The 64,359-nt window shown below is 42.1% G+C and overlaps 1 long non-coding RNA gene across 2 annotated transcripts; it reads left to right on the forward strand.

Annotated features, from left to right (window-relative positions):
• Positions 1-3,196: 3,196 nt before the first annotated feature.
• On the forward strand, positions 3,197-35,887 carry LOC141579324 (uncharacterized). Of its 2 annotated transcripts, XR_012510468.1 has the most exons (4): positions 25,571-25,977; positions 26,529-26,669; positions 28,457-28,681; positions 34,778-35,887. It is a non-coding gene; the product is annotated as an uncharacterized LOC141579324 (long non-coding RNA). The 2 variants fall into 2 exon arrangements; XR_012510469.1 differs by lacking the exons at positions 25,571-25,977; positions 26,529-26,669 and adding an exon at positions 3,197-3,936.
• The last annotated feature ends 28,472 nt before the right edge of the window (positions 35,888-64,359 follow it).

The raw sequence follows: 64,359 nt of genomic DNA on the forward strand, positions 1-64,359 counted from the left end.
TAAACTTCTTCTACGCATGAATAAATCTGGGATCCTATCTTTTCATCTGTCCAGAGCCTGGCCCATGGGAAGTCCTCACTAATTTGGGGGCTTGTGAATGATGAGATTCTATACATCGTTAGTTGCAACTGTTGCCTTTCACAGGAGAGAAAAGTAACCTCAGTGAAGCCAAGTAACTCTCTGATGGTGAGAAAGATTTCAGTCAGTGCTGGAGTGATCCAGTGGACTTGGTGCTTGCAACCAGAATTCTCCACCACCTACTGCTAAGGGGATTAGAGTTTTCTTCTATTTTTTTCTTAATGGCGTTGCTTTTATTTTTACTTATTTTTTAAATTATTTTCATTGAAGTGTAGTCAATTTTCAATGTTGGTTTCAGGTGTACAACAGAGATTCAGTTATAAACATATTCATATGTATATACATATGTTTTAGATTGTTCTTAGTACAACTCATTACAAGAAATTGAATATAGTTCCCTGTGCTATATAGTAGGTCCTTGTCATTTATTTTATATTTATTAATGTGTATCTGTTAATGCCCCCTTTCCTGCCTGCTAAACACACTTTGCTTTCTATGTACATGAATCCATTTCTGGCAGCACCGTTTTTCCTAGTAATATATGCTGGTTGGCTGCTTTCAGTTTCAGTAATTCCATCTTATCTTTGGGCGTTTTTCTTCTGGTGGGCCTCTATGTGTTTTGCACACGTGGTAATAGAGATCTGTATTTGGGAGAACTCCAGGCCTTGTGTCGTCCCTGGTATGGAGCGCCCACTGAGCTGATGCTTGAACTGGGAAAAAAGCATATTAAATGTTGGAATTTCCACTATGGTTGAGAATTCCAGGTTTCTATAATCTGTTTAGCCCACCTTAATATTGGCTGCACCCATACTGGGTAATTTGGTGGAAATTCATGGTATTGTGTTGTAGATACAAGGACGTGTATGCTTCTTCTCTTTCCTTTTTCTAACACATATTCTCCTGGGCCTCCCAGATCCTCCCCCAGAAGTGCCGAGGGAAGGTTTGGTGCTATGCTGAGGCAATATCTGTTAATAAGGCCCTTTCCTCATCTCTTCTGAGCCTCCATTTCCTTCTCTGCACAATTAGGGTTTAGACTAGATAAGTCCTTTTCAGTTTCTTTTTAAGCCATGTTTCCTTTGAGAAACAAAAATTGCAAATCTCTCCTCCCATCCCAACATTTTAGATTTTGATAAGTCCTCCAAGGAGTGACATAGCTCTTTGTGGAAAATTGATGTGATTGTGATTCCAGGTGTCATAGAAAAGACTCTTCAGTGATTTATTGCAAGGAGAAAGCAGGAAAGGGTCAGTATGTCACACTTTCTAGTGTGAGCACTGGATTAGGGGCTTGGGTTTAAATACGGTGACTGACGTGGCCTCTCTCTAATCTTGCACAATGTGATAAACCTCTCTCCCTCAGTTTCCTAATGTGTCAAGTTGGGGTGATAATATTTTAAGGCTTTTGTGAAACATTATACACATAAACCATTTGTGTCTCGGTAGAAACAAGACCTGCTAAGGAGTCAGGGATTTCTTTGAAAAAAAAAAAAAATCTTGTCCATAGCAATCTGTCTGTGTGTATTTTGAAGTTTCTGGGGAGTGAGGGTTGAGTCTAAAGTCCATCATGGGACAGGTGGCCCATGGGTCTGTGTGCCTCAGATTGCCCCCCCTCCCCAGTCCTCTTCCTCTCAGTCCAGGATGAAGTTCCCTAGTATATTTACACAAAGGCCTTGTGGAAATGGCTTTTCATTTTATTGTTTCACCAAGAAAGGCTGCCATCATGATCTCTGTGGTCAGTTTTTGGTGACCTGAAGGCTATGCAACTGGGGGTTTCTATTTAATAAAAAGAAAAATAAATTACGAATACAAAATAAGACCTAGGGTGGTGACAGGGGCTGTTGGAAGTGGGGAACATTAGCTTTGTTAGTTTCAGGTGCAATGTCCTCTGGCCACGAGGACACATCCTCGTGGTCTTAAGTTGGAGGGACAAGTGGGTTCAGTTTGAAATTTAACTGAGTGTATCTCATGGGCTGGGCATTGTTCTATTTGTACTGTGTGTTCCTTATTTGAGACTGTGAGCTCATTTAACCTCAATAGCCTCTTTAAAAAATTAGACTTTTTATTTTAAGATGTAATGTAGATTCCCATGTAGTCGTAAGAGATTATATGGAGAGGGCCTATGGTATTTTGCCCAATTTTCCTTAATGGTTCCACCTTGCAAAGTTGGGATACAATTCATTACTGACTCACTAACCCTTTGAGGTTTGTGTTATTGCCCTCATTTCTATTCATGATTAACCTGGGTCTTAGAGAAGCACACAGGCATGCCCAGGTCACCCACATGGTTAATGTAGAGTCAGGTGGAATGTGGGCTTGGAATTTCCAGGCAGTACCATTATGATGGTCTGTGGCAGGCAGCAGCATTCACTTTGCTTGTTTATTCATTCATTCAAAAAACTTTTATTGACTAACCTCAGTGGGTCAGATGCTTTCATAGGGTTATCTGATTCTTCAGCAGTACTGATAATCAGGTAATATTTTCTTTTTTAATCTGAGAAAATTAGCTCTGCGAAGTTATAAACCCCCCAAAGGAAATATAGTTCATAAAGGAGGGATAGTAAATTTGTACAGTTCCCATTTTTTATGCAGGTGGTACCCTAGGCATTTTACATTTTACATATCCATAATCCAGATATATTCTTGTAAGGCAAGGATTTTTTTTTTAATTGAAGTATACTCAAGTTTACAATGTTGTGTCAATTGCAAGGTGTTTTTTGAATTTTGAATTAAAAAATATTTTTTGAGGAGAGTAATTAGATTTATTTATTTGTTTCATATTTTTAAAATGAGTTACTGGGGATTGAACCCAGGACCTTGTACTTGCTAAGCACGTGCTCACCACTGAACTGTACCCTCCTCCCCAAGGCAAGTTTTCTTATCCATTATTCTGCAACTTAGGAGTTCAAATAAATTGGAGTTGAAATCCAGATGTTTTGATCCCACTGTGGTTCTTTTGTTTATATTCTGCTGAAGCGGGTTCGGGAAAGCAGTTCCTTTGTTCATTTCTTTATTCAGCAGTTTTGAGGACTGACTATGCATAAGGGTCTGGCTAGGTGCTTGGTACAGTAAACAATAAGTGATCCTTCTCTGCAGGGCCCGGAAGCCTAGACCAAAAGCTGGGTAATGTGATCCGAGCTACGGTAGCCATGTGCAGACTCTGAGGACAAACTGTACCCCCAGCTTTGCTTGGACTTCCCTTGCCTTCTGGCTGGTACACACCAGGTCACCGCAACCCAGAGGGGCCCGCAGCCCGCAGCACAGTATGTACTTCGATCTCCTCTCCCCTCTCTGCAGGGCCTGCAACACGAGCATCCCTGACTACGTTCAGAGTGCTGAGGACTACAAGACTCTCCCCGTGGTGGTCCAAGCCGTTGGAATCATCTCAGAGAATTTCTTTTGCATTTATAAGCAAATCTCCTTGGTGAGCCGGATCATCCCCTGCGGCTCCCAGTGGGCACTCTGTATCTACTATAGGCACCACTATGCGCCCGAGAATGGGTGGAGCGAACTCCAGACCAACCGCAAGTTCGTGGGCCTTGTCACCATTGCGGACTGCCTCTTGGCCAAGGCCTTCGATAAGCTCCACATGCAGAGGAGCTGTATGGCACCACGCTTAATGACTCTCAGCTCTTTGTCTTTGTGCTGCATGGGGAGGTAGCCGAGCAGACACGCACCGACGTGGCGTTCAATCTACAAGGACTGCAGTGTGGTGAAGAGGATCGAGGGCTTCACTGAGTCACTCTTCATCTCGCTCAAGTCTAAGTGGCTGGATGGGGCCCCCGACAACTCTGGGGACAAGATCCCGCTCCTCTGCATCCTGTTTGAGAAGGAGGACTTCATGGGACTGGACACAGACTGAAGGTAATTTACCTGGCGGCCCGCCCGCCCTGGTCCTGTGCCAGGTTGCTTCCCTACATCCAGAAAGGGATCAACAAGAAAGAGGGCTGTCTAGTAGCCAAGGGTGGAGGGAGGTGCAGCAAGCCGGTTTACAGACATTTAAAAGTGAATCCGCCTTTGTTTCAGAGAGATCCTTTTAGGGTTAGTGTGGACACTGCCTCCCACTTTTCAGACAGGAACCCTGGTGGGACACTTGGAGTTGCTGTCCAATAGATTAGCCAGAGCTTCTGATGCTAGGAGCTCTGGGGAGGAGGCTGGTCTGAGCTGAGAGGTGCTGTAGGTCAAATGCACATCAGATGCTGAGACTTGTCTAGGAAAAAGAATGTAAACTATCTTGTTACTTTCTATATTGATTACATGTCAAAATGATAGTATTTTACATACAGTAGAATAAGTAAGATCTGTTCTTAAAATCAGTTTCTAGTATTTGTTTTTGTTTGTTTGTTTAGTTCTTTGTTTAATTTTTAAATGTGGCAACTGGGAAACTTTCTTTACATGGATCTCATTTCATTACTGATGGGCAGCGTGTCCTGGGATAGTCTCATCCCTTTGCTTATAGATGAGATGCTGAATCCCAAGATGCAGAATGAGGCTCCGGTTGAGGTGGGAGTGGAGCCTGAGTCTCCTGACTCCTAGGCTCAGCACCTGCACGGCTCAGGCCCTCTCTTCATGCCTGACAGTCACCATGCCAGGTTAAGACATCAGAAACACCGCCAGGGACTTCCGAAAGAACTCCTAATGCAGGAAAAGGCTTGTCACGGAGTTTGGGACAGAGCAGGGAAAGGTTCATATTCACTTTGTCCCTGTGATTATGTCAAAGGCCTCACTTTGCCTCGAAAGTGCAGACGAGCTCTTCTGGGCTGCCTACTCCCCACCTTCTGCTCTGTTTCCCCGTGTGTCCAACATGCTGTCCCTCGGGCAGGAGAGGTTGAGATGCCTTTGCAGAGAGGTGGTCCTCCTTTGCTGCGGAGAGTGAGGGAATCTGTGTCTCCCCGGCCTACGGCCTTGGGCCTTGAGTCTGGAGAGCGCTCATGGCGGTCTCACAGGTGACGGTCAGAGCTCCTAGAATGTGCAGCTGGGTCCGCTGTGGAGGCGGTGATCTGTGATTCTTGAACTTACTTAAGATCAGATCCTAATTTCTGGTTGTTGGTCAGTTGGAGGAGAAGGTGCTAGAGAATTGATAAAAAGAAAATCCAGAACAGCCCTGTGAGTGAGAGGCACAGGGGACCCGAGTCCCACCAGCGTGTGTTCCCTGGCGAACTCTGGATGAATTTTCAGTTCCTCCCCGGAGATTCTTCTATGGCTTAAGGAAGGGGCAAGTAATGTCGTGGCCATGATCTGTACTTGTCCTCACAGGGTCCTGTGATCTACATGTCCGCACTCACATTCTTCTCCTTGGAGATGAGGTGGCAGGTTTAGGAGCCTGGGCACTGCTGAAGGCACAGCTGCCAGCACCAGTCTTCTCCCAGACTGGATCCGTTCACCTCACCTGTCACCTCCTGCTGAGCCCCCAGGTTTTAGTCCAGGTAGGTTCATCGGTGCAACGTAACCAGGGACCAACTTCTCCCCCTGGACAGACTGTTGGGTGAGCAGTGGAAGCCTGGAGCCATGCCCCAGCCCCGTGGCCATTGCCTCCCCTATTGTCATAGGAGGCACTGGTGACATTTTTGCTCAGCAACTGTTTGGCTCTGAGTCTGTAGACCCACCAGAGAATGCCAGCTTGTTTTTGCCTTTTCAAGTCTTTCCTTGGGATTTCGCAGAGTAGTTGGATGTGTGCTTAGCCCATAGTGTTTGACACTGTCACCATTGTTTACCCAGAACCTCATGTACCAGGCATGGTTCTCAGCATCAAAATACAGCAGCGCATTAAAACCTCCCTCCTGGTGGGTCTGTCTGTTGTGGTACAAAAAGCACCCAGCCAGCATCAGAACGTCAGTGAGATAACGCGGCCTGTGAGCTCGGGTGAAGCACGTTCTTCTCCAGTCACTTTTACTCCATTGTTCCTTTTACAATTCTACAGTCATTAATTTATAAAACAATGCTTTGGCGCAGGAGCAGAGCCTAATCCTCTCCTGCTACTCTTGGTGGGAGTGAGTAAAACTGTCCAGCCTGAAATGTGACCATAATTTGTAGCTCAAAATCTATCTAGACGCATGTAGGTGGAGTTTTGGTTTGGGGCTCTGACCACTTTGGTGTCCCCCGGCAGCACTGCTCCACACAGGCCCCTGCCTTCCCTGGAGCAGGAGGTGAGAATGGGTCTCACTGTCCCTGCGTCCCTGGCCTCACACACTCACGTAAATTCTTGTACAGGCAGTCAAATTCATTTTTGTTCTTGTGTGTTTCTAATTTTCGCTTGTTCCTCTTTTCCTTTTTCTTTTTCCCTTTTTCTCTTGTACTGGCCTTTGAGTATGTTGTTGCGTCTGAAAAGGTGGGCTGTGCACACCCTGCATTGGAAATAGCTGGATCGCCCTCCGTGCAGTCTCCATCACTTTAAAAGACAAAAACTTAACAGCTGCCTTGATCCATGTATTATCTTAGTCATCTTTTTATTTTCTTATTTTTGGAATGTTTGCTTTGTTATCACATCACCCACTGGTGTTTGATACCTGTTAAAATCCTTGCTTTGAGGAACCTGTTTGGTCCTCCTTATATTTGGTGACAAATGCACCCTTATTAAATTTGTTTGATTGTTTTCAAGAAGTGAGATACGAATTGATTTAGGCGGCTGCTGAGGGATTATTTTCATGGTGTATTTAATCTTGTAAAGTCAAAGTCTGCAGCATCTTGCTCAATTCCTGCTTTTCCACAAACGTGCTCGGCACGCGGTTCCTGGCTGTCACTCTGTGACGTGCGTGATGGTGCTGCCTGGCCGGCGGTCACTGGTGAGGAAGTGGCCGGCTCATGGGTGAGCAGCTGTTGGAGGAAGCAGTCACCGTTTTTGTTTTTTTTTTTTGCATTCAACTTCCCAGTGCCATTTACTTTACTTTAGCTTCATAAAGGGGCAGAAGCGGGTCTAAAATCCATGCCACTCTTTTTTCCCTTTACGTGGCAGTTTTTTCTGAGTATCAGGACAACATTGCCTTCTCCTAAGTAGCTGGCTCACCTGGATCTGGTGGACACAGGGTCCGCTAAAGGGGACCGTGGCTTCCTCTCTGCTTCAGCCAGTTGGCATGCAGAGCCAGGTCTGTGGTTTGGCTCAGCAGCCATGCAGTCCTCCCTACACAGGACTTTACTTTTAACACATGTTTTCAGTAAGTAGCTGACTCTGTGTCTGTTGCAGCTGACGTCCACCACTGACGGCCGTGTCGTTAGTTTGCCGAGTGAGTCTCCAACACCTAAGTCAGCCGTGTAGGAAGAAGCTTTGACCGACCTAGGACCTTGGATTTTTACCCCCACTCTGGTTCATCTCACCTGGGGGAAGTGTTTGGCCACCACCGTCATGCTGGCCATGAGGCCTTGTTCTCCTTTCATGCTCTGGTCCAAATGTCGACACTTCACCCTTCACTGACTTGGTCTCGCTTGAGACAGGCCAGGCTTTCTGAAAGAGTCCATCACATTCTCGGGGGGAAGAGAACAGATGTAAGTGTCACAAGTAGAAGGAGTCTAGGCTGTCCGGGTTGGCAAATGCAGGCTTGGATCTGTGATGGCTGGGCTGTGCCCTGGACACAGGCCTTTCCCGTGGCTCCTGAGAGCCCAGGGTTCAGAGTGAGAACAGCCTTGCCTGGGTTCCTCCATCCTCATCTGCTCACTGGCAAGTGTGTCTGCTAATTAGAAGCTTCCACAGACCTCGGGCCCTTCAAAGTTCAGACCACGGAAGAACCTTGAGTCCCTTCTCCAGGGCCTCCTGTGTGAGAATCCAGTGCCTACTGAGGTGACCCGTGCCAGGAGATGCCTCCCCATCCAGGGAGCACCCTTCAGAAGATTGTGACTCACTGCACCATGCTATGAGCTTGTGGGGTTCCGGCCGTGGTCCCTGCAGAACCAGACTTGAGATGGGCTTAGCGATGGAAATGACAAGACAGATTCCAGTGCAGGGATAGGTGGAGGGAACAGGGGAAATTTAATGTGACCTCAAACACCTAGGTGAGTGCTGGGGCTGTTACTAATATGGGGAGCGTGGGAGGTACCTCCAGAAATCGAATTCCAGAGTAAATGGTGGACATGAGGCATTTTTAAGATGCCATTTGTCATCCAAGTTAGGACTTCAAAGACGCACTCTGGTCTATGAGCCTGGGGCCCCGGTGAAGTTGCCGGTCTAGAGATACACGTTGTGAGTCGTCATTCTTAGCTGGTGTTCACAGCCGTGTAGTTGGATGAGCTCATCTCGAGAGGTGCAGACTGAGGCTGAGGGGGGGCAGGGCTGTGCCTCGGTTAGAGGAAAGCCCAGACAATGCAGGTTTGGTGTGTCAGTCAGCGGCAGCGTTTGCGATTTTCAGAGCAATACCATTTAACCTTAAGGGGCGGGGGGATGGGGAGGGCCACCCAGGAAGAAATCTGAAGGGAAGGTTGTGGCCACGTGTGCGCGTCTTGGGACGATGCAGTGGCTGCAGTGTCCAGGGTCCGGAAGGGGAGTCTCCTCAGAAGCTAAAGTTGGAGTGGGGAGAAGGTAGTCACACCCATCTGTGAGGGAGAGAGGGAGGCCTAGGAAGTCCCCACCCTACTGGACTCGCTTTCCCATGAACAGAAGGCAATCAGACAGAGGATCTGAGGTGAGAAGGGATGGGGGCTGGGAGGGGAGTCAACCTGGAGAATGGTGTTTGGACAGTTTTGGAATAATCTCCCTGCAAAATAGAGTTAAAAATTCTCAGACTCTTAAGAACATTGATGGTGACTGGGGAGGAGACAGTTGTTTTTCTGGCCTCCTAAGGGTAAGTCATGTATCCGGGGACACACAGAAGAATCAGGCAGTCTGTTCTGGGGGCTTGACCCTTACCGGGGGGAACAGAGCAAGTTTGAAGGGGGAGGAGGGCAGCGGAGGGAAACGAGCCAGGCCCCGTGTCACGTACCAGTTGGCCGCCCTACTTGCGTGTTGCATTCACATCCATGCCTCCCAGGTGGGTGGTGGCAGCCCCCTTTTGCAGATTGGGAAGCCTTCTCAGAGGGGTTAAGGAATTGGTCTGTTTTGCGGCTAGTAAATGCTGTAGCAAGATTCAAGCAGGGCCTTGTCAGATTTCAAGAGCATGTATTCTCTACTAATTCCGGTACCTCCCTGTTGTACGTGGAATGGTGAAGTGGGTCAGTTTTGGAGCCTTTCAGAGAAAGTGCAACTTATGTGCCTCAGGACTGTTTCACAAATCTCAGTGTTCTTTGATGGTTCGGCACCGCAGTGCTTTTCGCCCCACAGAAGTAAGGTCTTACTCTTTTGATGATGACGTGGTTGCAAATGACGTACAGGTGCAAAACCAGACTTAGCAGCTTCTGAAGGGAAACTCTCTAGTTCTCCCTTGATAGACTTTCTTCCGCGGGATATAAATGTGCTGCAGCGTAGGCCTGAGCTTTCCGTATGGAGTGAGGGTTTCATATATAAAGTTAGCATAAAACGGTCAGATGAAGAAAATCGACAATGAAAATTTATTTTTGGGTTTCACTAGACAAGATATACTATCAGTTCATGGCCCTTATAGCGAATGAAATTGAGTACAGAACATTGCATTTGTTCCTTTCTATTTAGAGTTCTCTTACTGCATAAGGCTGCCTGCTTTGGAACATCAGCTCCACCACCAGGGCGCTGTCTTTGTGTTGGTGTGATTGCATTTACACAGTGCATGTAATCTGGGCTTCCTCAGCCCCAAACACTCCAGTGCAGAATTACGGGCTGTAGCCATCTCTTAGTCACGCAAATATTTCTAAAATTATATGATGCTAGAAAAGAAAAAAGAGAGAGAGAGAGACTGCCCTTATCAAAATTCCTTTCAATTCTAACTGCAAACTGTTGTTGAGCAGCTCTGGTTTCCTTTGGATATGAATATATACATTTCTTTGCATGTAACCTGGATTTTGGACTAGAACACCAAGCTCTTGCTGTCCACAAGCCACAAAAATAGTAACCATATTGCATACGTGTGAAATATTTTATTCCTTTTTCTGAGAAAGAATCCTTGAATTTGGGACTTCAGCTGTGATTTTTGCTTTTTGCTTCTCCCACCCCTCTTGTAATCTCTCACTCCTACACACGTGGCCCCCAAGAGGTCGTGGTCTCAAAGGAGCAGGCAAACACCCAGTTGGTCTCCATGCAGTGCTGATGTAGAGGGAGCCCAGTCAAGACCTAAAGGACATTATCAGAGAGGAATTCCTGGAAGAAATGGGCTCTACTTTCAGTTGTGAGGACATAGTAAGTGTTAGCCAGGAGAAGGCATCAAGAGGATGGCTCACGTGGCAGGAGCAGCCCGGGCAGAGGCCTGGAGGCTTGTGGGGTGGAAACTCGGGGAGTGTGCCTTGTGTGGTCCAGGGTGGAGGGTGCCCTGCTGGGGACGACACTGGAGATGACCTTGGGTGGAGGGCTTTGGATGAGTTTGGGTTTTACTAGAACTGACACAGGAGGCAGTGAAGGGTGTCAGCAGGTAGTGACCCTCAGAAAAGGTACTTCTGGTTTTGCTTCTGATATTCTACAGAAAGAAGTGTCGGGATGGGCGAGAGCAGGTATGTCTGTAATTTGGAGTCCCACCCCGTCATTCATTTATTCATTACACGAGCACTTCTGAGTGGCCAGGGGAGAGAGAGTGGACCCACATTAGTAAGCAAAATGTATTTGCTTCTTGGGAGCTTAGCAGTGTCAGAAGTTGACAGCCTAGAATGTTCTAGGAACAGAGGAACAAAGTGTGGAGGTTGGGGGGAGGGAAGGCTTCCTTGAGAAACAGTCAAAATGAGCCTGGAGGCAAGTGGGAAGTAGGAGCAGGTCAGGGGGCCCCTGAGGTTACTGGGGACCTGGGAACTGTGGTGAGGCTGGGTGAGCAGTGTCGGGGGTGGGGCTAGAACTCTACCAGGGAGCCTCTGAAGGGTTTGAAGTGGGGGTGATGTAATCAAATTTGTGCTTTGGGAAGACTGCCGTTGCTCTGTGTGTGTGTGTGTGTGTGTGTGTGTAGCGGGGAAGAGCGGGAGGGTGCCACCAACTGGGGGGGGTCATTAGAAAACCATTCACAGACTGGGAGGTGACCCGTGGGAGAGGGGCGTCGGGGCTGCTTGGGGACGGCAGGGGCAGTGTGGATGACGGATTTTCTTATGGGGAGGGCTTGTTAGCGGGGCCGCCCTTGCGGCGCCTTTTGGCTGGAAGAAAACAGATGGAGGCCACCAGGTGGACTTTCCTCTTCTCTCCTTCCCTGCCTTGTGTGATGATCTTAGCTCAGCCAACATTTGGAAGAGAAGAGCTAAGTTCCAGGGTAGCCCAGGACTTTGTTGAGCTCGTTCGCTTGAGATCTGATAGGATTTAGGTTTGTGTTCAGATCTGCATATACACTCTGGTAGAAATATCCGTCTTTTGGATTTCCATAGGTGTTTTATTCTTGATAAAAATTGCGTTCTTGGTGAGAGGAAATTTAATACAGCTGTTATCTTTCTCAAAAAAAATCATATCTTTTAAGAACATTAATATTCAAAAAATAGGAATATTTAAAAATGATAAAGTAAGGCTTTGGTGTAGTTTCTTTGGTTTCCTAGTTAATGTGGACTTAGAGCCTTTGCATTACTTAATAGCACATCCTTGTCAGTATTTAAAGAGCTGTTAGGGAGCGCCCCAGGCCCCACCTCTCAAAGCATCATTAAAGTTTGCTCTGAAATAGTGAGGTCATAAAGGTCTTGTTTGCAGAAGCCAAACAGTTGGTTTATAATATGCAGCATAGCTCCCTTTATAAAATAATAATAGGATCAACATTAAGAATGTGGAAGATAATTGATTTATTTGAAATCTGAAACATAAACTTTTTTGCGCTAAAGTTGCAACTGGAAATTTTGAAATGAAAAATCCTACTGTAATATAATCCACGGAATACATATGGGCCTTTCACGATTCAAAAGTAAATGTGCAGTGGTTTTTGAAGTCAGGAGCATTCCAGCTCAGATACTGGCATTGATGGTTGCTGGTTTTCAATGGAAGAGCCTAAATTTGCCTTCTTAGCTGTTTTTGTTGTTGTTGTTGTTGTTTGTAGTAAGAGGGTTGAGTAATACTTTGACAGCATGATTTTGGGGAAATTTAGGGTTAGATGTCGTGTAACAGCAGTGAGATATTTCCATGCATTTTATTTTCCGGACATCACCAGGGCACATGTGTGGTTTGTGCTTGCAGGCAGGGATGCTGCAGTACTCCCTGATACATCACCGTTATGTCCTGGAGCTGCTCCGGTCAGTGAATGATTTTCTGTGGCTTGGAGGTAAGGTGGTCTGATGCAGATGATCAGATGTGTAGTTAAAGTGCTATTACTTGAAATAAGAGAAACCAAGAAACATGGCTCTAACAATACAGGATGAGGGAGGAGAACTGGCTGAGCTACTTGCAGTGGGGCGTCTTCTCAGGTGATACCCTCCCCGTGATTCCTGCCAATATCCTCCCCAGCCCTGCACGGTAATGCTGCCAAAGCAAGCATGCACTTTGCTCAGAAACGCAGTGAATTTCCTTGTGCCTCCATTGGTTGGCTTTTTTTTTAAAGCACATCTTGCCCTTTGTTTAATGTCATCCCTGCTAGTCACCTCTTAAACTCATTCTTCTGGACCTCGTCCATATATAGCTGCTGAATGGATGAACAGAATGTAGTATCTCCATGTATTGGAACATTATTCAGACGTAAGAGTGAATAAAAAAGAAAAAAAAAATAAAGGGGAAGATGAAAAAGTCCACCTGTTCTGGGAAGTCCACCCTGACTGCTCAACCCGACTTTTTCCCTTTGAAACACAATACCTTATGCTCCAATCTACTCTTTTTGATAGTACTTACCACCTTCTAATAAACTTTAACGTTTTCAAAAAAAAAAAAAAACAAAAACAGAGCGAGATGCTGATACCACTTCAACATCTACGAGCCTTGATAACAGCATGTTAAGTGAAAGGAACCAGACACAAACGGCCACATATTGTTGATTTCAGTGATCTGAAATGCCCAGAATAGGCACATGCAGATGCAGAGAGCAGGTGATGTTTGCAAGGGGCTGGGTGGAGGGGGGATGGGGTGTGACTACTAGTGGACAGGGGGTTTCTTTTTGGATGATGGAGTGTTCTGGAGATAGATGGTGGTGAGGGCTGCACAACCGTGAGTGTGCAGAAGACTGCTGAGCGCTGTCTCTGGGAGCGCCTGTTGTTGGGGCTGCTTTATTTTGGCCTCATCCTGCAATGTGAAGAGTCATCTTCTGCTGTGGCCTTTCTACTCCTGTGAGTGGTGAGGGTCAGACACTTTGCAGAGTCATGAATCTTTTTTCACCCTTGCTAAGTGTAGGCAAAAAAGGTTTAAGCCTGAGAAATTACTCCATCTGCAGAAATGTCTTTCAGTTTTGCATGGTGTAAAAATATTGAGAGCTTTTAAATCACTGAGGACAGTCTGTGTGGGGAAAGAGCCCGTGAAGCCTGGGTGCGACCTGGAAGAGCCACGCTTCCCTCCCAGACACGGGTGGGGACTTCACCCCCGTTCAGGCAGTGAAGGGCCCAGACCCGTGAGCGGAGTTGACACTCGTGAATATTTACGTGTATCCGCTGCTTCATCTTGGATATTAATTTCAAGCTGAGTCAGTTTGTGGCGGTAGCCTCATCCTACATCAGGAAGTTATAGTATCTGCTCTTTGAGGTGAAGACCAGACAGACTTGATTATTTAACAGTCTCTCTTGAATTGATATCTCAGATTCCTTTGTCAAAAGCAAAACAGCAGAAATACAGACGTCCTTTAATGCCGATGTGACCTGGAACGGGTTTAGTCTCAGTGCCTCAGTGGCCTTGTCTGCGGGTGGAGAACATGATAACAATGCTTCCCTCAGAGGGGCTGGGGAGGGGGGAGTGAGAAGCACAAATGTAGGACTTACACGTGATGCTCATGAATGACCGAATTTAGTGCTCTCAGCCTGGTGAGGCCTCAGGGGCAGAGATGTCAGAACAGAGCAGTCCTAGCCGGAACTCGATCCGTGTTGGCAGCTGTTACGATCACTATCACCACTGTGGGTTATCAGGTAGTTTTAAGACTTGGTAATATGAATTCTTGAATAATGTTAAAAGACTAGACATCTCAGACCCAGTTTACATAGTTCTCAAGAATTCCTCTGAGAAATGGATGTTTTTTTCCCCATCTTAAATCTGAGTTGAGTCTCTAAAAAAATTCTGTATTCCTCCATCATTTTGCTTTAATTCCCCATTTCTTAAAAAAATTTTTTAAATGGAGTTACTGGGGACTGAACTGAGGGCCTCATGCATGCTAAGCACATACTCTCCCAAATGAGGTATAATCTCCCCCCTGTTTTTTTTAAACTTTACTTTCTTAATATTCAGAGTTTAGAGGCCTCTAATTCTTTTTCTGGAGACTGATCCGTGAATCTGTAAATCTATAATTAATGGACAATACTTGGTGTAATAAAAAAATCAATAGATTATTCTGCAATCCATCCAAAAGGAAATGTTCATTGACTTAAAATATTTCTCCTTTATGGTGATTTCTACTTTTTGGTCTAGCTTAATTTATTAACAGCCATCCTCATCATCGTAATGACCAAACTCGCTGTGAGTGGACACCTACCTAAGGCTAAAGTGCTTTCCTCATGTTTTATTTCATAGCAGGTGTTTGAGCGTAAGTATCATTGTCTCCTTTTTTGCAGCTGAGGATTTTCAGATGGAGCAGCTTGTCCCAAATCATACGCAGCAGTTGGTGGCTACCTCTGTTCTGGAACCCTGGCTGCACAGGATGCATTTTTAATTGCTCCTCTAATCAGCCTCCCATTGAGTGCTTTCCCGAACACCTCTAAATCCATAAATGGACGATTTTAGTGATCTCAGCCTGATGAGGCCTTGAAAGGAGAGACACCAGTGAGAATGTGAGACAGAGTGGCATAAATTAAAATTGCACATTTTCAGAAATGATTTATTCTCAGGTAATGACTTAAAAATTTAGTATTTTTTTATTTTAGTGCCCTGTAAGCATTAAAACAAAACATTTAAAATAATTATTGTGCAAAAGAGAAGTGGGCTTTGAAAGTCCAACCATTGCTTATGATGTTACATGTTTTTCTCTAGTGGCCCTTATTGACAGATATACTTACAAAGACTGAATTGGTTTTATGTAGTCTTAGTATTGAAGAAAAGATTGTCAGTGAATATTGTAACTAAAATCTTTACTCTTTTCTTTCCTGATGATGAATATGTAATTTGTTTTCATGACTTAAGTACATTTCCTCATTTGTGAAATTTGAGTAATATGGTTTAAGTTGTCTGACTGTGAGAGTTACACGCCTTGTATACAAAGCACCCAAGGTGTGCTTAATAAAAATATGCTGTCACAACGCCAGATAGTTTAGAAGGATCAACTCTGAATACTAAAGAATGTGGCTTATTTCTGATGCATATTCAATAAGTTTATATATGATATATATGAATATGGTTTAAGGTAACAAGGATTCTTTTTATTTTTGTGTGCAGTATGAAGTTTTAATGAAATCTGTATCATTCTAATGAGACAGGGACTAGTTAAATTGCCTTAAGCAGACGACCTTGAAGATTATTTACTCAGAATATGTATTGTTACATCTCAGAATTCATGTTGCCGTGTAACCATCCCCTCAGACATTTAAATTCGTCTGATTCTGAACAGATCCATTAAATTTAGAAAAATCCACATTGATCATTTTCAGGGAGTAAGCTTCTCAATTTTGTGATTAAAGAAAATTTTGATTTTTTTCCTGCACTCTTAACAGGTTTAAAATATCAAAACATTGATTTGACGTGTCACTATTTAATAGAGAGAATAAATCTCATGCTGTTTTACTATGTAAATAAATGTTTTTGTATTTCAACAAACTTATATGATTTCTGGCTCTTTGAGAAGTATTTTGCAAGATACTTAGATTATCTGCTTTTGGATAAATACAGACGTGACTTTTATGAATATAGGCCTAGTACAGATCTGTTGGATTTTGCTACAGTTCAAGACATGAGGCCTAGGGGAACTTTGCTCCGGATTGACAGGAGGACAGATCCCAGGTCTCCGTCTCCCCTCCTGTAAAATGAAGTGGCTGGACTGGATTCTTTCCTCTTCTAAGATGAGTTTCCATGAGCCTGTGTCTTTTGTTTATATTCAGGAGTATTAGCAATATCAGATTAAATACTGACTACCCCTCCCTTCCCCCAAAGCAAAGTGCAGTATGTGGTACACAAGCTTTTAGTTACCTGATTCTCGTTTCTCATCCTACAGGCAATTTTTGTGTTGCATGTTTCCCGACAACCTGGAAGGTCTTTTTAGCCATAGGTGGCACTGTTGCACCTTCTTACAGTCTTAATTTTCCTGTTTTTAAAAGAAGGCTTAAACAACGTGATTTTATTTTGATTATTTTGCTTAATGCTTCAGAATACCACAATGTCCATTGTGTCTGTCTGCCTGGAAAAATTATTCTGCTTATATCTTAGTTTTATTCTGTCATCTCGCTGTGAACTTTTCAGACTTGCTGTGCAAACAATGGCAAAATCGGACTTTTCTTCCAGTGTTAGAAACCAGTGAGCGTGAATTTTATAAAACAGCTCTAAGCAGCCTCTGGAACACCTTAAAGGTGAAAAGTGTATTGAGTTCCCTGAGTATTGACCCCGCTGCTGTGTGCTTATTGGTGGGAGATGATTTGGTACATATAAGAAGGGGTGTAGTGTTTTGACTTGCGTTTGTCTGCACGTGCTGCCACTGAGCCACTTGAGCCTGAGTCAGTTCGTTCTCAGTCTTCCCCTCGTCTGTGAGATGGGGACGCTCGTATCTGCTTTGTAGAATTCTGAGAATTAGAAGTTATGTAAAATGTTTACCACAGTGGGTATGTCAAGAGGGCTCTTAAACTTTTGCTGCTGTTTTGTGTGAAGCCATCATTTGACGGTCTTAGGCAACTACTAAGAAGCACGAAAATAAGAAAAGCTGGTTTTATGATGAAAGATATTTGAGGAGGTTCCATAGATCCTATACCCATAATTTAGCATCAGCAGAGTCAGAACTGTTACACAGTGGCCCTGAAACAATGTTAAGCCACAGAATTTTTTGTTACTTCATATATGTTGTGGCTTAAGGGGATCCAATACTTATACACATGTTGTCTCCAGCAGCCACCTGAGAGATGACACAAAAGAGTAGGCAGGCGTTAAATGTCTTCTTTGTTACTGATGAAGCCACGTTCTCCATGAACTTCAGGGCTGTGGGTAAATGAGTGTCGTGATACTGTGTCCCAGAAGTAGAGACTTACCCTGTCCCAGGTATCTCTGTGCCACAGCGAGCCTTCCCTTGAAAGGATCTGCCCCATCATGCACAGGAATGTCCTGCCATGGAGCTGAGCATCCCGGGTGCTTCCCAAGGGTGGCCAACCCTGGAGGGAAAGGAAGGGTTTCACATGCCCTGCTTGTCTCCCTGGAATCACACCTCACTCTGTTAGTGTGAGGAGGGCTAGCTGTGGGCAAGGTGTCAGGGGTGTGAAGGGGGAAGCACTCTCCATGGCCCAGAGGAGTGGGGAGGAGGCATCCCCTCCCTCAGTTTAAAGACGTGGTGGGATCAACAGAAGGGTGCACCCCAAGAGTTTATAAAAGGAGAAATAAGGATTTTCTTTGGAACTTTGACGTGCCAGGAAACACAGAAGATGATTAGAAGGGAGACTTGTAAACCACTGTAATATTAAGTTGACATTTGTTGAGCACCATAAAAGTGCTACATTCTTTTCTGAACGTTTTACAGAAGTGTATCCTTCAATCTTCTCAACAAGCGAGTAAGGAAGGTTTGATTTTTATCCCAGCTTTACAGTGTGGAAATTGAGGCACACAGAGGGTATGTTGGCCAAGGTCACAGTGCTAGTAAGTGGCAGAGCTTGTATTTAAACCCTGGCTGTCTGGTTTTGAGGCTCACAGAGACGGGCTTTGGGTGTTTAGATCTATCTGCATGCCTTGATCACTGTACGTCTGTGCATCCGTTAGCCCAGAAAGGACAGGGAAAGGAGAGTCACACAGTTGCTCACAGTCGTGTCTCGGCCACTGTCCATGAAGGGTGCACCGTGATTAGCGTTATATTCCAGGCAGTAGATCTGTTGGTATAACAGAAATTTAGTCCATTGAGTTAATCTAAAAACCCTTCCTGCTCTACTTCTGTCCATGCTTGCCATGTGACTGCCTGCCCGTAATTGGTACATTGAGGAGAAAATGTACTCATGGTTGAACTCTGATATTTCAGTCTGGTTCATAGTTTCACGTCTTCTGTTACATTAATAAGTTAAGTTTCTGGTTTTCTTGCATCAGTGTCTCATGCGTTTGGTTATTGTGAAATCAGTCCATGGGAGCCCAGGGTTTCTGACTGCATAATTTTTGAGCACGTTGTGGCACTTCTACCCGTGCAGACCTGACTGGATGATGTCCGCCTTCAGCACTTTTTTACCCCAATATCAGGGTCCTATCCCATCTCCGGATGTGAGGCTGGAAGCTTTCTGAGAAGGCCAGTCAGAGGCCAAGTCCACTAATCAGAAAATGATGAACTACCTCAAAGTGGGTTTAATAGAAGAAAAGGGCTTCCAGGTAATCCGATGGGCTGTTCAATTCCGTTTGGTGAGAAGCTGTCCACTGTCTGTGGTTGATCTGATTCTTTGCTGTTGAAAAGTCTGGAGTAGATGAAGGGACTTTAAAAAGCAGAAAGGAGCGATTTCAGGTGGTACATCCACACCGGGGAGAAGTGTTGGATGACCGCCTGTGTGAGGCATAGACAGAGTCCTACAAACTTCATAAAACAGCTTCAAATGATCTTCCATCTGAGTGCACTTCATATGGGGTCCAGTTCATCACTGGTCGCGCTGAGAGGGCAAATATTAATGATGGCAGAAAAGACACAGAGGCATCAAAAATTGTCAGTCATGTTCCCTGTTTAAAGGATGTGGCACAGTGTAATATATTTGAGCTGGTTTTTCACTGAACAATTTTTGTGTTTTCTGGGACTCCCCAGTGTCCCAACGTTCCATACAGCTGGGTGTCCCCTCAGTGCAGCTCCGTCAGCGGTTGCCCTGGGCAGACGCGGTGTCACGGGGAGCAGGACGGTCAGCGTCCCCGGCTCCTCCGAGCCCCGTCTCCTCATCCGCAGTGCCGGGTTTCTCATCCATGTCTACTTAGTAGTGTTGCTGAGAATCACACGTGATGGTTATCAGGTGTGATTTGTGGTTGTCTCTGTGATTGGTATATAGTCAATATTTGATAGAAACACTTGTTTTTTTATTCCAATTGTGGCTCCTAGATTGCAGTGGTTTTTAGTCTGCATTTTTTTATATCTTTACTCATTTTTAAATATGCACTTATTTTTATTTATTTTTTTGGAGGTACTGGGGACTGAAGCCAGGATATTTTGCATGCTAAGCAGGTGGCCTACAACTGAGTAACACCCACCCTCCTTGTCTGCACTTAAAAATAAATATTGTAATACACAAAAGAGCTCTTAAACACCATCATGGGACATAGTCTCTGTATAGGCATTTGAACACGTATACTATATCAAGAAGAATAAATGTTGTTGGGACAAACCTTTCTGAATCTGTTAATGTGCTTAAAAATGATCATAGCTAGTGATAAACACGAGACTTGGATCCAGTACTTCTTAGGGTCTGTTTTGTCATCATGGGAAATTACATTCTACAGAGAAGGCTAATTGGGTCTCTTTGATAATTGGATGGTTTAGCAGATGATCAAGTCTTTCAAAAGCTGACAGTTTTGTATGTTAAACTAACTACAAATTTATCTTCTAGAAGTTGGAAGTCCTAAGCTTGTGAAGTGCCCAGTAATCCAGGGGGAATATGTTTGTGTCTCTGTGAACGATTGTGTGTGTGATTTCAGGAAGGTAGAAAGAAGTTCCATATAGACTTCTGATACCTTTCTCCTCCAGTTCAAGGTGTAGGCATATATTTACACAAATAAATTGATGTTCTTTTGTCATTTGGCATATTGGGAATAAGAGGTTCTCATACTTGTTTCAGAAGGGTTGGGGAGCATGAGCTTAGAAAACGGGAGGAGAAAGAGGCAGGGAGGCACTTCACACTTTGTGCAGGATTTGAGGAACAGTAGCTTTTCTTTTCTCTTTTATTCTAAAGCAAACTGGCACTGAATTGTAACTTACTATTACTCAGAATTGCTTTTCTAATCAGATATAAGTGCCTCAGATTTTTCAAGGCAACATGAATGATGAAATGTGTTTTAGCATTTATCTTTAAAAGTAGTTTTATTTTTCAAGGAAAAGGGTATAGTTTGTTCTTTCTTCCAGCGGTACATGAAGTTCTCATTGATCCAGGTACATGATCTATGTGCTTAGTTTCTTTGGGGTTTTTTGGTTTTTTTAAGTGCTTGTTTCATTGTGGTGTGAATGAATGTTTAAAATTTTTGGATTTTCATCTTTAGAACATGCTGATTTATCAGAACTTTTAAAAACTTGATTGTTCTTTGGTCGTTGTTTGGTGGAGCACCCTATTGATTTCTGCTGTGTGTTAAAGAGGGAAATTCTTCCTCTAGCCTGCATATCATTAAGTGAATGGCTTGCCGTGTGCCTTTAAAATTCATTGAATGCATTGAGCATGTTTGTCCAGTGAATTTTGAATTGACTCATAGTATTACTTTGTTTTTTTTCTGTGGCTTTTGCTCCTCTCCACAAGAATTTGAATTCCCTGTTGCATTTTGTATACGTGTTCTTAACAGGGGAAGATATTTTGAATTTTTTACAGAGGTGGGTTTTCCTATCCCCTCTGAATGCCTTCTGTAATTGATACAACAAAAATCTGTTATTGCAGTGCTAAATAATTTCATAAACTATTTTTTGGCTTAATCAGAAGCAATGAGAAAGAGTGATAATAAAAAAATACGAAAACCTTCCTTCCTTTGAAGAATATAAATCAGGTGGTTAGGCTGACGCATGCTTTGTGCCTGACATACTTACTCTCATGTCATTGTGTATCATGATTCTCAGATGGAGATACTTCAGGTTTATAGATTTTTGTTTTAACATTTGTGTTGAATTCTTTCTTCAGGCTGATGTTTCCTGTTTGGTTTGTGGAATGTGTAGAAGAAGGGAAACAAATGCTTTTTTTTTGTTTGTTTTCAGGAGGCCTGAGTTGCTGATGAGAAAAGAGTTGAGGGTGGGCTGAGGAACAGAGTGACACTCCCTCTCCTCCCGGCTGAAATTGATGAACAATAAAATCAATTAAATGTATAGATATTTGACCAATTGAAGTTAACGAGCTCAAACTGGCTAGTTATGCCCAATGGAAAGTATTGAATTCACTGGCAGATTTAGGTGCTTTACCAAGTACAAGCAGCTTAGAGCAATCAGAAAAATCAATCATATGATGAGCTATAAAAAGTATATAATATCTTTTATTTTTGAAACTTTTCTAAGTTAAGTTGTTTAGAGCTAAAATTAAGTTTCAAGCACCAGGAGTTATGAGTGTGGGTGGTTCTGTGGGATCGTTATTCAGGGATGTGCATAGACCCTTCTAGAGTGGCTGAAGCTGGCAGGAAAAGACCCAAAACCAGGATTTGTCATCCCAGGATATTCTCCATAATGGTTCAATGAGGGAGCCCTTGATTGGTTTAACAAATTGTAGCAGACCCAGGCCGCCTGTCAACTTTAAGAAGAAAAACTATGCTGAGTAACTGCTTTGCAAGCAAGCGCCTGTGCATCCTCACTCCTGTCTCCTTGCCTTAAAAAGCGGAGACAATGCTTTGCTTGCGTAGTTGAGGTTTTAGATAGCACTCTGCTCATTGCAAAGCAAGGACCCAGGACCTCAGCTATAAAAGCTGGGCTTGTGTGCTGTTAGATAGTCTGTTATCCGCAAAACAAGGAACTGGCAGGTTTGGTGGTCTGTTTTGAAATTCACATATCTAAAGAATGTATTTTGTTCCCCTCACCCCATGACTTCCCTAAAGATACACTAAGACTTTGTACTCATGGTGGATTCTGTAATCTCTGTCTCATCCACTTTTCCCAAGTTTCTGCTTAGTATCACACAACTGTTAATGACTATTTCCTTTGATTATACACAATAAATATGGGAGCATTTGATAGGCTCGTGGAGTTGGCTCCCTACTCCCTATCGATTGCTGGACTTTTTCCAGTCTTGAATAATCATTCCGTGTCTGTAAGATTTCTGCCAGCCAGAACCCACAGTTCCAGGTGAGAAAGATGCAGGTTTATCTCTCCTACCCGAGGGAGAGAGAGTAGAGAATTGAGATCTGCTTCCTTGTGGTCCCTTCCTGTCCCAGGGCAACTCCAGTTCACCTGCAGACTTCTGGCCTCTGCTCACAGGGCCTCTGTCCCAGGACTGACTGCAGCCTTTTCTTCCCCGGTCAACATTTCCTGTGCCTTTCAGTACTTGGCCTCTTGTCTGCAATTGAAACCTGGCAGATGTGATGGTGGTCTGCGTGCTGGTGGGCAGTCACTTGGGGCTCCCAGGAACCATGCTGATTCTCCTGAGTCTCTCATTCGGGGTTACAGAACTGTCGAGCACCGTAGGAAGCCCATTCACGTGAGGTCAACACAGCATTGCGTCGCTTTCATTTTATATTTGAATTTTCAGTGGAGAAATTATTTGTAGCTAACTGTTCCAGATTTTCGGCCTCCTGCTTTCCTCACCACCATTTCCTTGTTGGCTCTGGTGCTTGTTTTAAGAACCAGGTTTCTTCTCTGGTCATTTTTAGCAGCTGGGCTTGCCGAATCCTTGATCTTCATTTGAAGCAGAATGCTTCCTCGTGATGTCAAACTGATTTTCCTATTTCTGAATATTTCGTGTAAACTCAGCAAGTGTTTCAAGTGAAATGCTCTTGTCCAATTTCAGTTTACCCATATTTGAAGATCTCCTGCTTTCATGCTGAGGGCAGTTTCTTCTTCCTGTAATAAAATTAGCAATTTGCGTTTACTATGGGAAGGTACTGACCATAGGTGCTTTTGTTCTTAACAGTTTTAATACAATTCACTCATTAAAATGTACAGCGGTTTTTACTCTATGCCCAGAATTGTGCATTCCAGTCAATCTTAGAACATTTTCATCCCCCAACAGGAAGCCCCGTATACATAAGCAGTTATTCACATCTTCCCCATCCTCCCCCAGCCCCAAGGAGCCACTGTTCTCTCTATGAGGATTTGCCTGTGCTGGACATTTTCATGTAAATCGAGTCATTTCAAGTAAATGAAATCGTCTATTATGACTGACTTCTTTCACACTGAGTAATGTTTTCGATGTTTGTCAAACTTGTGGCCTGGGTCAGTACTCTATGCTTTGCAATTGCTGAATAATATTCCACTGTATGACTGGGCCCCACTGTTAACCCATTCATTCAGGTGATAGGCATTTTGTTTGTTTCTGCTTTTTGTCTGTGATGAATAATGGCGCCGTGAACATTCCTGTAGGAGTTTTTATGTGGACACTTGTTTTCAGTTCTCTTACGTGTGTGCCCAGAGAGCAGAAAGGCTGGGTCATTCATAAACCAAATGTTTAACTCTCTGAGGACCTTCCAGGCTGCTTTCCAAAGTGGCCTCGCTGTGTTAAGTCCTCACCAGCAAGGGCTGGGATCTCCGCTTCCTCTGTGGCCTCATTACTGTTTGTTATTCTCTTTTTGAGTATATACTACTGTAGTGAGTGTGAAGCAGTTTCTCCTAGTAGTTTTGACTTGCTTTCAATTATAGCTAATGATATTGAACATCGTTTCTTTGTGCTTATTGGCCATTTGTATATTTTCCTTGAAAAATACCTTTTCAGATCCATTATTCAATTTTTAATTGAGTTGCCTTTGTATTGTTTAGTTGTAGGAGTTTTTTTTTTTTTTTTTTGGAGATACAAATTCCTAATCAGATAAATGATTTGAAAAAATTTTTTCCTGTGTGTTGTTTTATCACTTTCTGGATTGTGTCATTTGAAGCAAAGTTTTCACTTTTGATGAACTCCAATTTATCTCTGTTTTCTTTGTTCCTTGTGCTTTTGGGGTAATATTTAAAATCTGAGGTATTTTATTTAAACTTTTATATATAAAATAACTTAATTTAGGACTGTTCTAGGAGACGGGTGCTGTTGTTGTCCCCAGTCTATGGACAGGAGACTGAGATGCAGAAAATTTCACTGTCATATCAGTGTCACAGCTACCCAGTGCTGTGGGAGTTCAGACCCTCATGTTTGTTCCCAACATCTGTGCTTTTCATCAACATGCTCCACTCCTTCCTGGAATCGTTAATGAAAAAGTGTTTCCGTTTTTGATTTCTTGTTAGTTTGTTTTCTCTTTGGGGACCTCATCTCCTCATTTTCCTTGCAGAGGTCAGTGTAGGTTTATTTTAGGTCTCATGTAGGCAGAAGCATTGCTATCAGTTAACTTCTTTATTACTCACTCTCCAGTGACGATTGTTGCTAGTTGACCTAATCAAGTCATGCTTAAGTCTTTCCTGCTCATGACACTAAAAACACAGTCATGACTTACAGAATGCTCAAAGAAGAAAGTACTTGAGTGATTTTATTTTTCTAACAAATCAAACCAATCAAATAAAAACCCCTGTGTTGAAACATATATAAGCCCTCCAGAATAGGGTCACTGTCTTCCTTGTGTTTCATTGGTTTGGTCACATTGTCTGGATAGTGCCTTGCTGTCCAGCATTTTTTTTAGGATACAGTGCTCGTGAACCATTTTAAGGACAGAATTTTGACAACAGACTGTGTTCATTTCACGAGGGAAAAGATCATATAGAAATACTGCTCTGATCTATTTTAAAATTTAGCTTGGAATTTTGACAAGAGTTCAGGGAACCATAAAAAGATTTTTTCACTAATTTTAGAACTATCTTAGACACATTATGGTTACATAGCAGAGTAACTTATCAACTAGATTTGACAAGAGGATTGTATTATTGATTATTTGTTTTAGTTGAAATATTCTACCTGGGAAAAAGTAATCAGTGCCCATAAATGAACAAATATATTTGTATTTCTATGCAACATGGGAGCAGACTTCATATGTTTCTGTATAATATATATGACTGTGTTTTAATATGCCTGTCAATGTTTTTATAGTTTTTCAGCAATGTTGTAGCCTTAGAGTTCGTCTAAGAAACTCACCCCTGATTCTAGTGCAGTTTGTACTGCGTATCCTGTCTTATGCATGGGATTCCACTGTCCTCTCAGTGAGGAATTTCCTCTCCTACTGAGGTAGTAGCAGAGTTAAAGGAACTGTGATTTCTAGGACTTTGCTCTCCATGTGTTTGCAGTTGGCTGTCAAACATGATTTTACCTTTCTTGAGTTTTCATTGCTAAATTAGAATTTTGGAAATAAATATTAATATGTTGCATCGGTCTCCTTAGAATCTTGATGTGTTTGTGCTTTCAGATTTCAATTTATGAAAAATGAAAATGCACTCTTGTTTTTAAGTAGTCCTTTTTCACTAGATATTTGTTTACCTCTTTATAATTAAAATATTTTTTTCCCAATGAATGAATCGGTGTGCATGTTTTAAAAGATACCTTACTTTTTAATTTTCTTATTGTAAAAGATATATTCATTTTAGAGAATTTGGAAAATAAGGATAAACACAATAATAACTTAAAAATGGCCTCAAATATCACTTGGAGATGCAGTTGTAAGGTTTGAAATTGAGAATTACAAGTCCTCTCATGTTGTTCTTCTTTTACAAGTACGTTTTGGTCACTGAGACCCTCGAATTCCCATATGAATTGTAGTAGCAGCTAGTCAGTTTTTGCAGAGGAGCCTGCTGGGATTGTAATCGAAACCACGTTGTATGTATGGATCGCTCTGGGGAACACTGCCACTCCAAGAGCACTGTCTTCTGATCCAGGAATATGCGTGGTGTGTCTGTCCAGGTAATTAGGAATTCTTTAATTTTTTTCAGCAATGCATTTTGTTTATAGAGTATTATTTTACTTTTTTTCTTTCCCTTATACTGAGTAAAAGTGTGCAAGTTACCGGGATCAGAAGTGTATTTGAGCCCTGCCAATTGCTGCCACCATGTAGGCTGTGCTCTTTCTTTGTCCTGTGAAAAATCTTGCACAAAATAGGACCTCAGTAACCCTCTCTTGAATGAATGAATATATGATTGTTGGATGATGCTTGAGAGTCCTTCTGATGATGTCTTTTCCCAGCCTTTCCCCTCCTCTTAACTATGCCCTTTGTCTTCCTTTCATCTAGTCTGGTTTTCAGCCTGCCTGTGGCATTGATTTTCCCTCTCTGTACACTCTTCCTTTCACTGGTACATGATAATGTTACATGTGGGCTGTGGAAACTTGCTAGATGTCAAGAAAGCGCAAATCCATGGCATGGTAGTATTTTCAAACTGTGGTATTCTTTTATCAATTGACATTAAATCAGGCTGACCCCCTGAGCCCTCCCGTGAGCTCTTTTCTCCTTCCTACAGGTGATACTGCTCTGGTTGCTGCCTGTGCCCTACCCCCAGCCTTGGTTTTGGAGTTGAGTTAGTCACCATCACTGGAGCCCTCTCTTTAAAAGAAGAAAACATTTGCTCCTTCTCCCTGGTTGGGGACTTGGATGAGATGAGGTACCAGATAAAGAATGCAGCCCCTCTTATTCTGACCCCTGCTCTTTCCGTTGTACTCTTTTTGAAATAGTACAGTTCAACTGTATAAAGATTGATTGTGAGCTAATGAGATAGACAAGACAACCGAAAATTTATTAAATATCCTTTCATGCCAGAAACAAATGTGTTATACACACAAAAAGCACATAAAGCACGGTAGTACTGTGGTTACAAACATGGGTCTGAGATCGAGTCCTGCTCTGGAGTGACCAGTCCTGTGAGATGGAGAACTGGTAGGTCGGCTTAGCCTCTCCCATACTTGTTTCCTGTCCTGCAGAGACGGGTCTCGCTAGGCGTCCCTCCCCCTTAGAGGTGCTGTGGGGTGTAAATGATGCACGTGGGCAGCCCGAGCACAGCTGTTCATTCCTCGTAAGTGCAGGATAGAATGGATTTGCGGAGACAGCTTTATGACCACCCCGTGTAGACTCTCAGTGTGCCAAAGGGATGTCTTCTGGTTTGGATGTGGGATTCTCACTTCTCTAAATACCCAAAAATTGTGTTATTGGGCCTTGCTGATTTGAATCTATTCTTTAGAAAGTACATATTGTAGATATATTTTTCAAGCATGCATGCTTTTTTTCTTTTATTATTTATAGTTCTACCCTCTCATCTCTTGTTGTGGCTTTTCATGGAATCCAGGGAAACAGCCCTAAGCCACCTGCCTCTTCACACGTCTCCGTGGCGGTTTTCTTCCCTGACTAGAAGAGGGTTTTGCATAGGAAATTTTCTTTGTTCCCCTTTTCTTGGAGTCTCTCTGTCTGTCTGCCCACCTCTCACCTGTCCATCTGTCCAGTTCTCTACCCACTGATTCTTCTGACTTGTTCCAAAAAGCATTTCAGGCAGTTTACAGAAGAACAGATACCAAAAAACAGGTGAGAAAATGGGGCCAAGTTCAGACAGTGAGGCTAGGAGGCGAGCTTGTGTGAGGGTTGCAGGAGTGAGACATATAAGACTTATAAGATTGCTGTGACTTATAGGATCGACAGCAACAGTGTGCCTGAGGCTCCCAGCAGACACAGGGAAACAGGGTTTGTGGGAGATTCTCACTGGATGTGAAATAAATAAGTGGATGAGGAGAAGCCCAGCCTTTCCAGCTACTAAGGCTTAGGAGAATATTTTGAGTGTCTTCCAAAATCACAGTATTTCATCTTTTCCTTTGTCAGAGTTCTATGTATAGTTGGTTACATTCTATACCTGGAAATTTCTCCAAAATTGCTTCCCACGTGAGTCTCATGGCTCGGAATGTGGTGGTTCTGCTCATTGACGGGTGTTGGCCAGAAACAGAAAATGACATCCTCCAAGAAGCCTGGGATTTGTCAGTTATGTTTTGTCAGTTCTGTTGACTTCAGAAAATGCTTTCACAGTTCCTCTCCATCTGAGGAGGCAGCGTGCTCTCTTTGCAGCATCAGGAGCTCAGGGCCACGGGATGGTGGGGGCTGACTTCACTGCCGTCAAGAAAGCTGAGGTAGTCACTGCAGGCGTGGTGCTTTCACGTAGTGCATTTCATGTTCTTTAATAGGTTTCAACAGGGAGTTAATTGAGTTAATTAACATTTAATAAATATGATGCTTTGTTGTAAAGACAGTTATAGGCAGAATATAAGCTGTGAAGACTTTAAAAACGGTTTCATTACTTAAATTTCAGCAGGGAAGATTTAGTTTATCTTATTTATGCCTCTCTTTTACAGTAACAAAGAAACAAGACAGAAAAAGCAGAGGATGATTTCTGTTCTTCCTCTCGGCTTGCAGGTGCCCTCACCTCCAGTGGCAACCATCCAGACACCAGCAGTGACACTGGCCGTGCTCAGATCTGCCTCAGCCCTGAAGACACAACTGACAAATAGAAGGGGGCCACGCCCTGTTACAGCAGGTGCTCTCACTTTGTGGTTCCTTATGTAACTGCGCATTGTTATTCAGGATCGCCCATTCTACATTGTTTGAAGCTGCTGCGGTGTCTCCTAGTTATTTGTTTCTGTAAGTACTCATGTATTTTCTCCAATGCATGGTACTAGACATCTAAAAATGCATTTTTCAGATGAAAAGTAATGTGTATTTAATATAATAAGTCTGAAAAAAGGGGCAAAAGAGGGTATCCTTGTCCCACTACTCAGAGACAGTAATTAACACTTTAACATCTATTTTCTGTCCTTTTCGTCAGTGTGTATCACCTCTGTCATAAAAACCAGCGATCACTCTGTGCCTGTTTACTGTGTGGAGACCTCCATTTTCCATTCGGCTTATTACATGTTTTTCTGCAATATTCTATCTCCGCTGGCATGATTTTTAATGACCAGTATAGCATTATGTCTTGTGGAGGCATCGTCCATTTTACTTCGGACTTAAATAAACTTTTAAATTCAAGTATACTTAACTGAAATACTGAAAAGAGAACTGTGGTGGTACCGAAAGGCCCCTAAATCCCTTCCCCTTATTTCCTGAGTGTAAAAGCTGTTGCCAATATGGTGTATATATTTCATGACCTTTATGCCTATGACATATATATATACCCATAAATACATACATACCTACATACATACACTTATATGAGAAATCTATGTATATGTGTGTGTATATATGCTTTATTGAAAAATAAGACCGTACTATATGTGTTCTGCAGCTCGCTTTATTCACTCACGGGTATATCATAGACGTCCTCCCACTCCAGACTCACCCGGTCCTTTCAGATAGAGAGGAGGGGTCTCCTGATGTGCAGGTGTGGTCTCTTGTGGAAGGACACCTTTGGTGGGAGAGTGATGTGGACAAGGCCCTGAACAATGCCGAATCGCCGGCCCTTTCAGAGCCCACATCTTGCCGTGATTTACCGCATCATTTTCTTGATGTTGGACCCTTAAGTTTTCTCCATTTTCCACTTTCAGAAAGGATGTTTGACTGGCATCCCTCTTGTACAAACATACCTGTGATCTTGTATGAGTATTCCTTTAGTTAAGGCTTCTGGAAATTTAGTCCCTGGATGTGACATTTACATTCATCACAGGCTCCTTTCAAGTGACTCTAGAAATTGCTTCTCCAGTGGGGAATGAAAAGCTGTAGAATAGCTTATGTAACCAATTCTCTATCACTGGATATGATTTCACTTCAGCTTTTCATCCCACCATTGTAAACAGTGCTGTGTAAATGCTCTGATGAGTACATCTTTTGAACTGATATTTTTTCTAAATGAAATGATTCCTAGAAGTTGAGTTGAGTCTGTGTGTACACACGTTTTTCAGAGTTTACATATCCATTGACATGTCGTCCTCTAAAATATCACTCACAGTTTGTTCTCTCACAGATGGACACTAGCTAGAATATCGTTTATAAATATTTGCCAATATGATGAACAAAAGTGCTTTTTCATTGTTTTAGTTTGTATTTGATGACCAGTGAGGTATTGAGCATTTTTCACTCATTAGCCATCTGACTTTTTAAAAGTGAATGATCCCTTTTGTCCTTTGCACACATTTAAGTGAGGGAGCTTCTTGTTGCTTTGTGACAGCTCTTTGTATGTTATGAACATTAACCCCTTGTCTTCATCAACATGTATCACAGAGTTTTTCTTGTCATTTCTTGCCTTTCATTTTGTTCAGTAGTTTTTTTTATTTTCTTTGTGGCCCAAAATATTTTTAAGATTGTAAATGTCTTCCTTTTGGGTTTTATCTTTGGTATTATTCTTAGAAACACTTTCTTATAATGATATAAATCTCTTCTGTAAGTTTTTTTAATCTCTAAGATGGAGATGATAATAGTACTTGTTATAGTGAGGAGAAGTTGAATTAATATGAGCAAAGAGTTGCATTTGTTGTTATTAGTATTTTAATATTTACATCACTGTCTGTAATTTTTCTTGTGATCATTAGCACAGGAATAGAATTTGTTCTTTCCAGGTGATTCTCTGATTGTCCCAGGAAAATTATTGAATTCATACTTTGCTCTTTGATTTGAAATCCCAACTGTACAATATACTTATGTACACTAGAGTCTCTTTTTGAGCTCATGGTTTATTTCTGTCAATTTTACTTTCTTACTCCAGCGCTATATCTTACATATTGTAAAAATTTATTTAATAACTGAAAGTGTGATTTTTTTTGATTCTTTTCTTCCATCACAAATTTTCTTGGCTAGTATGAATTTATTATTCCTGAAGAATTCTAAAATACTTTGTTCAAGTTAAAAAAGACAGATATGGGTTTTCATGGGATTTTTTAGTAAGTTTTGAATTATCTTTAGGAGAAAGTACATCTTTACAAAACTGCTTTCCTCCATGAAATATGTTGATGTCTCTACATTCACACCTCTTACTTTACTCCTCAGTAGAGTCCAGTTTTCTCCATGTAGAACATGGGCTTTAATTTTGAGTTTATTCCAGATTATTGTTGATGTATTTGTTAATTCTGTAAGTGAGAATTTTTTGCTATTATATTTTGTAACTGTTAAAACTGACACCTAGGAAGGCAGAATCGGTTTGTAAATACTCACTTTGTAAATTGTCATTTAAAATTGTAAGTATTAAGTACTTGTTCCAGAATCCTTTCTTTCCTGTTTTTAAAAATTTGTTTCCAAGATTATCAAAATGGTCATAGCAAAGTAGTATATTTGGGGAGACAGATGGAGAGAGGTAGTGTGGCTTATGTACAAACTCTGAGCAGTTTCATGGCTGCCTTTAGGCTGGAGAAGCCGCAGAAGAGCCCAGGTTAGACCAGGGATGGCTTTGTATGCATTGGAAAGCCAGCTTTCCTGCCTTTGTGGAGAAGCCTGTTGGGCGTGACAGGTAGATGATCAAGGTCCGATGGAGGCCATTGGCTGCACAGAGCGCTGTGACTGTGAGAACTGGCGACCATTAACATGGGAAATGCTTGGGGCCAGGAACACTGCAGGGGAGCTGGGGAGCCTGTGTGTTAAGGATTTTCCAGTCCTGGGAGTGAGAAGAGCAGACTCTGCATTCAGATCTGAGTTTGAATTCATCCTCTCTTGTTTACTGGTCCTCTGACTTTTGTCAAGTTATATATCCGCTTTGAACTCCTGTTTTCTTGTGTCTCAAAATAGGAGAATTACGGCCTGCTGCTAGAGTGTTTGATCAGGGTAAATGATTTGTGTCTATGAGATGCCACGTACAATCACAAGCTCAGTAAGAAATGGGCTGTCACCTTTCTTCTGCAACTCAGTGCTTGACAAGACTTGGGGGAAAGCCATTCCATAATTTGTGTGTGATGTAATTAGGAACAAAATTAATGTCTTGCCTTTCCCTAGCAGTATTCGTACTCTTTTGCTTCATTTACTTCTTTCCTCCTTTCCTTTCCCCTTCCCCCTCTTTCACCATAAGAGCCTGAGACTCTCTCAGAACACTAGATTCAAATTACTTTAAAGGTTGTCTCATCCTCATGAAATGACTGTAAGATAAAAAAATCTGTAAATATCCCAGAATTCATTGTATTTCATTTACACACACACGCACACACACACGCACACACACACACACAATCAGGCTACCTCCCACTTGCTGAGGGAGAAGGAACACTTTTTCTGTGTTTCCATTCACTGAGCGTGAGAACAAAGTCTCTTATGCAGAAATTCTCCCGGCTTCTTGCATGGTGTTTTTAATTGGATTTCTGCTTTGTTGCCATAGAAATATTCTCCTAATAGAAGAGAGGAAGTGGAGATATAGACATTCTGCTGAGATATTGGTTTAATCATATTTGAGTTGGAAAGTACTTAAGATCATAGAGCCGTAAATTTTTATGGTTGAGAATCCAAGATGTTGTAACTTGGACAAGAACCTGGGTCTTCTGCCATCGTGTCCATGCGGGCGAAGAGGCAACTGGGCAGGTGATGGCAGGGGTCCTTCTTGCTTGAGTTCCAGGGTCTTGCTAGTTTTCATTGCTCACCTGCCTTTAGTTTATGTCCATGTGGCCTCTCATGGGAAGGCCACTATGTCCTGTTAGACTGAGTTTCTAATCAGCAAAAAGCTCTGGATCCACTCATATTTCCCAGAGTTTTTCTGCTGACCTGCTGACACTTTATATAAATGAGGCCTAAGAAACTACTGAATACAAAATCCTTATTGATATCACTTGCCCTCGAGTTCCAAAGTAATGGGGTGCTGTCTCAGGCTGTCTAAGGCTAGATCTGAACAAAGATATGGTGATAGGCTGTGCTGCTGGACCCTCCACAGTCAAATGGGATTTCCACCTGGTTTTTAGAATCAGGCAGATGAGTTCAAATCTTGCGTTTACCAGTTATTAGCTTTGTGACCTTGGGGAAGAAACTGTACTTCTTTGTGTCCAATTTTCTTTGTCTGTAAGTAAGTTCAGTAAATAATTTAAGGTTTTTTTTTTTATAGAATTGAATGAGCTAATTCCCTCATTTATACCTAAAGTACTGATCACGTGGTTCTATGTTGGTGCTTTGGTAGTTGATTACTAAGGAACTCGGCAGTGAGAATGTGGGTGGTGGACCCCTGGATCATAGAGCTTATATTCCAGGATATGATTGTAAAAGACTGGATGTGCAGTGGATTTTTAGTAAATATCCATACCTTTCCTAATCCACAATGATTGTTTATATATCTTTACACTAATATATGAACAATTTTTTATTGCAATTTAAATATCTTTTTAGTATTTAAAATATGCAGCTATAACAAAAATACATGAAATAAATAGATTTGACTTTTATTTTCTTTTCAATAAGCAAAACAAAATAAAATAGAAAAGAAAAAAGTTTTGAAGGAGTAGAAATAATTTTATTTCCATGGAATCAATTCCCTATGTTAGGTTTTTTGGTTGTGTTGCTAAACAGCATATAAAATTTATAGGTTGTGACATATTGGAAATGGGGAAACAGTGGAGACATACTACCTCCAATGAAGTCATTTAGTTACCACGTCAAAGCTAGTTCTACCTTCTGAATGACAGGCCAGTAAATCGGGAGATGAGGTGTTAGAGCAAGGAATAGTGACTTTATTTGAAAAGCTGGCAGACCCAGGAGATGGCATACTGATATCCTGGAGAACCCTCTTCCCCAAGTCAGAATTCAGTCACCTTTTTTAATAAAGAGGGGTGGGGATGTGGTTGGTTGTTGCAAACTTCTTGCTGTACGAATTGATTTCCTTGGAATCCTTTGTTCTTGCAGCTGTCCATGTGGGTCAAATCACGGTGACCCTTTAAAACCTCCAAAAAAAAAAAAAACAGATTATTCTCTATTTTGCAAATTGCCATCTCTACATAAGTGTAGAAGAGCTAACATCCTTAAAGATCAGAGCCCGCAGAATAGGCCCTCCTGGATATTTCAGGCTAAAGGCAACTTTCTTTTACAAAAGGTGCAGAGCTAGCATGTCTAAGCCTAGAAAACAGGGCACAGGTTTAAAGCCAAAGGAAAACATCTAACATTAAGTCAAATTTTTTCTTTTGTATTACAATTCCTTTTTCCACCTCATAAATAATTTTAGTAAGGAACATGAAAAATTTTTAATTTTTTTCTCAATAATGGATAAATGAGCCAACTACATTTTTGTGAGCAGCGATGCTGTGCGTGCCTTGGGGTCACAGCAAACTCTTGTTGGGGGTGGTCGACCCTGCAACATGTCTGATGCCCTGAGAGTGTTGGTGAGTGTCTCCCTAACCTGGGGCTCTCTTCAAGAACCAGCATATGGGCATTGACTTCTGGAGACCTCTTTTTCAGCTGCAGAAAATTTTTTCAGATACTGTGATTGAAAAATCACTCCAGCTGGGGATAAGTAGGGACTAAAGGAAGAGGAAAAGTGCTTGGAGTAAAGTAGAAGAGAAGGACAGAAGATTAGGGAGCCTGGGGGCTTGGAAGCGGGGCTTCGGGAGAGGGACGAGCAGAGGTGGGGAGGTGCCCGGCTCCGGAACCAGCTCCTGCACCTGTCCGTGCGCCCAAGCCACACAGCATTTAATTGGCCCAGGACGCTATCCTGTCTGGATGTCACCCTGGGCAGAACCTTGAGAATCGAAGGTAAGGGGTGGGCAGCACTCACCTAGGGGACACTGAAGGCTTTAGTCAAGTCCACAGTGCCTTTTATACTCATGTGTCTTCACTTGCCATTTATCTTAGGATCTGAGAAGCAGGAGCAAGGAATTCAGGGAGAGATCCAGGAAGACATCTGACTCTGTTAAGAGACGACATTCACAGCGACAAGGGGAGCGAAGACACTTGCAGCAAAGCAAAATGAATTCACAACGATTGCATCAGAGCTGCAGGTGTGAGAGAGCCTAAGCCTGTCTCAGAGTGCAGGGGACAAGTGGAAAGGAATGGTAAAATTTCCACTGACAATTGAAATTTTGTTAAATAGCCTGCTACTCTTAATTGTATCACTTCATTGTATGTAGGTGTATTTCTGTGAGCATTTATATGTTCACACAACCCCACCAGCACCTCTTGCCCCCATCTTGGATGGGCTTTCTCAAGCACAGTGCACCTCATGCTTGATTGGGCCACGCTACGTGTCCTGGCCTGGGGCCGGGTTGCTTCAGGGCACTGAGTCCCCGAGGCACGGGCAGTGAGACAAGACAGGAACATCTCAGCTCATGACTGAGGGCCTCCGTTTCCCCCTGCAGTGTAAGAATGCCAGTGACTCAGTTACAAGCATGCTTCGAAGCTCTCCGTGTACTTGCCACCCAGAAGCAGAGCCTGGGGGCTACAGAATTTCTCCAGAATGCAGTTTACATTCACCTTGACAAGTGAGTTATGTCCTTTTACAAGTGGAGGAATTGCTGCCGTTTCCCTGGAACTTACTCACCACTAGTGTATATGATTTTCCTTTGCTAGGATTCAGTATAGCCTGCTAAAAATTCTGGAGTCAGATCTTGAAACCCTGATGAAGAGGATTATTTATTTTATTTCTTTATATGATAGTATTTTACTTTCAAAATTCAGAGTTTTCAGTTCATTGAGGAATTTTTTCGGGGGTTGGAGAATCAACGTTTCTCTTACCATCTTTGTGACCTGTTGCTATATGCCTCTCACCTGTCTTCTGTCACTTATGAGGCAGTTCCATTTGTGACCCTGTGCGGGTTGTTAATATTAAAAAATATAAATTCTGTAAAACTACATTCCCTTTTACTCCGAAGACATTCCACAAGTACTACTTAAATCTGGGTGTGGTTTTTAGAAGACAGAATCATTAGAACATGTACTTGCAGGTTGCTAGTGCAAAATCCCCAAATCAATAGTCTAGCTCAACATCTAAAATCTTTCTAATCTACCTTGGATTTGTATGGATAAGTGAAGCAGTTTGCTAAGAAATCAAGACCAGGTTTAGAATACAGGCTGGTGTAGCTCAGCAGGTCCTCCCATGCTGATGCTCTGCCAGAGGGTGGGGCCAAGGGGAGCGGGCGTGTCCTGCCCTCCCTGAGCTGACAGTTTGATGGCAAAGACCTTCACCAGGTGAAGAACTGGGAGTTTCTTCTAAGAAAAATGGGTTTGAAAAGAGTCCTAAAAGCGCGGGAGTGACACAATCCCATTTGTCTCAAGTAGGGGAGAGTGGCTGTAGGGCCAATTGGGAGACTCGTGAGTCCAGGAGTGCAGTGTTGGTGGCTTCCACTTGAGCGGTGGGACGGTCAGTGTGTTAAAGCGAACAGATTGAAGACATGTTTCGATGGTAAAAAGGAAAGGATGAATGCTGTCTGTGAAGTTAGAATGGAGTAAGGCCCAGGTTTCTGGGTGGATTAATGAGGTAAATGATAGTCCTGCTGTGCTGTGATGAGGGAAACCTGCAGAGGGAGTTCTCGGGAAAATCTGATGAGTTCAGCTGTGGGTAAATGAAAGGCTGTTAGATGTGTGGACATGGAGCTCTGGTGAGAGCCAGTAGTGAGTAGGGGGAGGGGAGAGAGTCTTTCAAATAATTTTGTCTTGTGAACATACAAATAAGGATGAGCAATGACACACTTAACACCTCCATATTCTGGATTTAAAACCCAGTAACATTTTGCATTATTGACTGCAGAGGTTCTTAATTTTTTTAAGAGAAATAAAATAAATAGAAACAAAATAGTGGAGTTAATCAACATCTTAGATTTGATGTGTGTCCTTGTGTATATTTTGATACCTCATCTGTTTATAACTATAATCTACAAAAAGTTAACTTGCTTAGCATAAGAGTTAAACAGAGGGACGTGACACACACTGTTAGGGGTGGAAGCTGATCACCTTGGGCAAATTATGTCACCTCTCTGTGCCTTAGTTGCATCTTCTGTGACTACCCCTGGGCCCCTCATCACAGCTGATTTCCTAGACTTGATGTTGGGAGGGAGGCTGCTGAAGGGATTAAGAAGTGGCAACTGCTAGGGATACTGAAGAGTGAGACAAAAGCAGATTAAAGCCTATAAACTTAGTACAAATACCCTCAAAAGAGAAAGAACCTTGCAGTGTTTTGAGCCACTTAGCGTAAGGAAAACAAAATCACGTGGACCCAATTCTCTTGAACATTTGAGTATTGTGGGTGGGAGGGTGTCATCAAAAAAGTGTCAAGAAAAGGACTTTTGGTTTCCCTTGACGTTTCCAGTAAGGGTGAGTAGCATAAGCAAAACCCCTCCCGGTTCACAGTGGAAGGTCCTTTTTGTGCAAAACTGACCAAAGGTTGGAAACCACTCTTCAGCGGTGCTGGCAAATGAAGAGACTTCTGGATTGGGTGGGGCACTTGCTGTGACTTCCAGGTGACCTGCTGGCTGGGGACTGTTAGGCGGGCAGTAGGTTTGCAGGGAGACACGGGTATAATCCCTGGCTCTGAGGCTGCTAGTCTGATTAGTCCCCTGGGTACATGCAGTCCTAATGGGGCAGCCCGGGATGTGGCCTGGGACACCTGCAATGCTGAGGGCGAAAAGAGGGCTTCCCTGATGGGGTGTCCCAGCAGAGAGTGGAAACGTCCCCCTGCAGGTGAGGAAGAGCCTCTGAGCAGGGGGAAGGATGCACAGGCAAGACCAGCATGAGCACGGAGTGTTTGGGAAGCCAGAAGTCATACAGTGGCCCGAGCAGCCTTGTTCCTGAGAGACTGGAGGTAAAAGATGCTGAAAAGGCAGGCTAGGTTCAGACCCTGTGGTGTTTTATGAGTGACAGGAAAGGACTGCTCAGGCAGGCATGAGAGAACCCTGTGGGCATCCCAGCTGGGGCGTCACGCCGGAGGGAGGAGCAGAGTTATAGACTTTCCCACTTATTAGCTGTGTGACTTTGAGCAAGATCACGCCAGTTCTCTCTCTATATATCTTCAACTGTAAAGTGACACAGTGACAAGCTCGTGTCATCAGAAGGCTTAGTTTAGCTCTGATCCTCTGTGTCCAGTCCTGTCAGTGATGCCCTGTGAGGTTCTGTAGCGGCTGCTCTTACCCTGAGATGGGAGGGCGTAGAGGGACATTGTAGCACCCGAGGGCAGGATGGGTTTGCTTTAAAAGCAGACATGTTGCCGCCTGCAGCTGCAGACCTGCAGGGAGCTTGGTTGATGGTCGTGGAGAGAACTTTGGAGTCCTTAGCGTCGTCTTAAGACTTGTTTTCACTTAGGGACCATATATGCCTTTGCAGATTAATGTTGAATATTTGGGCTTCTGGCAAAGCTGTTTTCAGAGATGGGTATATACGTAACATATCATATAAAATAAAATGATTTTCTTAACGTGTGGGACTTTGCAGCTGTTGGGAACATCTCTGTTGCCCTGGTCTCCACAGAGGACACTAGGTGTCAGCAGAGCGTGCGGGAGGGCAGGCAACCCACAGTGCTTTTGCCGGCTGTTCTCCCCAGTAGGGCAGTCTGCTGAGTTGACTCTTCTCTGAGTTTGGTTACCAGATGAGCAGACAGCAAAGTAATGAGTTCTGGTGGGACTGTATAATGACAGGAAGAAAGAGGAACCAGTAATTTTTCAGGACTAGAACACGCTTTTGTTTCCTGATCCAGTGTATTCCATTACAGAAGTGATGAGTTGTGTCTATTCTGGGACTTGATTGAAATAAACGTTCAGCCTAAAATTAAGAGTTGTGTTTCATTTGGCGGGAGGACTCGAGCCGGGATGACAGCCTCTCAGATCACTCTGAGGAACTGCTCCCAAGAGGTATGGGAAGAGCTAGGATATACAGGAGCTTTACAACAAAGACCAGGTAGTTGGAACAATAAAAGATTACTTGTTATCTAAAGAAAGCCAGGTATCTCAAGTTCAAGAATTTAGTGGTTTTCTATGTATGGGGGGAAGCAAACATTTGGACTCACTGAATTCATACTTTAACAAGCACCTAGCTATCTAGGGCAAGTATCCTGTCCTTTCTTATTCTGAGTCTGCTCAGAGGGCACCAATATGAGTGGCTGAGAGGCTGGGTTTCAGGCATGTACTCGCTGGGGTGTGGCAGCGGCTGCTGATGGCTTGGCTTCAGGATTCTTTGTTTACTGACGTGGTTGCAGTATTTTCTTTCACATTGTAGTACTTTCATTCACAGTGCTCCCCCTTGGTCCTAAATTTGACCAATATTTTGAGAGAGGTTTCATGACCAATTTTGTCCCATGGTGCTAGGATGGCTCATTCCTACTTCTGGTGAAGTATCTTCTGAGCTGCCATTCAAGGTGTTAGTTTTTTATCAGACCCTATTGATACTAAAAGTTCTCTGGATCGCCTGTCTTACTAGTCTATTATGATCCAGGAATTGTTTACCCTTCGTTGCTCATTACCATAACTAGAATCGCACTATTACAATTATTTTATACAGGGTTATAAATTTTATCTATTCCTTCAAGATGTTTAGCCATCATCAATCTTGTAGGCCTAGTTACACATTGGGAAATGTAACAGACAACAATTTTATTATATAGACAGGATATAAGTAATTCAGATAGTAACGTTTATAAAGTCATGAGTAAGAATTTAATAGTCGAGAAGTTATATTTTTGGGTTAAAATTTTCCTTGTGTTCCTGATTGAGTTTGAGTGATCTTATGAGAAATTTCATATTTATGGTCAGGGTCAGAGCAGGTATTAATTGGCCAGGTGAAGTCTCCCACCTTGTAAGATCAACAGTGGCCTAAACAGAACTATTATTTTTTTTAGAGTAACGTTTCTGAGGGCTATCTAGTTAGAGCCTTGGAGTAGGGAAACCCACCAAGGTAACACAGAAGTACTAGACATAGGTAATTTACCATAAACTTAACAGTTGGAGTAGTTCATAATCAAAGGTAGGAGAAATTATCAAAGTAATTGGCATACAGGCCTGGTTCGGTGTCTTGGGTCTGCAGTCTTCTTCAGATGTTGTCTTCTTCTCATCCTGACCTGGTAGATTTTTCTCCATTTGGGCATTGTTTTAAGGTGAGCAGTGCTCTATAGGCCAGTGCACTGCAGGGGCTGTTTCTGATAGGAAATGAATCTGAAAGTCCGTTTCCTTCAGCTTTGGTGTGTATGGTCTTGTTAAGAGTACCTGATAAAGGGTCCTTCCATTCAGGTTGGAGACAGTTCTTTAAGTCATGCCTGTTCCAGTATTTATAATACCCTGGCTGCTGGTCATGGGGCATTGGAACTTTACCAAGGATAGATTACTGAGCCTCAGAAACAAACCTAGAGTATTCTTTTCATAATTCAATTAACCTTTACAGCAATGTGACATAACAGCAAGGAATGATCTGGGAAATGTCTAAGTAAATATAGACCTCAATCAACAAAACTAGAAATTAATATCCACTAAAATATAATCTTTTTTCTCTCTAAAGTTACCCTCAGTTTTCTCAAATATAGTCAAGTCAAGATTAATTTATTTACAAGCTAAGTCTGATTATTTGATTATATAGGCTTTTTTTAAATTGGCTGTGTTGGAACTTTTAATTAGGAGTCTCAGTGTAGAATGTTAATAAGGTTTTCTTAGGCCCGGAATGCCTCGTCAAGGGCTTGTCATGGATTTCTGCCTTACACATTTAGGTAAATTCTTTTCTCTTTAAAATCCTTAAAATACTTTTAGATTGCTATATCTGTTAGGAGATGATCTTCCTCATTTGTCTGATAGACCCACTGGGGACCTTAGAGATTTTAGTCTCTTGAGGGATCAGATAGAGAGAAAAGATAACTGTTCCAAGTCTGCTTACATAGGTATAACTTATCAAATTTCTGTGAATCATAACTAGCTTAAGGAGAAGAGTTTCTTTATGTCTGGGAAACAGGTTAAAAGCCAGTAATATGTCAGACAAAATCAAAAATTATAACCATATTCACCAGTTTACTCAGTCCCATGTAACTAATTCTTTTACTCAGAGTTTTCATTAGACCTTTAAAATTTCTTACCCAGTTTAGTTCAGTGCTATAGTTCGAAATTTATTTGAAATCAATAAATCTCCTTGAAGAGAAAGCAATTTGCAAAATCATCAGAAGGAAACAATTAACTGTATATAAATGACAAGTGATTTAAAAGCATGGTTAAACAACGTCACACTATAATTGATAAAGAAAGCTGGTCACTATAACTAGAATTATGACTGGTAACATTTCAGATATACCAGAATTTTAGGGAATCCATATAATTTATAGAATATCTATATTAATAATATTTTCTCATACAATATAACCTAGGAAGATCTATTATTCATTTGACAATACCATGTTATTTAGCATGCCAAATGAAACTTACTACTTTAAAATCTCTCTTTGGGATGTTTCAGGGGCCCTCTGTAGCATCCCAAACTTAACTGGAGATTAAAAGAACTTTAATTAGAAATTGATATTTGGGGATCTTGTTAAAGGTTTTCAGAACACTAGGTCAGATAAACATATAGATCACTGTAAAGTAGTTCTTTTTCATTAACAAGAAAATACGTTAAAGTAAAAGCAGAACAGGTCAGTTATGTGGTATAAGAAGCTTTACAATTTGTTACTGAAAGTGGATTAACATTTTTAGAAAAATTGTCATCTTAACAGAGAGAAAACCAAATCTATTCTTGTACCAGATTACTTCTAAGATTCATTTACTTTGCCCAAGTTAATTCTAAACTTAGACAATTCTGACAACGTACAAAACTCTTTCCTCAGGGTTCCTCTTCCACAAGCGTTCCACAGCTTTCTATACTCACATTAGTGTGTCCTTTATTTTCTCTTCCATTCAGAAGTAACCAGCTTCAGAAGAAAGTCACTATTTTTTATTAACAAAATATAATTACATTCATATATCTTCCTTTACACATTTATCTTACTTTCCTAGGATACTGAGATTATACCCTTAATAATAGAGATTATTTCAGGGTAGCACCAACCATTTATTAATATTTCTAAACACCTTTATTTTCTTTGTAAGGGTAAGTTAAATGTTAAATAATTCATATTTCAATCTTATTTTATCTGAAAGTGTCATAGCTATTTAATAAAATCCTATCATTTAACTTAATTTAGCACAACTCTAGAATTTAAAGATACCAAACATTTAGAGATTATCTTAACCATACATTTTAAAAATATATTTTAAAAATTTACCCAAAGCTCTCATCTCATTTGCATTTAATTTACTTAAAATTTTACTACACCACATTACTATTTTTTTTTCTTGACAATTCTGCAACAGATATAACAGGATCTTATTTGACTTTCATTAAAACTAGGTACAGTAAAGGTATTGTACTTAATATTGATGACTTTAAAGATGTCTATATTTATTAGAACATACTTAAACTAAACAATATCAAATATTATCTTAATATTGAATATTTTCCAGTTCACGTGATGCTGAAAGTCAACTTGGTCAGTTTTTATTTTAAAAATACTTAATTTGTAAGCTCTTATTTTTTTTACGTGAATTAAGCAGAGATCTTTGACTTTGATTTTTTTTTTCAGCTGTAGAAATATCTCACATCTATAATGTGTACGCAGGCTTATAAACAGACAAAAGCTAGAGATCTCATAGGTTCACTTTAAAACTTACTTATAAGATAGGTATAATAATAGTTGGAGTAAGCTGAATTTGCTTGCTCAAATCACTAAGGCTTACTATTTATGAAACCGACATTTAAGATTTCTTGACAAATGCTGAAGGACGCGTCAGAATTCTGAGTTCTAAAATGCCAAAAATTTCTTGGCCTTAAGTATTATCTCATTGAGCTAATTAGGCTCAGTCCTAGGTCACTGTTTGCTGTATTTATATTTCTGATCTGCAAGACAAAGACAGACGCTTCCAGTTCCCCAGAGAACTGCTCTGTCACGCAGGTCCAATTGTATCTCCTTATTTGGCTTTTTTGTATCAGTGAGAAGAGCTGTAAACAAAGAATTCCATGTTTTAAAACTTTAAGATTTACTTTAGCATGTCTTCCAAAGCTTGCATAAGGTATTTAGTGAGGTCTCTTTTCCTTGAGTTATAAGTTAAACCCAGGGTAAACCTCTTACTTTATTGTTTATTAGCCACTGAATATTAGTTTTTAATTTACGTTATATTGGAAGGCTCACGAAACTCTATTAGTTTCCTTTACTTTGTTCAATTAATATTTTCTAAGGGACAGATATGTGCCCAGCCTTATAATACCAAGAAGGGGAAGCGTTTTTCCATTGAAATATATCTATCCCACAATATAATTAAGCAAAAGTTTTATATAAAGTCCATTTAATATACCAATTTTACAAATTTTATCTCAATTTTATTAAATATTGTACCCTTAATTTTTATATATATTAGGTTTAATCAGTAATTCCTATTTCTAGAAGGAATGTCAGAAGCTTTTTTTTTTTTTTTTTTTTTTGTGCATTGTATCTAATTATATAGAAAAGTCTCTGGGATTCCCAAGTATCAGCCAAAGAGCTTAGGCCCTTCTCAATTTTCAATTTGATTAATAGGTCTGTTGTCCCAATCATTGATCAAGTATTTCAGTCTATAATTATGTATTTTTTTTAGCTCTATAAATACATATATTTTAAACTGTGCTAAAGCGGACTTGTTTGAACTTTAATGTTAGGGGGCAGTAGGTGATCTCTTTGGCCCCTTTTTTGTACTTTATATAGTGTAGTATCAAAACCTTGTATCTAAATCCAAAAATGTCCATTTTATTTATCTCATTCAAAATAACCATATAAAAATATTTATCCATTTGGGATAAGCCCCTTATCTTTTTTTTTTCCGACATTTTTACAATCCTTTTTCCAGTTATTCAGCATAATTAACATTAATTATTCTAAGTATTTATTAGCATCTCTAAAACCATTGATCGGAATGGAAAAACACAAATGTAGCTTTTCAAATCAGTTTTTTTTTTTATAACTAATTTCTTAGGTTAACCATTAGATATATTTTCCTACCTTTAAAGTTGATTTTAATAGGTACCAATAAAACGGCTGTTTATAATGAGAGCTCTTTCAACTTTCACCAATTTAAAAGTTTTCCCAAATTAAAGGAGCCATCACATGGCCATCAATTTATATATATATATATATAATAATATATATATTATTATTATATAATATATATATATATATATAGTGATTTTAAACCAATAAGATGAAGAGGCTTTTCCACATGAGAGTGGGGGTGTTGCTTAAATAAAATTCAAAATTTACTTTCCAAAAGCTAAAAGCCTTTGTGGTCCAGGCTGATGCAACAACGGTTAAGATGGCAAAATATCTGAAAATTGTAACAATCAAAGGATTTTTGAGAATCCCAATTTATTTGCTTGGCCACAATATGTGCACAATACTTGTACCTTTTGTATGACAGAGTCCAAGGTTTCGTTTAAAATAAAAGAAACACATATATACATACATACACACACATAAAACACACAGAGAAAGATAAAACGTTTACATTTCAAGGACACAGGAAGAGAAATCCAAGTTCCCCCTAAATGGGATTTTGTTCCTATAAGTTCAGAATTCCAAAAAATATTTTATCAGGCCTGGTTAGTTACTTTCAGGGTGAGTTTTTTTTTTTCTAATTCCTAATTAATGTTGTAAGTTTTGTACGTATATAAACCAGGCTAGTGTATTAGTTGGAGGCTGGCAATCTGTCATTTCTTTTTCTTTTCTGTTCTGTGTTTTTTTTTTTTTTTTAATTTTTTTTTTTGAAAGTTCTATTCCCCATTGTAAGGTCGGGTTTTCAGAATAAAATTGCTGGTAATATTTCCCGCAGGGACAACACTATGGCATGAAGTCTTTGCATCTACCATTCCTGTAAGTTTCTCCATCACCCAAGAAAGCTGTTAACAGCCAGGAGGAGGGTCCCATTTTTGGAGTTGAAAGGTTCCTCATAGGAGTTTTACTTTTATTCCAAAAAATTCAGTGGAGGTAACCAAATCGAGGACAACATTAGACCAGCCTCTTACATAACCACTCAGTCCTGAACCCAGTGTCTTTCAAGTTGGACCCACTCAGGACGTTTTCACTGGGTGAGTATTTTCCTGGTATGTTTCCACCAGCCCCACATCGGACGTCTCCTCAAGGTGGGTGTTTCCTGTTATCTTTCATCCAGGCCACACCCAGTATGTCTCCACTTGGTGGGTAATTCCGCCCAGTCTCTTTCAACTGGAGGGCAAGGTACCTGGATACACCGCAAAATAAAACTCAGGATCATCAACCAATATGGGAGATCCGAGAACCAGGAGAGACTCGCCCAAATTCATCTGGATTCCCCAAGGAGGCAGATGGGCACAAAGTGCCAATGCTGGTACCAAGGCTCCGGTAATTCGGAGAGTTCAGTTGGAGAGAAGTCTGCTCTGGGTCCCTTCCTGGTGTCCAAAACTTTTGACTGAAATACATGTGCAGCCTAAAAGTTAAGAGTTATGTTTTATTTGGCGGGAGGACTCGAGCCGGGATGACAGCCTCAGATCGCTCGGAGGGACTGTTCCAAAGTGGTTGAGGAGGAGCTAGGATATATAGGAGCTTTACAACAAAGACAAGGTTGTTGGAAGAATAAAAGTTTGCTTGTTATCTAAAGAAAGCCAGGTATCTCAAGTTCAAGAATTTAGTGCTTTTCCATGTATGGGAGGAAGCAAACATTTTGACTCACTGAATTCATTCTTTAGACAAGCACCTAGCTATCTAGGGCAAGTATCCTGTCCTTATTCTGAGTCTGCTCAGAGGGCACCGTTGTGAGTGGCTGTAGAGGCTGGGCTGCAGGCCTTTCCTCGCTGGGGTGTGTTGGCAGCCACTGATGATTTGGTTTCAGCATTCTTTGTTTACTGACATGGTTGCAGTATTTTCATTCACACTGTAGTATTTTCGGTCACAGAATGATTATGGATAATCTGCAATCTTGGAAAGCAACCGAGATGGAATTACTTCAGGTACCTTCTAATTTAATAAGCCGTGTGCAAACATAAACATGGAGGATGTTTACAAAAGAATTTGGTGGTATAGGGAAGGTGTTCTGCACATTACAGGAGAAGGCAGAATTCCTTTTCTTTGTGGGCAGGGACGTAAGCCCACCTTTCTTTTCTGTAGTGGCTTCTGAGAACACTTTATGGTAATTAATGAACATTGAGAAACGGTGGCAAACATTGCATTCAAGAGCTGGCCGGCTGCAAACTTGTGTATTGGACAGGTGGAATTCATAGGCAAGTGGTCAGGTGGATGGGAGAGAGATGAAGCCCAGGCCTGGGCCCAGATTCAGGTTTAAATCGCCATTTCCTCACCATGGGGCCTTGGACTACAATGTAACCACTCCTAACCTGTTGGTGAATCTGTGAAATGGGCATGATAATATTCGTTTGTTCCTGGGATTGTTGTAAGTTGTAAAGACTATTATAGCACACATGAAGCACTTAACACACTGGCACTTAGCAGTGTTCACTGTGTGTGGACGTCCCGCTTCGCGTGTGTCAGAGCCGTAAAGGCAGCATTTGTCTGTTGAGGATGCACTGGTAGCCCCTTGAATACGTTGTGAATTTGGTGATTTCCTTTTATCTTGGTAAATCTGTGTGCCATGGGCAGTTATTTTCATGGACAGATGAGGAATCTCAGGGTAAAGAAGACTGTGTAATTTGCCCAAAGTCAGGCCATAATTTTGGGTGCAGGGGCCTCAGTTCAGCATGGGTCCCTGGGCCTTCTGCCCTCTCCTTTCAGCACCTGAGACAGATGTGTGCTCGGCTGTCTCCCAGCCCAGAATATCAAGCAGGGAGCAAGACATACCTGGCCCTGTGCTGCTTGAGCAAAACTCCAGGGTGGAGGCAGTTACAAAAAGGATAAACATAAAAAAAGATGACTGCAAACTGTGATCAGCTCTGAGAAGGAAAGGAACACGCCTCGCCGTGCAGCGCTTGGACCTTTCCCGTCACGGCTGCTCTGGGGGCGTTCATCTCAGCTAAACAAGCTCTGCTGCTGCACAAAGGCAGGAAGGCAGGGCGCGTGTGACCAGGTAGACTGGGCCTCGTTGGTCATACTCATTCCCCATTAAGCGGCAGCTGTCATTGGCACTTACCTAGTAAACAGATGTTGGCCATAATCATCACGCACTTTGCTTGGTAATTTTATTGGCCCCACCTTTGAGATGAGGTAATTGAAGCTGGGGAGTTTGCTGCATGCCCGTGATCACCATGGAAATACCCCCACTGGTCTTTCAACCTAGACTGGCGTGGCTGTCATGCCCCAGTCCTGTGAATGGCATCGTGTAGCTTCTCCCAAGTGGCCCAAATGACTGATATTGATTTTCTTAATTCGTAGGAAATGGTAAGTGACAATAGGAGAAAAAGGTAGTAAGAAATTGTTTGGAAAACTAGAAAAAAATTCAATTCTTCCCAAGCTGGGGGAGCGTAAGCTCTGTCACACACTCCACTCACTGCCTGTCACCTCCTCCCTGCCGATTCCGTGTTCAGAAGCCACTCTGAGCCTTTGAAGAACATTTTGTCTCATGACACTCTTGACTAGGACCTGCGACCTCTCTGTCCCTGGTTAACAGTCTATTCAAAGCCATTTAAATTTTATGCTGGCTCCTCCGCTCAGATGTAAGAATAGCCTCTTTAAACTTCTTGATGCAGCTCCTTAATGAGGATCTTGTGAAGGAAACCTAGTCAAAACCTGGGATGTATGCACATAGTGACCGTAAAATCAGCACTTTGTGAAGTTCAGAATCAGACGGGTGGGAGACTCAGGAAAGGCTTTTTAAGGTAGAAAGGGGAAAGTGAAAGGACGTAGGCTGTGTAAGACTGAAACATCTCGGTCGCAGCCAGCAAGGCACCTGCGTTCAGGATGGTGGGTGGGGAGTGCAGAGTTGTCACAAAGAAAGAAGTGGTGGGATGGGAGGGAGGACAGTTAGGTACTTTACTGGGGAGGGAAATAGTGGGCTGAACATTTCCTGGTTGAACAAGAGGACTGTGACATGTTGTGCTTGTATTTTGGAGAGAAGGGTTTTGTGGGGACAGGCCTAGGGAGAACGCTCTGTGGCTGGGGATTCAGCACAACAAAGAAACACAGAGAACCGGGCAGACCCCAGGGCCCCTGCTGGGGGAGAGGCTGCCCGCCAATTCAAGACCTTGGGGCTGCTTCTGTCCCTTAGCCGGGGCCTTAGAGCTCACTTCATATCCCAGTCCTGTTGATACAAGAAAAAATAAGTGGGACATGAGAAGGGCTGTGTGCCAGGCTTTGGTTTAGCCCCTTGGATGTGCCCTGCCAGATGTGGGTACTTGGCTTCATGCAGGAAAGTATTCAAGCTCAAGCCACTGTTGAGTAAAGGTAGACTTATTCAGAGAGATTCATTGAAAGGCAAGAGAAATTCCACGATGTGTGGGGGTTTGATGCTCAGATTAAAGTAGGTACACACTCCACAGAGTGTGGGCCTTCTCTGAAGCGGGAGAGAGAGGTGTGACCCCTAGGTGGTGCTGTGTTGCTTGTATTCATGGGCTTGGTGGTTTCATATGCTAATAAGTAGAAGGACCAGCCTAAGGGCAAGGGGCTGGAATTCACAGGGAGTTGGCCATTTCCCACCATTTGAATTTTTTGGCTAGCCTTGGGACTGCCATGGTGCCTGGGGGCGTGTTATTCACCATGATACTATTACAATGGGTGTATAATGAAGCTCAAGATCTGCTAGAACTTAAATCTCTTCATCCTGAGCCTCAAGGCCTATTGGGGGTTGAATCCTTCACCATTTTGATGTTAATTGCTGTGGCCTTCCTTGAATGGCTGTGCTCTGCCCCCTTCCATCCTGTCTCACTGTGATGACACAGAGAGAACAAAGGCCCGGCCCTGGCTGTGCTCCTGCATTTAACAGGGGGAAGGGTGGGGTGGGCTGAGGATGACTCTGGGTGGTGTGAAGGATGTTTCAGATTTTCCCACGTGGGACATGAGGACCTGCCAGCTGCCACCGCAGAATTATCTCATGGGCATTATCGCTTGTGTCACTCATTTGTTTCTATTGTTCTTTTTTTTTTTTTTAAGTATTTAATCTTAATTTAATATCAGGTTTTTGTAGGAAACAAATTTCTCTTTTTCTTTTCTTTGGGGCTCTTTTCTTTTGGGGGGGGTAGGTAATTAGGTGTATTTATCTGTTAGTGGAGGCCCTGAGGCTTGAACCCAGACCCCGCGTATGCTATACACACGCTCTAAAACTGAGCTCTACCACCCGCCCCTTCATCTTTTTCTTTTTGCTTTAGCTGCCAAAAATCTTACAGCTGAATTTCTAGTCGGCCTTTAACACTTACCCTGACTTCATGGCATCCATTTTTATGACTTTACCTCCCCCTGGTTTCATTTAAGTATTGAATCTCCAATTTCTCTTCACCCTCAGTTTTGTCTTTTTGTTGTTATGGTTGTTAAGCTGTGTTTAAAAAATTGTTTAAATTATCTTTTAGCAGGAGGCTGAAAGTAAATAACTATGTAAATAAACATCACACTTAAATGCTTTTATACATTCTAAGCTGTTTAGTAGATACTTAAAAACTGGACTGATATTAAAGTTATAACATTTTTACATTATTTTTTAATTTTTTCTAAATGTATAGCTGATTTACAATATGATATGTTTCAGGTGTACAACAGTTGCTCCATTTATACTTATTGTAAAACATTGACTGTATTACCTATGTTGTAAGATACATCCCTCTACCGTGTTTACGTTACATGTAGCAGTTTGTATAAGAAAGTTGGGTAACACAGAGCCTGTGGCGTGGCTGTGTCTGACTCAGGTTCCAGGTCACCTTGCCTGTCAGACCTCAGGCCCTCACACCTGTCTGCAGGGCAGCGAGTGGAGGCAGCTCTCATCAGCGCTGGTACAAACCTCTGAGTGGCAGTGACAGCAGTGACTGTGGACGTGCAAAGTTTTGTTCCAGGAGATTTACATGCATTTCTTCATTTATTATTTAAAGCCCTCCTGTGAGGAATCGTTTTATGTTTTTAATGAATAATACACTTTATTTTTAATTTGATAGACTTCAAACTTCCGGAAAATTTACAGGAGTAGTACAATGAACACTTAGATACACTTCACATAAAAGGGCAGTATTTGTCCTTTTGTGTCTGGCTTATTACAGCATACATTTTTAAGGTTCATCCATGTTGTAGCCTGAAACAGTAATTTATTCTTTTGGTTTAATAATATCTTTTTTTTTTTTTTTTTTTTTTTTGGTCTATTTAAAAATAGTTTCATTGAAGTCTAGTCAGTTTATAATGTTGCATCAGTTTCTTGTTTACAGCACAACACTTCAGTTATATAGGAATATACATGTATTCATTTTCATATTCTTTTTCAACATAAGCTACTATAAGATATTAAACATATTTCCCTGTACTATACAGTATAAACTTGCTGTTTATTCTATACATAATCAGTATCTGCAAACCCTGAACTCGCAAGTTATCCCTTCCCACACCATCTCCCCTCTGGTAACCATAGTTTGGTTTCTATGTCTCTGTGGTTCTGTTCTGTAGATAAGTTTATCTTTTTGTTTGTTGGTTGTTTTATTTTTTTTTAGATCCCACATATGAGCGATCTCATATGGTATATTTCTTTCTCTTTCTGGCTTACTTCTCTTAGAATGACATTCTCCAGGTCCATTCATGTTACTGCAAATGGCATTATTTTATTATTTTTTATGCCTGAGTAGTAGTTTATGGTATAAATATACTGCAACCTCCTTATCCAGTCATCTGTCAGTGGACATTTAGGTTGTTTCCATATATTGGCTATTGTAAATAGTGCTGCTGTGAACATTTGGGGGAAGGTGTCTTTTTGAATTAGGGTTACTTCTGGATATATGCCCAGGAGTGGGATTGCTGGGTCATAGGGGAAGCCAATTTTTTGTCTTTTGGTGAATCTCCATACTGTTTTCCACAATGGCTCCACCAAACTGCATTCCCAGCACAGTGTAGGAGGGTTCCATTTTCTCCACAGCCTCTCCAGCATTTATGGTTTGTGAACTTCTGAATGATGGCTATTCTGACTGCTGTGAGGTGATACTTGATTGTAGTTTTGATTTGCATTTCTCTGATAATGATATTGAGCATTTTTTCATGTGCCTATTGGTCATTTGTATGTTTTCATTGGAGAAAAATTTCTTTAGCACTTCTGCCCATTTTTGGATTGAGTTGTTTGTTTTTCTTTCTTATGAAGTGTAAAAGCTGTTTATATATTCTGGGAATTAACCCCTTGACAGTCTCATTTATTGTAAATATTTTCTCCCATTCCATAGGTTGTCTTTTTGTTTTGCTTACTGTTTCCTTTGCTGTGCAAAAGCTTCTAAGTTTAATTAAACCCCACTTGTATATTTTTGCTTGTATTTCTATTGCTTGAGTAGACTGCTCTAGGAGAACATTGCTGAGATGCATGTCAGATGTTTTGTCTACGTTTTCTTCTAAGAGGTTTGTAGTGTCTTGTCTACATGTTTAAGTCTTTAAGCCGTTTTGAATTTATTTTTGTGTGTGCTGTGAGGGAGTAGTTTAACTTCATTGATTTACATGTAGCTGTCCAGTTTTCCCTACACCGTTTTCTGAAGAGGCTGTCTTTACTTCATTGTATGTTCTCACTTCCTTTGTCAAAGATTCAATGACCAAAAGTTTTTGGGACTATTCTTGATAATTTTTTTACCGATTCATTGATGGATGGATATTGTTTGTAACTTTTGGCTACTCTGAATGATACTGCTATGAATATTGATGTGCAAATTTTTGTGAGAATATGTTTTCATTCTGTTGGCTGTACAGTTGGCCCGCCATATCTGTAGTTTCCACTTCATGGATCCAGATGGCTGATTGTAAAGGGACTCGAACATCCTTGGATTATGGAATCCAGGGTGGTGGGTTCCTGAAACCTATCCCCCGAGGATACTGAGGGATGACCCTATATGTAGGAGTAGAATTGCTGAGCCATATGATAACACTAAACTTTTGAGGAAACACCAGGCTTTTCCAAAGAAGCTGCACAATTGCCCCTTTCCAATGGCTGCATATTGAGGGTTCCCATTCTTTTGCCTCCTGACCGACACTTGTTATTGTCCGTGTTTTCATTATAACCATCCTATTTGGTGTAAAATGAGATCTCATTTTAATTTTGATTTGACTAGTGATGCTGAGCATCTTTTCATATGCTTATTCGCCATTTGTGTATCTATTTAATTCCTTGGTAAATTTAAAATTTGGGTCGATTTTCTTTGTATTGGTCAGTTGTAAGCATTTGATTTATATCCTGGATATTAGTCTCTTATTAGATATATGCTTTGCAAGTTTTTTCTACTATTCAGCAGATTGTCTTTCCACTTTACTTTTTTTAAACATTAAGACAATTTCTTTATAGGGGAGGTAATTAGATTTATTCATTTATTTTCTTAATTTATTTATTTATTGCCAGGCATGCACTCTATCACTTGAGCTACCTCCTTCCCCTTTCATTTCACGTTCTTGATGATTTCTTTTGTAACAATTGGTTTTAATTTTGATGAAGTCCAGTTTATCTGGTTTTTTTTTTTTTTTTATCACTTCTGCTCTTGGTATTGTATCTAGGAAACCATAACCTATGCTAGGACCACAAAGATTTATACTATGTCTTCTTTTAGAAAGTTTATAGGTTTAGACTTTACGTTTCTGTCTGTGATCCATTTTCAATTAAATTTTATTTGTTATATACAATAGGGGGTTTCAGATTCTAAATTCATTCTTTTGCCTGCAGATACCCAGCTTTCCCTGCACCATTTGTTGAATAGACTATTGTTTCAATGGAGTGTTGTTGGCACCCTTGTTGAAAACTGACTGTAAATGTAAGATTCCCCCCTGGAATTTTTACTGTGTCTCATAGATTTATGTATCCAAACTTATGACAGTACCATAATGACTTGAGTACTATAGATTTGTAGTAACCATTAAAGTGAGCCCTCCAACTTTGCTCTTCTTTTTCAAGATAGTTTTGGCTGACCTGGGTCCCTTGCACTTCCATATGAATTTTGGGATCAGTTTTTCAATTTTTGAAAAGAAGTCAGCTGGAATTTTGATAGCGATTCCACTGAATTTGTAGATCACTTTGGGGAGTCTTAACATTTTTAACAATATTGTCTACTATTCCATGAACATTGGATGTCTTCCGTATATGTTGATCTTCTAAAACTTTTTCAGTGATACTTCAAATTGTTTAATGTACAAATCTTGTAAATTTTTGTTAAATGTATCTCCCATTTTATTTTTAATGCTGTTGTAAATGGAAAGGCTGAGCTTCTTAAGAGTGGGACTATATATCAATTTGTTTATTTCTAGGATTCCTACACATCAAATACACTAGGTTTATATTTGCTACATAAATCTATCCACAACTATTCCCTCCCCTGTGTTATAAGAAACCAAGACCCAGGTTAAGCTACCTGAACACCTATGTGGAAGTGAGAAATGAGACCCTTGGGTGGGGCTCTGTGCAGATGATACTGAGAGCTTATGTAGGATGGCTTCATCTTAATTTCTTTTAAACAATCCTTTCAGTGTATATAGTCAGATACATTAAGAACATGCCCTTTTGATGTACAGAGGAGCTAAGACTATCATTTTCAAGTAATTTCTAGTGAGAATGTTGTACTTGAAACCTAATTTGTATCTATCTTTGAAGATTTATGTTTCAGGAGCTTTGACTAAAGAACACCTGTCTTTATTCAATAACAACAACTAAATGCTCAAACAACATGTAAGAGTTTGAGCTGTAACTGGAGGCAGTGCTTACCTCTCCCAATACACATGTGCTGATCTGCTCAAAGGGGTTCGTCCAACTATTTGTCATTAGTCTGTTGGACAAAGCCTTAAAACATTGATTTAAGGTTGCTGGAATGCAACATATTATTATTAATACTAAGTAAGCCCATATTGAGTGCTTACTGTATGTTGGGAATTGTCCCTCAGACTCACATGAATTTTATTTCTCTGAAAACCGTACATATTTCCTTGTTATTCCCACTTTACAGATAAGGAGACTGAGGATTAACTCTTCTCTCTTTTTGGGGGAGCTCATTATCAATGACTGGAAGTTGTAAGAAAAAAAGATATTGATTCATCCTGAGAAAACATTTTTCTGAAAGTCAGCATTGAAGAAGGTGAACACTGAAGATGGTGATCATTGTTCGAGTGAGACGAGCCCCGTGTGGTACGGACTCAGCATCCCAATCCTGGACACGGCACTGTGCTGCATGGTGGGTGAGGCGGCGTGGCCGCGCAGGGAACGAGGATGCCGGGCCGTTGGGCTGTTCTCAGGCCTGGTGAGGCTTTCTCTGAAGAGCAGTGGACCGTCATTGACAGATTTTAAGTAGGGGAATTGGGTGCTCTCGTAGATCACATTTGTGTTTGTAGAATGCTTGCAAACATTCAGTAGGCTCGGCAGAAAGTGATGTGACGAATCAGAGTAGGGTGGCTGCGAGGTGTAGCAGTGTTCAGTTTTCAAGTGGTTTTCAGTCCCAGGTTTGTGGCTCAGTAGCCGTGTCACTTTGGATGATGCACTCAAGGAAGTGAAACAATTTATCTAATCAATTAAAGCAGTGATGTACCGACTTCCCAAGACTGCTGTGGCAATCCAGTGAGATTACGTGTGCGCAGTGTGCAGCGTGGTCCCCAGCACAGAGACAGTGCTGAGTGAGTGCCAATGAGTACCTGGTAGGACAGGTGTGGGTGGTGGGACTCCATGACTGAGGAAATCTGGGCCCTGAACGAGGGGTCCAGTCACATCTGTGAGTGATGGGCCTGAGCTGGGGTAGGGAGGGAGACCTTGTCCCCCGACCAGGGGCCCTGGGCAGGACTGCTATTGGAGGAGAGCCGTGAAGTCAGCTCTTTGCAGGTGGAGTTTGAGGTGCCCTTGAGACATCTAAGTGCAATGTCACGAGCTCAAAGAGGAGGTCTGGGCCCGGGCTGTGCATTTTCCTATAATCTCAATCCCTGAGGATGCCGAGGTTTTATCACTGAACGTGAAGGCATACTTACAGGACAAGTGAATAGTAGTATCATCTCTGCCATCAAAGCTCACGTCTCTTTATTCATCACTCACTTTGTTAATTGGGTACTTACAGAGCTCACTTTACCACCCTCACTTGGGTTCACGCTCCACAGTAAAGAGCTGGTGAGCCTCCCTCTTTTCCAGAAGAAGACACATTTAGCTGGTAGCCTTCTGTACCTCGCCAGACTTAGAATTTTAGTTTGTTGTATTAATTCAATTTTCTGTTGGCCATCTCCTGACAGGAGAGACGTTTTACCTCATGATCATGTTTCAATTAGCTGTTACTGAGAATTGCTGATCTGATCCATAGTGTATGTATTATATTAATTTTATACAGTATTTATCATTTTTCTGTCTTTGTCCTTTAATTTTGTATGCCCCTTCAATATTCTATCCTATTTGGGGCGTTATTTTTTTTAATTAAAAAATGTCTGTTAGCAGTTAAGAAAACAAAAACAAAGAAAAATGCACATGATACCTAAATTTAGAAATTATCTAGTGTGTTTTCTGTCTCGGCAATGGAGTGTTCTAGAATCTCGTGAAAACCTTCATTACACAAGTTCCTTGAAATGCTGATTAAGAAATAAAACCTTCCTTCCTCATCTTTCAAGCTACACAGCTAATTGTCAAGAAAGTGAGGGGAAATCCTCAGAAGCCAAGACAAACCAGAAAGCAGGGATTCTGGGAGATAAGCGAGCCTTAGAAGCCCTGGGGTGCCTGTTGGCTCCTGAACTGAGTTTTAGTTGCCCTGACAGGAGGGCATGAGGTGAGCCCAAGTCCTCTCACACTGGGAGTTGGATGGCTGATCATATGTAAGGCCAAGCCCATCCCGAGAAGCCTGGTTTACTAAAGGTTGAACTAGGGAAAAAAATCCTCAAGGCAAGAAAGTAAGGAATGTCAATATTTTTGGAAGAGTGGAAAAATAACAAATCCAAAGTAAGGATATAGTTTAAAGCTGTTCTGGCATGAGAGTGACCACAAACTCCTGGCAGAAAAGCACAGCTATTCCTGGAATGAGAAGTTGTGTTTTGAGTGGATCAGTGAACAGCCATTCCGAAAAAGGCCTCCAGAGTATTGTGGATCAAGATACTGGACCACAAACACATCTCTTCCAAAGGTCATTTAAATAACCAGAAATTTTTTAAAGGAAAGAAGCCACAATCATATTTCTATTTATTGACATTACTATATGCTAGGAATTCAGAGGTAACTATGTGAAGGAAACTTAGCATAGAAGCTGTGGATGTGCCTGCACGCAGGACATTTCACAGAAGTGGCCGGACTTGTCTGCAAACAGAAATTCCTGCCAAGGGACTCTGCCCGTTCCCAGGGGAAACATTGCTTGCAGACAAGAATGTTTAGTAGTTCCTCAAAAGGAACAGGCCTGGGAACATGAGAGTCTGAGTGTAATTAAGATAAGGAAGCCTTAGATGTAGTGCACATGTGTCAACCTAAAAAATGTTTACTCTCTGTGCTTGGCAAGAGTTACTCCTTTGTGTAGATGGTATAAAAAATAAAGGAACCCGAATCTCGGGAGACATTTTGCACCACAGCAGCTCTCTGATTCATTTCGTCGGCAACAACTATGGAGTTGTCTCCTATTTTATGGACCTTACTTTCTCTTTGGGGAGACAAACTGACATAGTCGGGGAGCTTGGTAGAGGGAGGTGTTAGTCTGTTGCAATTAGCCAGGAGAGGAGATTAAGAAAGCAGTGAAGGGTGGGTGAACTTTTTAGCTGAGGACAGACAGTCTTGTTCAGTTGGCTTTTAATTGCAGGCTCAATGAGTAGTCACTGGAGGGAATAGATCTTACGGAGGATGGACTTAGCTCAGGCCTCTTTAGAATGGACACGTGAACCTGGAGAAAGACAGTCAAATCTGTGCAGACATTGAAGTTCACTTGAACGTGCTGTATCCCTGAGCCAAATATCGGACAAGTAGAAAGCACTTCTTGAGGACAGAGGAGTGGTTTTTAAGGTTCTCCAAGAATGAATCCCAGGGAACCGAGATGGCCAGTTGTCAAACTGTGACTTTGCAATTTGGACGGTGTATCCACCAAGGTTATTGGCATTTTATGGATTTCCATTTCTCGTTAATACATGTCAGGTGATGAGAACGTGGACAAACGTGTTTGACACCTTGTCGAGGTGACTTTGGGTTCCTGCCTAGAAGCATGGGCACAGCTGCGGCTGCGTCATACATCTGGCCGCCCATCCCGCTCGCCGGCTCCGTGATCACTGCAGAGTCATCCCTTGTTAACCTGTCCATCTCCTCTGTGACATCATAACCCATGAAAAGACTGGAGCGTATTAACTTAAATTTCTTAAAGTCAAAAGAACAGATCTAATATGGAGTAAGATTTGTTTTTCCTATTTCAGTAGTGCCATGGAGAAGGAAGTTTGGGCAGCTTTTTGTAGGGTCCTGGAGGATTTCTCTCTCAGCGTCTGGGTGCCTCTATTGAAAACCCTTCATAGCTGTCTGGCATGCTGTAAAACCACTCCACCTGTATTGCCCTGAAGATGTGTTCAGTTTATAACTCATCTCTACTCCTTGGAAAACAACTCAATAAAAACTCAGTTGGTTTTCCACCAGCAATGGGCAGGGATGAGGGATAGCATGTTACTATTTTATAAAATAATAATAATAATAATAATAATAATAAATAATAATAATAATAAATAACAATAATAATAATAATAATAATAATAAAATTAATAATAATAAAAGAAGTTTTAAAACAGCACTGGGCACATAGGAGAGAGTCAATAAATGCTTCCTGGCTGAAATCAAAAGTGATGGCTCAGTGATTCCATGGCTGCTGTATTTGCTGAACTTGTTACTCCTTTGCTCCATTACACTTTTTTTAAACTGAAAAAGAAACACATGCATATGTTTAAAAACAATTCAAACAGCACAAAAATACACAAGTGAAAGAAGTTTTCCCTCATCCTCTGTTCTTCCAGCCGTCCCTGGAGATGCCACTGTTTACTATCCTTTGGGTGCTTTTCCAGATATGCTATGCACATTCCCACCTATGCATGTAAATTCCTTTAAAGTTTAGTTATTTTTAACTTAAAGGGATTTAAATCCTCAAGTGGCTTCTGCCCGGGTAATGGAACAGAACAAATCTGACTGCATATTAGATTTTTTCATTTGACTTTAACCGTATGCTTTTTCTCCTAGGCTTCATCTTGCTTGTAAAACAGTGTTGCCTAGAGCCTGAAATATACAGAAGAGTCTATTCTGAAGGCTCTGACATTTAAGGATATTTAACACTTTTCCATTCATAAAATGATAACAAGTTACAGAATAGAAAATAACTTTTGTTTTGTTGGAGGTTTACAGAGATTTGACCCAGGCAGATAGCTGCAAGAACAAAGGATTCTAACAACAAGGAATTCCTACACCAAGAAGTTTGCAACAACCAAGCACATAGGAAACGAGCCTGAATTATGACTTGGGGAGATGGTTTTCCAGGACATTAGTTTGCCATCTAGCTCTACAGAAACTTGCTTTTCCATGCCCCAGCAGCGGGTCTCCCAACTTATTGGCCTGTTCTTCACTGAGGAGAATGAATTTGGACTCGGTAACACTCCTATCTACCTAGCAAGCTGGGCACTGGAACTGAGGACAGCTCTCCCACACCCAGGAACCTACTGTGAGCCCTTGATGGTTCCACTGGGGTTAGGTGTGTTTTACCCAGGAGGGATGGGACTATGCACCAAAAATCAGGCAGTCTGCTCTGTCTGGGGCTCTGATCTTGTACCTCCCGCTCCCCGCAAGGCCAACACCTGGGACAGTGGAGCTAAGGCAGAGATCGTGCCTGCCTGTTTCCCAGCCTGTAAAAGGGGAATATGTACACATCCCAAGGTAGTTCTGAGAGACAACACCTGCGGGTGCTTGGTTCCCAGAGCAAAAGGAAACCCAGGTCCGCGTGGGGACAACGGGTGTGATCCCCGTAGGGGTTCTGCAGAGGCATCGGCTGGAGGGCTGGACCAGGGAGGTAAAACTTGAGCTGCGGGCCTTGAAGGGTTACAGAATGGTACAGAGGCAGGACTGCCGCCTCCTTCGGGGTGCCCCAGTAGTAAAGCTTTTTCTCTCCATCTCCGCTACTCCCCTCCCCTCCCCAGATCCCTACCTACTCTCTGCTCCTCCTGTCCATCTGTCTCCCTCCACTTTTCCCCTCCTCTCCTCCTCCCCATCTTCACCTTCCCTCGATGCCCCAGCCTCTATCACAGAAGCTAGAGGATCTCTGGCCCTCCTGCGCATGCGCAGTCGGTGCCAGCTGGACCGCGGGTTGAAAGCTCCAGCTCCGAGCTGGGAATCGGCCACAAAGTCTTCTCAGCTCTGTCGCTCGGTAGGCCTTTGGCTCCTGCCCGAGGCCGGGGCCTCTGGCTGTGGAAATGCAAGGTGGGGGGCTCCCGGGAAAGGGCTCAGGCGGCTGCGGGAGGGCGGTCCTCGTGTCAAAGCCCCCGAGGGAGCGAGTCTGCGTGTGTTCAGCTGAATTGCTCGGGCCAGACCCCTCTGCCCGCGCCACCTACCCCGGCGCCCCGGCCACAGCTGTCCAGGGCCAGGTGTGCACATGCCGCTTCTCGCCTCAGCCAGGCTCCCCTCAGTCCGCGGCTGGCGACACCTTCCCCTCTCCCGCCCACGAGTCCTATCCTCCCGGGCTTCCTCTCCTTGGCCGCCGGCTCGTCCCTGCCCCTGTGAGGTCTGTGTCCCGAGTGGGCGGGTTCTGCGGACCCGATCGGGGGGGCGGGTGGCTAGGGCTCGGGCTGGCCTCCGAGCAGGGCTGCAGCCCGCGCCCCCCCACGCTTTCCCTGCCCTGTGACCACTGGGCTGCCCTCCTCTCACTTTCCAGCTCCATGAGGACAAGCTCAGCGGCAAGCGCGCTGCTCCCCGGGCTTAGAGCCTCCGGCTGTAAAGCCCAGTTTCTCCTGGTGGAGTCTGGAAAAGGGAGCGCCAGTGCTGAGGGAGTTTCCGTCACCCCCCTCAGTGTTTCTGCCCCAGGTAAGTACCTTGAAAAATTTCAGGTGTTATGATGGCGGTGCTTGTTGATGTCACGTGTTTTTATAGTGCCAGGAATTACAGTGTTGAAAGCAGGGCTTGGTTCAGTTAAAAATGAGCTGAAGGCATGAGGCTGTGTCATGCTCCTTCCTTCCCTTTCCCAGGGTGAAACGTGTGGCAGTCGATTTTAAAAACATAGTTACAGTCCCTAACTAGCCCAGCCCAGCTAGTGTGTGTTAACAGGAACAGCACCACCAGAGGCGTTGGAGACCCAGGGACATTGCAGTCCTAAAAAGCTCCTGGCACAGTTTAGTTTGTTTTGGTTTTTTGTTTTTATTAAATTGTGGGGTAGACTAGTTGTATAGAGGGAAAAATAATTGTCAAGGAATATTTTTTCATATAACAGCTTTATTGTGATATTGTTCACACACCATGAATTCCACCCATTTAAATGGTACAATTCAGCAGCTTTTAGCATATTCACAGTGGTGCAACCATTATTATTCCAGAACGTTTTCATCACTTCAGAAAGAACAGTGGAAATGAATGACCTATCCACCCCTCCCCAGTGGTGGTTCTAAAGAAGTTTCTTGGCTGTTCCTGGCCATAAATTAACTTGTTACATTCCATGAAATGTCTGGTAGGAATTCTAATCAGAATTGCATTTAATCTGTCTATCAAAACAGGAAGAATAAATGTCTTTATGGCATAAACTTCTTCTACCTATGAATATATCTGGGACCCTATCTTTTCATCTCTCCAGATCCTGGCCCATGGGAAGTCCTCACTAATTTTTGGGCTTGTGACTGATGAGATTCTATACATCATTAGTTGCCACTGTAGCCTTTCACAGAAGAGAAAAGTAAACTCAGTGAAGCCAAGTGACTGTCTGATGGTCAGAAAGAGTGACAGTCAGTGCTGGAGTGATCCAGTGGACTTGGTGCTTGTAACCAGAATTCTCCACCACCTACAGCTAAGGGGATAATAGTGTTCTTTTATTTGATCTTAATGGCGTTGATTTTATTTATACTTATTTTTTAAAATTATTTTTATTGAAGTGTAGTCAATTTACAATGTTAGTTTCAGGTGTACAGCAGAGATTCAGTTATAAACATATGCATATGTATATACATATGTTTTAGATTGTTTTTAGCACAACTTATTACAAGAAATTGAATATAGTTCCCTGTGCTATATAGTAGGTCCTTGTCATTTATTTTATATTTATTAATGTGTATCTGTTAATCCCCCCTTTCCTGCCTGCTCACCAGTTTGCTTTCTATGTCCATGAGTACATTTCTAGCAGCATCGTTTTTCCTAGTAACATACGCTGGTTGACTGCTTTCAGCTTCAGTAATTCCATCTTATCTGTGGGCACTTTTCTTCTGGTGGGGCTTTATGTGGTTTGCACACATGATAATAGAGATTTGTGCTTGGGAGAACTCCAGGCCTCGTGTAGTTCCTGGAACAGAGTGCCCACTGTGTTGATGCTTGAACTGGGAAAAAAGCAGAGTAAGTGTTGGAATTTGCACAATGGTTGAGACTTCCAGGTTTCTATAACCTGTTTAGCCCACATTAATATTGGCTGCACCCATACTGGGTAATTTGGTGGAACTTCATGTTATGGTGGTGTAGAGACAGGGCCTTTTATGCTTCTTCTCTTTCCTTTTTCTAACACTCATTCTCCTGGGTCTCCCAGATCCTCCCCCAGCACTGCCCAGGCCTGGCTTGATGCTGCGCTGAAGCAATAATTGTTAATAAGGCCCTTTCCTCATCTCTTCTGAACTTCCGTTTCTTTCTCTGCACAATGAGGGCTTAGACTAGATAAGTGCTTTTCAGTTTCTTTTAAAGCCATGTTTCCTTTGAGAAACAGAAAATGCAAATCTCTCCTCCCATCCCAACCCTTTAGATTTTGATATGTCCTCCAGGGAGTGACATAGCTCTTTGTGGAAAATTGAAGTTATTGTGATTCCAGGTGGCACAGAACAGACTCTTCAGAAATTTATTGCAGGGAGAGGGCAGGAAAGGGGCAGCGTGTCACACTTTCTAGTGTGAGCACTGGAACAGGGGCTTGGGTTTAAATACGGTGTCTGACGTGGCCTCTAATCTTGTACAATATGATAAACTTCTCTACCTCAGTTTCTTAATGTGTCAAGTTGGGGTGATAATATTTTAAGGCTTTTGTGAAACATTATACACATAAGCCATCTGTGTTTCGGTAGAAACAAGACCTACTAGGGAGTCAGGGATTTCTTTAAGAAAAAATCTTGTCCATAGCACTCTGCCGGTGTGTATTTTGAATTACCTGGAGGGCGAGGGTTGAGTCTAAAGTCCATCGTGGGGCAGGTGGCCGATAGTTCTCTGTGCCCCAGATTGCCCCCTCCTCCCCAGTCCTCTTCCTCAGTCCAGGATGAAGTTCCCTAGTAGATTTACACAGAGGTCTTGTGGAAATGGCTTTTCATTTTATTGTTTCACGAAGGAGGGCTGCCATCATGATCTCTGTGGTCAGGTTTTGGTGACCTGAAGGCTATGCAATTGGGGGTTTCTATTAAATAAAAAAATATTACAAATAGAAAATTAGAACAAGGGTGGTGACAGGGGCTCTTGGAAGTGGGGACCATTAGCTTTGTTAGCTTCAGGTGCAGTGGCCTTTGGCCACGAGGATCCATTCTCGTGCTCTGAAGTTGGAGGGATTAGTGGGTTCAGTGGGAATTTTAACTGAGTGTATCTCATGGGCTAGGCATTGTCGTACTTGTACTGTGTGTTCCTTATTTGAGACAATGAGCTCATTTAACCTCAATAGCCTCTTTAAAATATTAGACTTTTTATTTTGAGATGTAATGTAGGTTCCCTTGTACCTGTAGGAGATAATATGCGGTGGCCCTATGGACACTTTGCCCAATTTTCCTTAATGGTTCCATCTTGCAAAGTTGGGGTACAATTCATTACTGACTTACTAACCCTTTCAGGTTTGTGTTATTGCCCTCATTTCTATCTATGATTAAACTGGGGCTTAGAGAAGCACACAGGCCTGCCCAGGTCACCCACATGTTTAGTGTGTAGTCGGGTGTAAAGTGGGCTTGGGATTTCCAGGAAGTACCATTATGATGGTCTGTGGCAGGGAGCAGCATTCACTTTGCTTGTTTATTCATTCATTGAACATTTATTGAGTAACCTCTGTGGGTCAGATGCTTTCACAGGCTTATCTGATTCTTCAGCAGTACTGAGAATCAAGTATTGTTTTGTTTTTTTTAATCTGAGAAAATTACCTCTGAGAGTTTATAACACCCCTCAAAGGAAATATAGCTCATAAAGGAGGGATAGTAAATTTGTACAGTCCCCCCTCTTTATGCAGGTGGTACCTTAGGCATTTTATATTTGCAAACTTCCGTAATCCAGATATATTCTTGTAAGGCAGGGATTTTTTTTTAATTGAAGTATAGTCGTTTACAATGTTTTGTCAATTGCAAGGTGTTTTTTGAATTTTGAATTAAAAATATTTTTTGAGAAGGGTAATTAGGTTTATTCATTTGTTTCATTTTTTAAAATGAGGTACAGGGGATTGAACCCAGGACCTCGTACATGCTATGTATGTGCTCTACCACTGAACTGTACCCTCTTCCCCAAGGCAAGTTTTCTTATCCATTATTCTGCAGTTTAGGAGTTCAAATAAGTTGGTGTTGAAATCCAGATCTTTTGATCCTACTGCGGTTCTTTTCTTTATAATCTGCTGAAGGGGGGTGGGGAAAGCAGTTCCTTGGTTCATTTCTTTATTCAGCAGTGTTGAGCACTGACTTTGCATCAGGGTCTTGCTAGGTGCTTGGAAACAGTAAACAAGAGATGACCCTTCTGTGCAGGGGCAGGAAGCCTAGACCAAAAGCTGGGTAATGTGATTCGAGCTACGGTATCCATGTACAGACTCTGAGGACAAACTCTACCCCCGGCTTTGCTTGTGCTTCCCTTTCCTTCTGGCTGGTACACACCAGGTCACCGCAACCCAGAGGCGCCCGCAGCCCACAGCACAGTATTTACCTCGATCTCCTCTCCCGTCTCTGCAGGGCCTGCAACATGAGCATCCCTGACTACGTGCAGTGTGCTGAGTAATACGAGACTCTCCCCGTGGTCTTCCAACCCGTGGGGATCATTTCAGAGGACAATTTCTTTTGCATCTATAAACGAATCTCCTTGGTGAGCCAGATCAGCCCGTGCGGCTCCAAGTGGGCACTCTGTATCCACTACAGGCACCACTATGCGTTCGAGAATGCGTGGAGTGACTTCCAGACCCACCGTACGGTCGTGGGCCTTGTCACCATTACCTACTGCCTCTCG

This window comes from Camelus bactrianus, chromosome 2, assembly GCF_048773025.1.
Source record: "Camelus bactrianus isolate YW-2024 breed Bactrian camel chromosome 2, ASM4877302v1, whole genome shotgun sequence".
In the NCBI taxonomy this organism is placed as follows: domain Eukaryota; kingdom Metazoa; phylum Chordata; class Mammalia; order Artiodactyla; family Camelidae; genus Camelus; species Camelus bactrianus.